This window comes from Zea mays, chromosome 3, assembly GCF_902167145.1.
Source record: "Zea mays cultivar B73 chromosome 3, Zm-B73-REFERENCE-NAM-5.0, whole genome shotgun sequence".
NCBI lineage: Eukaryota > Viridiplantae > Streptophyta > Magnoliopsida > Poales > Poaceae > Zea > Zea mays.
In genome coordinates, this window is record NC_050098.1 from 142489367 (window position 1) to 142558647 (window position 69281).

The 69281-nt window shown below is 51.3% G+C and overlaps 4 protein-coding genes and 2 long non-coding RNA genes across 8 annotated transcripts; 3 read left to right on the top strand and 3 right to left on the bottom strand.

Moving 5' to 3' along the window:
* Positions 1-2382: 2382 nt before the first annotated feature.
* Positions 2383-4713, top strand: LOC103650647 (transcription factor PCF3). Its single transcript, XM_008676208.4, has one exon. The coding sequence runs from the start codon at positions 2921-2923 to the stop codon at positions 4169-4171; it is 1251 nt and encodes a 416-aa protein (XP_008674430.1). The 5' UTR covers positions 2383-2920; the 3' UTR covers positions 4172-4713.
* A 4249-nt stretch (positions 4714-8962) lies between these two features.
* LOC103650648 (uncharacterized) lies at positions 8963-9529 on the bottom strand. The gene is made up of 3 exons (XR_002268091.1): positions 9427-9529; positions 9198-9291; positions 8963-9033 (listed from the first exon to the last, which is right to left on the bottom strand). It is a non-coding gene; the product is annotated as an uncharacterized lncRNA (long non-coding RNA).
* A 1737-nt stretch (positions 9530-11266) lies between these two features.
* On the bottom strand, positions 11267-11521 carry LOC103650649 (uncharacterized). Its single transcript, XR_564302.2, has 2 exons — positions 11413-11521; positions 11267-11311 (listed from the first exon to the last, which is right to left on the bottom strand). It is a non-coding gene; the product is annotated as an uncharacterized lncRNA (long non-coding RNA).
* Positions 11522-11988: 467 nt separating this feature from the next.
* LOC103652231 (ribonuclease P protein subunit p25-like protein) lies at positions 11989-12562 on the bottom strand. The gene is made up of 3 exons (XM_008677862.2): positions 12456-12562; positions 12292-12380; positions 11989-12205 (listed from the first exon to the last, which is right to left on the bottom strand). Exons 1-3 carry the CDS (start codon positions 12501-12503, stop codon positions 11989-11991), a joined length of 354 nt encoding a protein of 117 aa, XP_008676084.2. The 5' UTR covers positions 12504-12562.
* A 2331-nt stretch (positions 12563-14893) lies between these two features.
* LOC100285991 (bile acid sodium symporter/ transporter) lies at positions 14894-19680 on the top strand. Of its 3 annotated transcripts, XR_002267867.1 has the most exons (8): positions 14900-15379; positions 15513-15653; positions 16620-16775; positions 16847-16968; positions 17055-17189; positions 17399-17459; positions 18173-18963; positions 19041-19680. XR_002267867.1 is itself a non-coding variant. In NM_001372350.1 (7 exons), exons 1-7 carry the CDS (start codon positions 14981-14983, stop codon positions 18347-18349), a joined length of 1191 nt encoding a protein of 396 aa, NP_001359279.1. In that variant the 5' UTR covers positions 14894-14980; the 3' UTR covers positions 18350-18375. The 3 variants fall into 3 exon arrangements, 2 of the variants coding, with proteins under 2 accessions (NP_001359279.1, XP_020405398.1); NM_001372350.1 differs by lacking the exon at positions 19041-19680 and having other exon boundaries at positions 14894-15379; positions 18173-18375; XM_020549809.2 differs by lacking the exons at positions 18173-18963; positions 19041-19680 and adding an exon at positions 17553-17785.
* Positions 19681-24473: 4793 nt separating this feature from the next.
* LOC100381559 (putative calcium-dependent protein kinase family protein) lies at positions 24474-29632 on the top strand. The gene is made up of 7 exons (NM_001174384.1): positions 24474-25668; positions 26723-26866; positions 26982-27134; positions 27234-27349; positions 28523-28690; positions 28789-29013; positions 29109-29632. Exons 1-7 carry the CDS (start codon positions 25059-25061, stop codon positions 29238-29240), a joined length of 1548 nt encoding a protein of 515 aa, NP_001167855.1. The 5' UTR covers positions 24474-25058; the 3' UTR covers positions 29241-29632.
* Positions 29633-69281: the final 39649 nt, after the last annotated feature.

Here is a 69281-nt window from a genome sequence, read left to right on the forward strand (position 1 = left end):
AGAAGGATAATGCTAGTTTAGTGGGTGATTTCCGACCAATTTCGCTTCTGAATAATAGTATGAAAATCATCACAAAGCTGCTGGCCAATCAGCTACAGGCAGTGATGACTTCCCTTGTTCACAAAAATCAATATGGCTTCATCAAAGGAAGAACCATTCAGGACTGCTTGGCCTGGGCATATGAATATATTCATCTTTGCCATATCTCAAAAAAGAGATTATTGTGCTCAAATTGGATTTTGAAAAGGCCTTTGATTCTCTTGAGCATGAGTTGATTCTTCAGGTGATGTCGCGTAGAGGTTTTGGGCCCAGGTGGATGAGCTGGATTAGGGATATTCTTCGGTCTGGCACGTCCTCGGTCCTCCTTAATGGTGTACCAGGGAAAACTTTTCATTGCAAGCGCGCGGTTAGGCAGGGAGATCCCCTCTCGCCTCTTCTTTTTGTTCTCGCGGCGGATCTGCTATAGAGCATCATCAATAAAGCGCGACAACAAGACCTGCTCAAGTTGCCCCTCGCCACGAATTGTGGTCAAGATTTTCCGATCGTTCAATATGCGGATGACACATTGTTGATAATGGAAGCTTGCCCTAGACAATTATTTTTTCTCAGAGCTGTTCTAAACTCTTTTGCAACTTCGACGGGGCTCAAGGTGAACTACAACAAATCAAGTATGTACCCCATCAATGTTTGTCCCGCTAAAATGGAGATTCTAGCCAGAACTCTCAACTGTCAGACAGGTTCAATGCCCTTCACTTACCTTGGTGTTCCGCTTGGTCTGTCAAAGCCTAAAATCTGCCACTTTTTACCGCTCATTCATAGGATTGAGAAGAGATTGTCATGCACTTCTGCTCTCCTTTCCCAGGCCGGTAGGCTAGAGCTTGTTAACTCAGTGTTCTCAGCTCTCCCGACCTTTCTGATGTGCACCCTGAAAATTCCGGTTGCCACGGTCAAGAAGATTGATTCTTATCGGAAACATTGTCTTTGGAGAGGAAATGATGTCAATTCGAAGAAACCTGCTCTGGCTGCTTGGAGTATGATTACTCAGACTAAAAAAATGGGGGCCTGGGAGTGGTAAGATTAGAGACACACAACAAGGCTCTGCTTCTGAAGTTTTTGCACAAGTTTTTCAACAATCATGATATTCCCTGGGTAAACCTGGTTTGGAACAACTACTACAGGACAGACATGCTCCCTAACTGCTCAAAAATTGGCTCCTTTTGGTGGAAAAGTTTGCTTAGTCTTGTCCAAGATTACAAGGGATTGGCCGCCCCAACTATTGGGGATGCGAGAACCATTCTTTTCTGGGAAGATATGTGGAATAGAGGCACCCCGGCTCATCAATATCCTGAATTATTTTCCTTCGCCTGTAACAGCAAACTTACAGTCAAAGAAGCTAACCAAAAGGAACACCTTATTGAAATTTTTCAGCTTCCTCTGTCGGTGCAAGCCTATGAACAATTTCTTGACTTAGACGAAACTTGGGGGCAAATCACGGTAACCAACACAAAAGATGCTTGGAAACTCATTTTGGGAGCTGATAATTTCTCTACAAAGAAAACGTATAGACACTTGATGGGTCAGGCTCAAGTTCATCAGATCTTCAGATCGCTTTGGAAAAATAAGTGTCAACCAAAACATAAGGTCTTTTTTTGGCTCTGGTTAAAGAACAGACTCAATACAAGGGATATGCTGAGGAGGAAAAACATGACTCTTGAGTCTTACACCTGTGAGAACTGCATCTGGCAAAAGGAGGAAACTCTTTATCATCTTTTCCTCAAATGTAACTTCGCGAAGGCCTGCTGGAATTCTATTGGTTTGACGCCCCCAAAAATTACTAATCCTGTGGACGCTGCAGTAAATCTAAAGCAGCAGCTCAATGTTTCCTTCTTTATGGAAATCGTCATTCTCATGACTTGGAGCATTTGGAAGTGCTGTAATGCCTGGCTTTTTCAGGATAAGGTCCCAACAATGCAACAATGTAAAAATGAGTTCGCAAAAGAATTACACCTGGTCACGCTTAGAGCTAAAGGGAGATTCGATTCGGCAATACTTGAATGGCTTTAACATTGACAGTAGTTTTCGTCAATTTTAACCTTTTGTAATTTATCTTTCTGTATGCTTCTAACTCTGAGTAGGGGCTCGCCCCTCAACGCGAGCGAGCTAGCGAGCGCGGTGAGCTGCTGCGTCCGCGCTGGTCTCGCGTCCGGGTGGGCCACCATGGGCAAGCATGCAAGCGGGCCGCTGCACTGCTACTCTGCTAGCAGCCTAGCAGGTGATCGGAGGCGAAGAAGACAACAGAGCCGAAAGACTAGTGAGGTTCACACTGTGATGAATACAGAGAAATATTGAAGGATTATTCATGTAAACAAAATACAATGACCCTGCGTACGGCTACGTACGCCTACCTACCTAGAGGTGGGTCTAGGTTCTTTCTAAACATACACCGTGGCATATTTTAAAAATCTGAAAATCATAATGGTAAGATTCAAAAATGAATAATAATGATATTACTTAAAAATTTAAAAATTACACTGGTATAGATAAAAAAAACGCTCGCAGGATTAGAAAATTGCCGGAGAGGCGGCAGCATAAACGAGAGTAGGCAAAGGGCGCAGCACTGCAGCAGCCCCACGCCCCCACCCGGCCACCCTGCGCTGTCTGCCCCCCGCCCCCGCTCCCCCTTGGCTGGCTGGCTGTGGATGCGCCTGCGCTCCTCCCTCTTCCCTCCCAACCCCACCCGCGCCCCACCCAACCCCGCGCCGCCTCTCCTCCTTCCCCCACCGTGAGTGCCCTGCACGTGCTGCCTCCTCCGCCATACCTCCGGCCGCCGCCAGACCTTCCGGAAGCGAAAGACGCCGCTTTTCCGTCCGGTTCTTCGGTGCTTCCTTTGGCAGCCGAGCGCGAAACGCGTCTCGGGAGCATGGACCACGGCGGCGGGGGCGGGGCGCCGTCCAGCAGCAACAGTGGCGGGGCGGCCGCCGCTGGCGGCGGCCGCGGGGGCGACCACCACCCGTTCTTCTACGCCGCTGCTGCGGCGTCCAACTCCGGAGTGCCGCAGCAGCAGCAGCAGCAGCCGTCGCCGTTCACGGGCGCGCTCGCTATCACGCCCGTCCCGGAGCAGCCCCAGCCGTCGCCGGCCGCGGGCGGCGACAAGAAGGCGCTCGTACCGGCAGCCCCCGCGGCGGCGGGGCCCGTGGTGGCCAAGCGGCCGTCCAAAGACCGGCACACAAAGGTGGACGGGCGGGGCCGGCGGATTCGGATGCCGGCGCTGTGCGCGGCGCGGGTGTTCCAGCTGACCCGCGAGCTCGGGCACAAGTCCGACGGCGAGACCATCGAGTGGCTGCTGCAGCAGGCGGAGCCGGCCATCCTGGCGGCCACCGGCACCGGCACCATCCCGGCCAACTACTCCTCGCTGAACATCTCCGTCCGCTCCGGCGCCGCCACCCCGGCCCGCGCCGCCGCGCCGTTCCCGGCGCTCGCGCTCCACCCGCACCACCACCAGCCGGGCCCCGCGCAGCAGCACGACGTGTCCGCCATGATGGCGGGGTACCACCACCACCACCACCTCCTCCCGTCCCCTCAGCAGCAGGACCCCAGCGCCGGCGGCGACGCCTACACGCGGAAGCGCTACCGCGAGGACTTGTTCAAGGAGGACGACGACCGCCAAGACCCTCGCGCGCCCAAGGCGCGCGAGCAGCAGCAGGCGGCTACGGCGCCGCCTTCCGCGGCAATGTGGGCCGTGGCACCCAACGCCGCGGCCCCGTCCGGCGGGTTCTGGATGCTGCCCGTGTCCGCGAGCTCGGCCGAGCAACCCATGTGTACATGGCCCTTCAGCGGCGGCGGCACGGGCACCGTGCAGGCGCCTCTGCAGTTCATGTCCAGGGCCAGCTACCCCAGCGGTGCTGCAGGAGGAGCCATATCGGACACCAACCTTGGCATGCTCGCCGCGCTGAACGCGTACAACCGCGGCGGCAGCGAGGAGCAGCAGCCCGAGGGGGAGCAGCAGCACGGCGGGGGCAACATGCTCGCCGCGCTGAACGCGTACAACCGCGGCGGCAGCGAGGAGCAGCAGCCCGAGGGGGAGCAGCCGCACGGCGGGGGCAACGACGACGACGACGAGGACGGCGACGACAGCGCCGAAGAGAACAACGGCAACGACAGCTCACAGTAAGCTCGCAAGACGATGATGAGCACTGAGTGAGCAGGGAATCCAGCCGCCACCATGATCGCGTCTTTCCGGTAGCAAAGCCACCCGCATCGGACAGGTGTTGAGAGCAAAGAGTTGTGGTCCTGTTCGCCGGAGGATCGCCCCGCGCTGCGCTGTCGCCGGATTGGGGTTACGATGATTGGACGGAGGAAACGGCGTGCTAGCTTTTCCGCAGGAAGCAAGCAAAGCCAAGCCAAGCGAATGCAGGAGCGAAACTTCTTGCTAGTTCACTAGTGTTCTTTTTTTTTTTGTTTGTTTGTTTTTGAATTCGTTTCTGCTGATTTTTTGTTGGATTGTTGTATGAATGATTGCGCTGTTGTGACGGGTGATTAGTGGGTCCGGATTAGGAGGAGCCCAAGGAAGGACAGGAGCCTGAGTTCGACAGGGATCTGTGTGTACAGCTGATGGACCGTCTGAGTTTTTTTTTGTTGGCTTCGTTGTTGATTCCATTCCAGTTTTTTGCTGGCGAATTGTTACTAACAGTGCAAGAATGTCCTTCCATTCAAGTCGCTGGATTGCTCATTGTTATGTCGCCTTGAATGGGGTTGGCGTTGTTTTATCCGTCTGTTTTTTTTTTTTGTCGTTAGGCACTGTACAAGGATAAAACTGTTTCTGTTTTTTTACCCCTTCACATCACATGCATGTCGGTAGATAAAAAAATAATAATTTTAAAAAATAAATGAAAGGATCCTGTCGGGGAGGGAAGAGCGAGCGCGACGCGACCGTGACGGAACGAAATGGATTGGGAAAAAAATGGATTTTAAACAGACGTAACCAGACGGAGGCGTCGTTATCCCCAAACCCCAACCCCAACGGGTGGCGAAACAGGTTGGGATTATCCCTTTGATGATTACCTGTCGCGCTCAGCAGTAGACCTCGACGACGAGCCAGGAGGGCCGCCGTGCAGTTCCCTCCCTCCCTGCGTCTGCAATTCTACGTAGCGTAGGCTCATTCCGGCACACGTTGAAGGGTTCAAAAGCGTTGGCCATTGGAGTGCATTGAGCCATGGCACGCCCAGCTACAGACTTTTACGACCATAGCACAAAGATCCAAAGGACGTGCTGAAAGAAAAGACAGCAGCGAGTGCAGCTTTGTCTTTGGTCTTTTTGAGACCCCACGTGCGTCCATCCCCGTGCTGGAGTACAAAACAGAGGCCATTTATTAAAGATCTGGAAAATACAGAGGGTATGTTATGTTATATGGATAGGCTGCACATGTGGAAACCACGTTTGGAAATACAGAAGATTTTGATTACTTGCTAAGTACATGTTCCAAAATAAAGTATTTGAAAACCACAGTTTTGAAATGCCAATACATACCCACAGTTTTTTCTACCATAGTTAAGTTTCCAAAAATATGAAGAGCTAACTTTCCAAAACTGTGAAAGTACTGCAGCATAATCAGAACTACAGTTTTGGAAACAGAGTTTTTTTAAGTCTACCAATTGGAAAAAAAAATAACACAGCATCTCCAAATACTACATTATTCTCCAAAAAAAACAGAGAAAATACTCCAATCCAAACAGCCCTAATTGATCGCGACCCATCCCCCTTAAAAAAAGGTAAAAACACAAAATCTTAGTACAAACAAAGTAATTTGAAAAGTGTCCAAAATTCCGAATATTGATGACATATTTACATACTAGTAGTAGTACAAGTGAGCTGTGAGAACCCCCTGTATCTAGCTAGAAACACAAATTAATGCTTGGACCGTTGTTGGCTACAAATACTTCCTAAAGTCATCAACAACTCTGACCTGTACAGCTGCACTGTTAAAGATGGACTCTGAAGATACAATGCTAGCTGGAACAACAAAAACCTCTTCATCGTGCTCTGTTACAATATGAATCTGTGAGCATTCACCTTCCAAAAATTAAGGAAGTTGATTTCCACACCCCCCCAAATGTAACAACACATTTAGCTTTGCCCAGATAAATGAGTAACCTTGGCTTCGAGCTTTCTATATCACAACAGAAGCGAATGAACTGCTTGTATGATTGTATCCTTTGAAGATGAGGCTGATTGAAACATTTGTGTTCCATAGTTATTATTATAATTCACCACCCACTTGATCAATATTTTATTTGTGCTCTACCTTCCCAAATGAATACTCGTGTGCAATTATCAGCATTGCAATCAATCGCCGAGCGTGCTCACGACCATATTCAATAGGATTAATAACAAGAGAATCACGTTCAAGAGCTAAAGTGCTAACTTAGCTCATCAAAAAAAAAAAGAGGTCAGCCGAATCAGGACTTTTTAGTGGCAGCCTAGTCAGATAAGATTTCCCTCTCCTAAATTCCCACATTCATACTTTCAATTCATATTTAAATACCTCCTCAACTATTCTTCTCCATATTTCATACTTTTTAGTGCAAGTGTTCGTGTGGATCCGAGTGGAAATATTTTTATTTATCATAGGAACAGAAATGGAAAACTAAAATCCGATGAGAAGTTCTTTGTTGCCATCCATGTGACTTGTTAATCCCAGCGACCTAGTCCATGGAAAATGGGTTTTGTATTTTTATGTCTTGTGCCTTGTTGAACTTGAGTCTTGGACCACCGTCACTCCGCCAAGTCGCCAACCCAAACAATAATTACAGCCCACGTCATGCAGTCATGCTGGCATAGCAGATCCACCAAGCCAGGTACCGTAGAGGTGTATACTCGTACGATATCGGATACTACCCTGTTTTTTTTTTAATAAAAATTCAGATATTTTATATTCATAACGGATACCGGTAATATCTGGATAGTGCAACTTCGAATTTAGGTAGGATATAGAGCCAGTACTACCCGGTAATATGATTCACAGCTTCGAATTTAGGTAGGATATAGAGGTATACATTTAGGTTGGATATGGTGGGCTGATATGAAGCACAAAAAAAGCAATACCTAAGCACGGTATGGTTCAAAATAATTTCGGGTCGGGCCGGACCGAAATTATGCATCGAGTCGTGTTTCGGCCGAGGTCGCGGTACACGAGCGGGCACGAGCACGGCTCGTTTACAAGGCACAAAATAGCCCATTTGTAGGCACAAAAAGGCTCATATTCATTTGGCCATCAAATTCTAATAATGAAAATCATATGGTCCAATGTGGCTAGCCGCATGCTTAATCATGGAGATGAGGTGACAACCACTCATTGATTCCATGTTCTTTGTTTTTTAATTATAAAGCTTTGAAATGTTAATGTCTACTAAATGATATGTGTTTTAAATTTCGGGCTTTATCGTAAATTCCGGGTTTTGATGTGAATTTCGGGTTCGGTATATTTTGTGCCAGAATTTGAACTTCGATTTTTTTAAAAAAAATCGGGCCATCACAAATGAGCCCGACACATTTAATCAATAATGTGTCGAGCCACAGGTCAAGAGCTAAGGCCATAGGACAGCCTGACAAGACCCATAATAATTACGGGTTGTACTGTCCCGAAATTCAATCGTTGCAGGCCTTTTTAGGCTTGGGTCGGTCCGGGCGGCCTCAATATACATCCATTTATATTTGCTGGTATATTTGATTCTGTATTTGACCCGTATCTGGAAGTATATTATCTGGGTAATAAACATATGACTGTATCCATTCGAGGTTTTTTTCTCTATTGTATCTGATATCTTGTCCGAGTATCCATCGTGTTTTCACCCCATCAAGTCTCCTTTAGGCTAGTCGGGTCTTCACTATAGTCCGATGGTCTTCGGTATATCACGTAAAATAGAGGATGCAGTACTATAAATGATAATATTTGATATTGTTTATATAATGAAGTTTGAAATAGAGGTTAAGAGAGATATAACGGAGATGGACTGATAAATCTTATTTTGCTATACAGGGCACATTTTGTTCAAGATTTTGGCATTTTATGAGTGACTACACTAGTGATCTGCGCTACACTTCAGACTTCAGTCTACAAATAGGTCTATGCCCGTGCGTTGCCACGGGAAACACATGAAATCGTTATATGTGTGGTACCGCAAATCAAACAAAGTGAAAAACATGAAATATTTATACACACGATATTGTAAATCAAACAACATATCATAGCATGAGACTTCTCGACCTAAATTAGGTATATATAAAACTTGCATGATGTTAACAACATGGTGTTTCAATCCACTTAAGATTTTGAATGATAAGGGTCGATACAACATACACCAACACTACAAAAAATAAAAAGAATCATAACAACTTCCATCAAAAGATAACAAAAAATAAAAAGAATCATAACAACTTCCATCAAAAGATAGACACAAGTAGGCTCGTCGGTGGATACCCAATGCTCATATCATAACCACTACATCTAAGTAGAGTATGGAACCAAAACTCATTTATCAAAGTAACTACATTAGGGCTTTGACAAGATGTTTAGCTCAATAAACCTGACCTGGGACTCCATGGTATTCTCGAGATTATAGTTGCCTGCAGTGTTGATTGCAAAACAAACAACTTATTGTATACATTAATAGGAGTAGAGATGTTTAAGAACTGCCAGATCCATGTATTGTAAAATCAATTAAACTTACCACGGTATAGATCTCGTCCATCTCCTTGTGCACCTTTTGATCATCAAGTCCAATCTCAAAGCTAGCTTCCCTCAGTCCATCCTCTACAACCTTTAACACCTCACTGGTGAACACCTCATATACTTATCATAGGCCTAAGAGCTAAAAACAACCTGAACTTGTTTCTTCTCTGTTGCCGTCTTCACTATCCCCTCCTCCCACTCTGAAGAAGATTACACCTCTCCAAAGGTATTTCCTTTTTCTTTGTCAAAGCTTCTCTACGCTCGGTTGATGGGGCCGGCCATCATGTAGCCATATTAGTAGTCCCCTGCGCACAACAGCCCGTCAACACACAGATTATGACCATCATGATTCAGGATCTATGCTGGCATATACATGCATCATGGTCATGGGAGTAGCAGCTAGCTTATTATTAATGGTTACAACACTATCAGAAAGACAGGCACAAGGAGGGTTGTTGTTGACACTTACTCCCAGATTAGAGGAATGGAGGGGGCCCCTCCCCCTTTTTTGCTTTGTGCACCTCACACATCATAGCCCAATGGCTTCATGCCCAGGAGAAAACCTGGAGAAATTTCGAACAGATGTAACAACAAAAAAACAATAATCTTTGATTTCTTTTGCTCACCCCACATGAATTGCTTGCAATAAGTGAAATAGCACGCAGGAAAGATTTAAGCTAGCTGCTGAGAACGTTTACCTGGGCACCTGAAAGAAGCAGGAGGGCGTAGGGGTCCCTGGAATCCAGCAATCCAGTGGGCGACGCGCAACCGGCGAACTCGGCTCCGCCATGGTGCGCGTGCTGCAGCTTCCTGCAACCAGACAAAACGATAAAACCGAAAAAGAAGCTTTTTTTAGGTGGCAACTGAAGCTATCGAAACAAACAAGCAACACAACCCAATGTGCAGTGCAGTGCAATTGCAATGTGACTGAAGAGAAGCGCGGATGTGGATGAGAATGCGATGCATGCAGGCAGGCAATGGGCAATGCAACAGAGAAGAAGGGAGAACGGACCTGAACCTGCCGGGGACCTTGCCCTTCTCCTTGTAGGGCTTGACGAGCACGCGCACGTCGCACACGAAGTGCGGGTTGCCTTGCTTAGGATGGCCTTCACCGTCTCGGCGTACATGAAGGTGACGAAGCCGAACATGCGCTTCTGCTGGTACGGGATGCGCACGTCCTGCACCGGCCCGAATATGCTTCTCGGTACATCGATGGCGGGGCAACATTATTGGATGGCTAGTGGAAACGAAACGGAACGAGCGGAGAAGGGCGGGTTTGGCGGCGGAAAAAAGGCGAACAGGATTGCGGCGGGTGGGCTACGCGGAGCTTGAGGCGCGGCGGGGGATTCGCGGAGCGTGAGGGCGTGCGGGTGACGACTGGTTTCGCGGCGGGGGATTCGTAGGCGGGGAGGCGGGGGCAGTCTACACTGCCCCCTTAATAGTTAGTACAGAAAAGCACACAGGTTCATTCCAAGGTGTACTCTAAATTCAATCGTGAATTAATAAATCAAGTATCCTAGCTAGTAGTTTGTTTTGGAAGTGAAAAAAAGAGAGCCATGCTTCATATGGAAGTGAAGAAATTGATACTGCTCTTATTTGACCTACCTCTGAAAGTTTGCATGTGAGCATCCTTTTCTTTACAGAACATATCATATGTTTCCTGAAACTTGTTGTACTCTTCGTTCAGTGAACCCTCACACTGCTGAAGTACAAATCTGTGTCATTTTAGAAGAAAATAAAACCCTGGAGTACAAGTTGTTATGAATACCTCTTTGGAAGTGTTAGACAGTACTTTTAACAAATTCTGTCTGCATGCACAAATAGGAACACAGATTAGTGTGTTCTCACAGAAGATGTATATTTTTGTTTAGCTCCCAGCAATTATAACTGGCTTCAGATGCTCTCAGTAAGTTAATGGGGGAAATTGAGTGGTTCAAATACCAAATACCTTTCCTCCTCAAATTTCAGCTGGGTTTCTTCTAGCATAGTCTGAATATCTGCTGCCAAACTACAGGTTAAGAAACAATTAACAACAAACTGTAGTGATACAGATGAAGGAATAGGACCACCAGAATTCATCAGACCATGCATTTAGCCTACTCAGCACTGGGCTCAGCAGGGCTACTACCGCTGCTCGCACCGCTACTCGCATGGGTGCCAGGCCGGTGGAGCACAACCCGGAATCTACACGGCCACCTGCAGATTATAACAACTGCGCTCAAATTTGGGATTTTCGGGAGCATACTTTAATTTCCACATAAAGGATATTATAACAAAAATGGTACTGCCAACTATGATTCTGAAAAGGGTAAACATCTGGAATGTTCTGAATAAACAGATATTATAGTGGATCACAAAATCACAAAGATGAGCACAAGTATAATTAATTCAACATACAATTCAACTCGGCTACTGAACTCGAGCATAATTCAACAGATTTGAATAGATAATTAATTACAGACACCAAATTTTGTATACCACCTAGTAAAAGTTACAGTAAAAAATAAGGGGCAATAACATACCGATTCCTTCTTGTTGTTTTGCTTTTCCTCCAAGTCTTTGAGCGCCCGATCCATCCGCTTCCTGCAAAATAGGCAGTTCCACAAGGTGAGCACAAGAACACGAATTTTACACCATGAGCTGATGAATGAAACCGCAAAGTAGGACAGCTGAAAGCGACTGACAGCTCTGCGGAGATGTACTCGATGCGCTTCTTGACGTTGGCCTTGGTCTCAGCGAGGTCATGCTTGACCAGCACCGGTCCGATGAGCTTGTACACGTTGGCCCCATCGCTCAACAATTCCAGCTCCTGCAGGCAGCCGCATCCACGAATCGAATAAGGCACTCACGGCGAAGAGAATAACGGGGCGTTAGTGATGAGGACGATAACGGGGCGGCGGCCCTCTTGAACCCAGATGGATGGCGTTCCTGCGGGTGCCTCGGGCGGGTGCCAGCATGGCGGGGACAGGGCTGGGCGAGAGAAGCGGGAAGACGCCCGCGACTGCGATGCCGTGGAGGGGAGGGGCGATGCTTGCGCGAGCCCGCGGCTGTGATGGGGGCGAGGGATGCGTCTTAGGAGGCGAGAGAAGCTGCGATGCCGGGGGAGGGGCGCGTTTGGCGGTGGAAAAAAGGCGAACAGGATTGCGAAGGGTGGGCTACGCGGAGCTTGAGGCGCGGCGGGGGATTCGCGGAGCGTGAGGGCGTGCGGGTGACGGCTGGTTTCGCGGCGGGGGATTCGTAGGCGGGGATACGGGGGCAGTCTACACTGCCCCCTTAATAGTTAGTACAGACTTGACGTAGCGAGATGTGAGTTCATGGCATAGAAAACCATAGAATTTGGTTAAGACAAACTGGCAAAGAAAGTCATTAAATGCAGCTGACAAAAGAGTGCAGTATGCATACCCGATAGATGATGTGTCCAGCTCCTTCTTTGAAAGAGTTATAGTGATCATAGAGACATGTCTTGTTGTCTCAAGCCTGCAGAGAGATATAATCTTGAACTCCAAAATTACGGGTTCATGTGCAGTTATAGTTCTATCCCGGAATAAAAACAAGTCACTTACGGAAGTAGGCCTTCTTCCAATGGCTCCCACATATCAGTAATATCAGTAGATCCAGTGGTGGTATTCTGATGGAGGCCAACAATCCTCCTCTTCACAGTAATAACAGTAACAATTAGAATCAAGTGATAAGTAATATTAGCAAGCACCAGAGCCATAAGGAGTACCTTGATCAATTCCACAACCATGACAGTCTTATTGATAGCCCTCCCCATGGCCTTGAATACAACCTCATCAGAACCTTTGTCCTTAAAGTAAGAAATATTATGGTGCAACTTATCAGGCACACAACACAACAAAAGTATATTGCATAAAAGCAGTAGTATCTCATAAAGTGAGGCCATGTGAAGACATTCTGGACACTCTTGCACACTTTGAAATTATAAAGCACAAAAAACTGCTTGAACAAAAAGATATCACATACAAAAATGGCCAAGAATAAATATAAGTATCCATGTGTATTACTAACCCTGCTTTATGTCCAAATTGTGCAGATATTAGGTAGTGGCATGTCAACAAAGATGTGGGAGGCCAGTGTGGAACATGCAAAAACATGTGTTCTAACTGACAAAGTGCATCACTACTATCCTGATGGTCTAAACAAAGCTGGTGTTGTATTCAATGTAGTTGGAGAAGTAACAGGGTTAATATCTGATAAATATGTTTTTGTTGATGACTTTACTGAAAAGGAGAAGGTAACCATGTTGCATCGCTTTCCAGGTTTTCTTTAAACAAGTTCATCCATTTTCCTTATATGCCCACCTTTTCTGACCTGGACCATGTGTTTTTACATGTTTGTTGTTTGCCTATTTTCAGGCCGAAGCACGTGTAGTAGTGAAGCAAGCATATGAACACTGGAAGGATGTCCATACTTGTGACAATGAAACGCTTGTGGAAAACCCTTCACATCCATTCAATTTGGGATCTCCATCATTGCATGAAAATCAGTATAACCAGTTGCCCACACAAGTTTCTACTGATGGTTTTAGTTTGAGCAACGGCCATACTATCACCCAACATTTTCTCAATGGAGCCATCGAGTGCTTTAGACCCTTGTAGTATATTGGAGACTGAAGAAAGCAGTGCTAATCAATTTCAGTCGGTGTTGCCCCCAGTTGGGGGCCATGAAGTGCCCCGAGAACCTCAGAAACTGGATAAGATGGAAATGGCGCTGCGTGTGAGAGGAAGACAGAGAAGGATGAGAAATGGGAAACAGACGGCGTGCGTTGAGGCCGTAAGGGCAGAATCGGCACAAAGATTTGTGGACCCATCTGTCAGGTGCTCCAAAATTACTCGTGACCTCTTTTGGCGAGCGCGCAGACTCGAGCGACCCTTTTTTACGAGGTTAGCTTGAAGCGGTGTATTTTGTAGAGCGACAAGTACGAGCGACCCATTTTACCAAATTCCTCCATGAAGTTAGCATGGCGGCTCGGGAAGCTGTACAACCGTGACAATCCAGCCACACGCAGGAAAGAACACTAACATCGTAATTATAGAAGAGGCAATGGAGTAGCAGGAAAGAGATGAACTCACATTGGAGGGCGAACCGAGGCTCTCCGATTTGCTCCATCATCGCGTTGCCGTGCGACACGAGCACCAACCGTTAGACTCCAGGCGTCTAGGCACCAGCCGGATCCGCCGTAGGACGCGGCGAGTGCGCACGCACTGGTGTGGACGCCGCTCTGTCCACGCACGGTCCTGCGCGGATGCAGACCGTGCTCGCGCCTTGCCCAAGGAGATGGCCACGAAGCTCGAGGCCGCGCCTAGATGGGGTCGCGCCCGTCGTACCGAGGCTGGGGCCGTGTCACCGCGCGCCCGTATGCCACGGCTGCGCCCTCGACGGGGCCGCCGCGCCCGCGTGCCTCTGGGGCAGCGTCCACGCCGCCAAGGGCCGTGCCCGCGCGTCGGAGGCCGCGCCTCGCTCTCGTCGGGGACGGGGGCCGCCGCGCCGGGGTCGGGTCGCCGGCCACGCGCCCGTGCCGTGACCGGGAGGCCGCGCCCGTGCCGCCGGGGCTGCGCCCTGCGCTGGCCGAGGTCGCGCTGCGACAACACAAAGAAGTTCGCGCATACTCCGCTTGACCTCCCGTGCACGGAGAAGTTTGCGCCTGCTCCTTCTGGATCTCAATGAACTCGAGGTCGGGTAGGACAGAGGCAGCGCCGTCGGGGAGGCCACCAAAGGGGTTGGGGCGTCCTCCACCTTGACGAACGCGGTGACGGAGGCGGAGACCGGGTAGGATGGAGGCGGCGCCATTGGCACACGAGAGAGACGAGGTGCTGCCGGTCACCCACGCGTAGGGAGGCGGCCGTTGCGGGCGTAGGGAGCGACATGGCGATGGGTGTGCTGTAGTGGCGCCGGTCGGCGGGATTTGTAGGGGCATGGCGGCGGGCGTGTGATCCGCGCGCGTAGGGTTTCGCGGCGGGATTCGTAGGGGCCTGCGCGGCGGGCGCGTGATCCGCGCGCGTACGGAGGGGAATCGCGGTGGGGGGGGGGGGGGGGCGGGCGTGCGCGTAATCCGCAGGGTAGGGAATCGACGGGAGCAGTCTACACTGTAGACTCAATAGTTAGCCGCAGGGTAGGGAATCGGCGGGAGCAGTCTACACTGTAGACTCAGTAGTTAGTAGAGAAATACTCGTGCGCGCACCACGGACAAAAACCAACCACCGTGCGCCAGCCGCCACGCCAGCGCCTGCCATGGCTCCTCTCCTCCTCCTCCCCCTCCCCCTCCCCCTCCGACCCATCCCCGCCGAGAACTCCATTTCCCGGCTCGCACCGAGGCCAAGGTTCCCTCGTCCCTTCTCCAGGCGGCGCCTACGCCTTCCCGCCCTCCTCCAAGTCCAATGCCTCGCGGCCACCGGCCCCGCCGCGCCCGCGCCGCGGTGGCACGCGGCACTGTCCGCCGCGGCGGGGCTGTACCCGGCCTACGTCGCAGCCGGCGCCTCCGTGGCCTTCACGCGGCCCGAGGCGTTCCGGTGGTTCGTGGCGCTGGCGCCGGGGTCCTACACCGCTACGCTCGGCTTCATCATGCTCGCCATGGGCCTCACGCTCCAGCTCAGTGACTTCGCCGCCCTCCTCCGCGACAGGCCCCTCGCCGTACGTGACTGGATCGGCGGACCTGTATCCCTTCTCGCTCGATCTCCTTCTCCCCCCGTGCAAGTGCAACCGTGAATGGATATCCGAACGGTGGTTGGTTGATTCAATTCAACAAGGTGTTTTCCTGCTGCAGATTTTGTTCGGGTGTGCCGCCCAGTACACCATAATGCCTGCGTTTGGCGCTATCATTAGCCACGCGCTGGGGCTTCCCCCGTCGCTCTCAGCTGGCCTCATCCTGCTGGGATGCTGTCCTGGAGGAACTGCATCCAATGTGGTAAGACTGTCAGCTGAGCCCAGTTTGTTACACTCCCAATTTCTGTTAGAGAGGGGAAATTTTCCCCCTTCTCTTTTATTTCTATGGACAAATTAAGAATATCTATGCAATTCTGAGTTCATACTCTTGTATTCGTTGAACACTGAAATTGAGATGCCAACAGTAGTAGACTACTTGGTTTTTTTTCTAAAACGTTTTTTTCTAAAACGCGCAGGAGAACTGCGCGTTAAATATATTACGAAGATAGAAGAAACAATAAGTCAATAATGGTCTAAATAGACCAGAGTACAGAGTAAAAAGCAAAAGAAAAACGACCTTACGGTGGCCAGAAACAAAAATACACATAAACATCCATATAGAAGACAGCCAAAAGACATCAACAACTGCCCCTAAACTAAGGCCAGATGGTGCACAGATCTTTGGCACCCGCCAGACACCACCTCTGAGCGCCGTCTTTGATGTTCTGTATAATTTGGTTGCCACTAGGAGCATCCCCCTCAAACACACATTTATTCCGCTGCTTCCAAAGCCACCATGCCAACAACATCACAAGGGAGTTAATCCCTTTGCGCAGCACATGAGGGACCTTGCCCTCCAAATTAGCCCACCAATCTTGGAAAACCAAATCAGCCCTTGCGGGGGAGAAAATGCCGCAGATTAACCAGGGAGAAAATCCTGAACCACACTTCCCTAGAGAAAACACAAGAAATGCACTACACGCAGAAATGTACACATTTGACATATAAATTTACATGACAATGCTCCACAGGTTTTGATTTTAAAAAAAACAAAAAACTATTGCAATTAGTTAACAATTATAAACATTTCTGTTTTCCAGTATCATGATCCTTTTTTAATCCCAGATGTATTGGTAGTCTATTGGACACACATGGTTAAGCAACGCTATTTCTTTTTTGTTTTTATCATGCATTCTCTATTACCTAATTGTTTAGTATAGTGGTTCAGGTGACTTTAGTTGCTCAAGGCGACGTTCCATTATCCGTCGTGATGACTGTCTGCAGCACTCTTGCTGCAGTGTTCCTTACTCCTCTGTTAACGAAAATTCTTGCTGGTGCTTATATTCCTGTGGATGCCGTTAAGCTCTCTCTCAGTACTTTGCAGGTGAATTTCTGATGATGTTATTGCATAACAAAAATTACTCCTGTTTTCTCTAACATTATTTCCCCCTTCAGGTGGTTGTTGCCCCAATTCTATTAGGTTCATTGATACAAACTGCATTCCCATCAGTAGCTCAATTTCTGAGTCCTTTTGCACCTCTGATGGCAGTCTTGGCTTCATCACTTCTAGCATCCAGGTTCAGATCCTTCAAATTTACCATGTCATATTGGCTTGGGAATAGCAGAAACTCTGCAGCCTTTTAACCATTTTTTAATGTCACAGTGTCTTCTCTGAGAACTTTGTGCGCCTAAGATCGACAATTGCCGATGCATCCCCTGTGAATGGAATGTTCTTTGGGGATGTAGGGACTGTCATCTTCTCTGTCTTCTTGCTGCATTTTGCTGGTTTCTTTGTCGGGTGAGCACTAGAATGTTTACTATACCCTTTACATGTAATATGATTCACAGATTTTGTATCAGAATTGATCTTTTTTATTAAAAAAAACACAGTATAGTAGAGCAGAACTTGATGCAAACCCTCAAAATCCAGTCACCTAGGTGAAGCTACAAGTTGTGGCCAACTGCCATCCAGATGTCTAAATGTTTATATGACTCCATAACAAACAGGTATGCAGCAGCAGCTATAGGTGGTTTCAAAGAAAAGCAAAGGAGAGCAATATCGATCGAGGTATGGATCCTCACCAGATCTAACCACATTTCCCCATCAACATGACCAGTAAAATGGATGATTTATATATTCAGTGTTGAAAACCATGTATAGGATACTGAAATAGACGAATCAAGCAAGTCTTCCAGCGGACTTACACTCAAATTAATGGGCGTAAAATACTTGGGAGGATCGACTAGCTGGCTAATTATAAACATCAGATTATGAGTTAACAAATCGTGTAAAAAGCTAGTCACATTTTGGTATGCATGCAGTTGGGCATTTTAAAGCTGAACCATTGGTATCCTTCTGAATTTTTGTATTAGATTCATCTGAACTTATCTTGACAAGCACGTGCACAATTTTTTTTATAAACTTATCTAGCCCTGTAAATATGTGCGCAAACAGCGGGAAAAAAGCTGCGTTTTTTTGGCAGACAAATGTTGTCCGATAACATCACTTATTTGTGACCATAGGGATCAGTACTTGCAGACTATTATTGTATCGTGTGTGGTGAGCGAAGCTCATAAACCACAAGCATGGATAAGAAATCTTACACCAACTAACCATTCTGTCTCTGTGACCATGTTTTTTGTGTGTGTGTGTGTGTGTAAATGCTTTCTACTTGACTGTCTTTCAGAAACTGCAATGAAGAGAAATAATTAATTTGCACCATAGTGTTATGAATAATGACCAGTAGGTTTTTTTTCCCTTTTTCTTCTTCTGGTTTGCAGGTAGGAATGCAGAACTCGTCCCTAGGGGTAGTTTTAGCAACCGCGCATTTCTCCTCGCCCTTGGTCGCGCTGCCTCCTGCAGTCTCGGCCGTCGTCATGAACATGATGGGTAGCACACTGGGTCTCGTATGGCAATATACCAGCACTTCCGTGTCAGAGAACGAAACCAGTGCGTGATCTACTCTTACTGTCGCCATGTGCTTAATCTAATGTGTCGTATCTACCACCACCACCACTACTACTACCCGAATATACCTTTCGAGTACTTTTGATCATGTTGGGGAACGGGGTCGCTGATGATGACCCTGGAATGGAAAAAATCTTGCTGTCTTAATTACTGGAGGACCCAGGTTACCTGTCTGAATTATGTGGGTGGTGAATGCCCAGGCTACATATGGGTCCCTTTTTTCAGCACTGCAAATAGAGGGAAAACCCATTTTGCATGTGACCTGGTACATTACAATGCTGTGCTGTGCCTGCAAACAAAGCCCCGCGCCCACTGCTTCCACCTGTATGTGCGTGCTCGTGCAATGGCATCAGGCAAAGGTCGCAAGGCCAAGTGCCATTTGCACCCATGCGCTCTTGTGGCAGTAGTGCTACCGACTAATGATGATGACCAGAGCTCGCGACTGCCCCACAGAGAGAGGTTTGCCGAACCGCTTGATGAGATTCATTCACGGAACCACGAGGAGCAGGCAGGCAGGGAAAAGCAGATCTCGCCACAGCTGCAGGATCATGATCATCGCCTGGTGTTTTCCTGGGATCTAAACCACGCTGCTTACTTTTTAAAGGTCTGGATCTGGTCAACAGTCAACCGAGTTGTGGGATCATGGTTGCCATTTTATTTTATTTTTTTGGTTTGGGCCAGCTTTTCTTCTTGCAGCTCAACGGCGACGACCTGGAGCGTTCAGCTTTGCCTTTGAATGACCGGCACTGTAGCACGTCCAGATCAGGTCCCGTTGTTCTGAATCCTGGCTAGCAGCTTAGCATGGTACGGTCAAATGAAGCTGTCATGTGCGCCCGTAACGAGTCAAAGTAGATGAACATGTGAGTGCAACTAAACCTGTCCGTTGAGATGAACATGTCTACGCTACTTTTGCCGAGGCTGACGGCGTCTCCCGCTCCTGTTCAAGTGGAGATTAACAAAGTTGCTCACACACACTGATCGGGGAGGGATCAAAGTAGTATATGTTCAATCTGGCTGGTTATTTGGTCTGTGAATCATGTGCTGGGATTTAACTAGTCTCTCTGTCTCCCAGTTGCGGTTGATCAGCTCCTTCCTATTAATGTTCCAGCCACGCTGAGTCACAGCTGCTGGCTGAACACCGGGCATCATCCAGTGGAGTTCTTTTTGTGGACGAAGTCAAAGATGACAATGAGACGTGATTAGTGCGGACGCACGTTCTCATTGAAAAATTAACGGCTTTCACTGTCATTTCGTATTTTTATTTTATTCCTGTAATGGTTGCACTATGTCCTTGTTGTGTATATATATATATTGTTGGCCATTCCTCTGCACATCTTTCCTCCACATGCATCTCTGCAAATCTTTGTTCTTTGTTTTTTCAGCATATATGTCACATCAAATGGGGGACATCAAACGTGTGAATGGGGACATCAGGTCATTCACACTGTATGTAGTATTGTGCCCGTCAAAATGAAATTTTTCATGTGTGGCTCACTCCAACAGAGCAGTCATCCCGCCAGATAAAGCTAAAATAGCTGCTCTGAAGTCACTGTAGCAGTGTAATTCTTCTTCCGACAGAGCAGCTAAACAGGCCAGCCAAAATGGAAGGAAGGAGAGAGAAAAACCATATTACCTGGTACTGTGACCGGCAACTAAATTCTTCGTTCTTGACTGACCACTAGGCCTCAATGTCTACTCTATTCTAGCTGAACGTATGGATAGCTGTGCTGTTAGAAAGATCTAGTATATGACTGGATAGTTAAACTAAGCTACCCGATTTGCATGCCTCCCGGAGTGAGCCTTAGGACATTGAATCTCCAACAGGGTGCTACCGGGCCTGGGGCTCCAGCCCCCCGTATAGCAGGAAGCTCCGTTAGATGAGCAGAGAAAAATAGAGAAGAAGAGAAAAATAGAGAAAAATGAACCCATCCTACTGAAAAAAGAGATAGAGGGGAGAGAGAAAGGGATAAGGAAGAAGAAGAGAGAGAAAATAAGCCTCTTACTAGTTTATGTTAACTCGACCACTAGTCACTAAGAAATCAGACCCTCTCTTAATCCATTTCTGGATCCGCCACCTACCTAAATATTTAAAACTAAATTTGACGAATGGAGAAAAAAATCATCAACTCTAAGAGCATCTCCACTAATTTCTAAAAAAATAACTCCACAAACTCAAATTTAGCAAGTTAATAAATATATATTGGGGACAAAAAATAATCTTAGCCTCCAACGTTCCTGGTTTTTAGATTATTAAATATTTTTAAAAATATGCTAACCTAATTTTCCAGCTATTACTTGTAGCTTTAAATTTGGTTTCATTTATACAATAGAGTTCAATAATCATCGTTTTTTCATTCTAACTTAAAATCCCTAAATATTTCTCCACCAACAATCCCCTTATCACAAATAAAATGTATGAAAGCGATATTGTTTATACGAAAATGATTGTCGGTCGGTCGGAAATATTTATCCGGTTTCAAAATTAATCTACTTATTAACTACAACATGATGTTGATAGATTTTTTTTAAATATGGTAATTTTTAGAAATGATATTGTATTTACAGAAATGATATAGTTATGAGACCCTGGTTACGGAATTTTTGGTTTCGATTTTTATCCCTACCCTCAAATATGAAAGAGTATAATTTAGAATAATATTAATGTAGGACGGTGACTAAAAAGTCGGACATGGAATCTCCGGAAGATGCTCCTACGTATATAAAGATCATAGTTGTAAGGCTTCTACCAGCTCTATCCTTTTGCACTATAGTGGACCTAGGGCAAAAAGAAGATAAATGGCTTCAACAGCTTCTAATTCCTAGCCTTACTATAGTAGGATAATAGTGTTGCAAATACGTGCAACAGAGGAAATTGGAGCTCAATCGGCGAATAAATGTAATTAAAGAGTGTCGGGTATAGTAATTAGGGTACCTAGATTACATCTCTAAAATGATTAATCCCTAAAAACACTATCAAGGTACATCCCCCGAGGTTGAAGGATCATAATCCGCGCTTCGCCCGAGGTCCCTCTCAGGGGTCTTCACAAACTCTGGGTCGCCCGAGCTTGTCCTCGGACGGGTGTTCTCGGGAGAATCCTCGTCTCGGCCGAGGTCCCCTTACCACAGAACGACGGCCTCAGCCTCGCTCAAGCCCACCTCTGGTAAGGGAGACAAACCCAGGGCAAGACCGTCGGGGGCAACAACATTCAATGCGCACACCTAACCCACATAGGGATGTAGGTGCACAGGAGTAACAAGACCGCAGTCTTGTCAAAGATTCACCAACTATGATTACGCATGCGACCACTGTTCCTGCACACCGTCTGCCAACTCCTGATGGGACGTACAATACGACAAAGGTACAGGCTAGATCTCGGGCACAAACTCTGTCTCGCCCGAAGTAGAATTCGGCCTCAAGATAAACTCTACCTCGCCCGAGCCCGGCCTCGGCTACCCGCTCCTCACGAATACCGCAAGAGGCCACTCCTTCACTATGGCACACGTCTTCAAATCTTAGAACGGGTTCGGTCTCGACCTCGGGTGGACTTCCGCCTCACCCGAGCCCGACTCTGACCTCGATATCTGCAACAGGAGGACACCCGACGTCATTAGACACTATAGAGCTGACACACTACTTAAGAAGCTCTTCCCATACTTAGTACTGTGTCAACCACTACGCTATGGACAACCCTCGCCAGGGGGGCTCGAGTACGTGACCGAGCCCTCGACCCGGCCTCGTCTCTTAGCGGAAATCAAGCCGGCACAAGTCAATAATAAGTACAAGACCATACCTCAAGCCAACCATCTATAGGGGTACGTTGACACCTCCTCACAGTGCACAACCAACTCCAGGCGGCCCCTCCCGAGGCTATAAATAGGATAGCCTACGACTTCCGGAGGGTCGGCGAACACTTCACCGTTTTCTCCTCCACCACGATATTGGCACTTGCCTCAATCAACCACAGAGATTTGAGATCTTTTCCTCTCCCGCTCAGTTTGTATCCCCTACTGTAAGCAATTAGGTGCAAGTAATATAAGTCTCATCCCCCTGCTGGAAGTAGGACATCTTGTCTGAACCAGGATAAAAAAACTTGTGTCAACTTGCATCACCATCTGGGTTAGGGGCACACAACATTATTTCACTAGTCGGTTAGGTACCAACAAAAGTTTAGTCTAACTGAAAGAAATATCCATATTACAGCACTAGAAAAAAAAACCAAATAATTGATCGTTGGAATATTGAGTTTGAATGACTTGTAAATGAAGAATTGTAGTTAGGGGTGACAATGTGCTCTAAATTTTACAATATAATATTTAAGGATCGGATTAGGATCAGACCATATTTCTATTCATTTTTGAACTACATTTTATCCAGGGTCTTACTATTTTGTGAAGAAGCATTTGAATCACGATCCATTACTACCCCTAATTATAGTACCTGCATTCTCGAATATTTGTCGACCGCTAATTTATTTTCTAATTAAAACGCGAAAAATAAAAAACAAAGGGAGTAGACAAAATGCACATTTATAGAACTACACTACCATCATCAATCAAGAGTCGAAAATTACTGGCTCAGAATTGCGGATTTGGCATAATTTTAACATTATGTTCTCAATTTAATTTAACATAGAAAATTGTCCATCAGCCTCGAATTAGATAAGCTGATGAAGGGAATTAGTTGATCGATCTCCGCGATCATTTATTAAAGTTCGTACCCAGTTCACACTAGAACTAGATTAGAGTGCCAATATCTCACCTTAGCTTTATAAACAGATTATTTGAAGATACATAGATTTGAAATTTTCCTATGGCGTGCCAATATTAGTTTTCCAAGGCACTGCGATCAGGTTAAAATGTGGCTCTTATGTTCTTACCTTTATTTTAAAGCCTAGTTGTCATTTTTCTACCGGCGTATCAAAACGGAGAGGTTGCACTTGTTCTGCTTAAAAACTACTCCTACCTTGTATATGTAAATTTGCCCTACTTGTTTTTAGTTCTATATGATTTTAATAACATCTATTTTACACATTTGGACAAACAAAAGAGCTCCTTCAGCGTCTAGGGATTGACATTGGACGGGAGTTGACTCGAGATGAAATCAATTTACAATTATTTCAAATATAAGCAAACTTTAACAAGTTACACATGCTTAGGGGGTGTTTGGTTTCTAGGGACTAATGTTTAGTCCCTAGATTTTATTCCATTTTAGTTCCAAAATTACCAAATATAGAAACTAAAACTTTATTTTAGTTTCTATATTTAGCGATTTATACACTAAAAAAGAATAAAATGAAGGGACTAAACATTAGTCCCTAGAAACCAAACACCCCCTTAATTAACCATCGATGCAAATTAGGAGAGTTAGAATAAAACCAGGGGTTAGTATAATATTTTATTTTTTAACAACTTATTTGCTTTTACCTAACTCAACTGAGTGTGAAACTGGTGAAAACAGTGGCTACAAATTTAAAAAATTCAAGGTAAAATCACAAAAAATACAAGAGTAAAATCAGAATTAGTATTAAAGCAGGGGTAAGAACATTAATGTCCTAATTAAACTAGTGAGGTAGATAATACCTTCGTATTTGGAAAGACTTTTAGACCGAAAGGATAATAAAAAACCTACAAAACCATAATATCTTGTTTGGATGTAGATATTAGTGTACGGAATTTGGAATTAGAATCCACTTTCCAGAATTCTATTGTTTGGTTACATATGAAATTGAGATTTGGAATCGAAGATCTAATTCTCTGGAATTGGACTATAATTAAAACTCTCTCTCCCAATGCAGAGAGCATCACTCCATTGCGTGGAATTGAACCACACAATTCCAAATTACAATTCAGTGATATTCAAATAATAGAATTAAAATTACATCTCATTTTAATATCATGACTGATTTAATATTGAATCCAATTCAATTCTATATCTTCTAATATTGACATCCAAAAGTAGGAGTGTATAACTGTATATATTTGATTAAACAGATCCAGTAAGTGAGTGGCAAGAGATACTTGGATAATAAAGGGAGGAAAACAAATTAAATTATAATAAAACAACTAGAAAGGGAAGTTTCCGACCACGTCGTCTTCCTCCTGTCTCCCCCTCTCCTCCGCCACTAACCAAGGAGGCGAAGACGATAACCACCGACGTGCCTTCCTCCCCACATGCCCTAGCGATCCGTTCTCATTTGCAGACCCAATCCAAGCCCAGAGCAATCACCAAGCCTGGCAGATTAGATTTCCACCCTCACATGGAGGAAAAATCCAACCTTCGCATGTGACCTCTATTTAAATCCCCGCAAGAATCGATCAATCAATCCAAAAGGGTGCAGGAAAACAGAGCAATCCCGTTGCTTAGCGTGTTCGCCTTGCCGTTGGCGTCTCTTCTCCGTTCCTCGGCACGCGTAGGCCCATAAACCTCCGCTAAAGCTCCTTTGTCGCGCCCATTTCGTCAGCCATTTCCCAGATTCCCCATAGGCGAGGGTTCCCGGGCTGAGATCCAATCTTTTCAGTTGTTCGGTTTCAATCGGTGTAAATTCCTCCAGAAAGAAACCTAGAATCGCCCCCCCATAGTTGGAAAAGGTTTCCATTTCTGACCGGTTGTCGAGCCTGGCTACGTTTTGCCGAGCAAAGGCAGGGCGTCCGTTCGGTTACGGTTCTTGATCCGGCGAGGGACCGCCGCTGCCGAAGGCAATGCAGCCGGACCCGCAAGGCCCGGGCAGGGGGAAGGCGGGCGGCGCCAATGCGCACCCGCGGCTGCCGCCGCCGGTGACGGCGGGGTCGGCTGGGCGGCCGGCGTCGGTGCTGCCGCACAAGACGGACAACGTGCGCGACCACTACCGCATCGGGAAGAAGCTGGGGCAGGGGCAGTTCGGCACCACGTACCAGTGCGTGGGCAAGGCGGACGGCGGCGAGTACGCGTGCAAGTCCATCCCCAAGCGCAAGCTGCTGTGCCGCGAGGACTACGAGGACGTGTGGCGCGAGATCCAGATCATGCACCACCTCTCCGAGCACCCCAACGTCGTCCGCATCCGCGGCGCGTACGAGGACGCGCTCTTCGTCCACCTCGTCATGGAGCTCTGCGCCGGCGGCGAGCTCTTCGACCGCATCGTCGCCAAGGGCCACTACACCGAGCGCGCCGCCGCGCAGCTCATCAAGACGATTGTCGGGGTGGTGCAGGGGTGCCACTCGCTTGGCGTCATGCACCGGGACCTGAAACCGGAGAACTTCCTCTTCGCGAGCACCCCTGAGGATGCCCCGCTCAAGGCCACTGATTTTGGGCTTTCCGTGTTCTACAAGCCCGGTGCGTATATATGCAATGCTATTTGGTCTGAAATTTTGTGCCTCCAACAGCTTCCCAATATCATCTCTTATCCCCATAAACGTGTGGAGATGCATTGCTCCATCTCCCAATATTTGTCATTTCATTCTTTATATCCCCAGTAGCACTCTATTATTTTTGGTGTTACCAAAAAATCTTTCATCTTCTGCATCTCCACTAAGGCCCTAATATCATCATATACACCACGGTAACTGTCACGGTGAGGTGGCCGTCCTAGAGGAAGATCACTGATGGTCACTGTCAGACCTTGGTGTTGTCGAGCTCGCTAGGCATGGACATGGTCAAGATCCTAGCGCAAGGGGACCAGAGGTGGATGAAGAGGCAGTTGCCCTCGGGGGCGTGCACAGAACCAGTGACTTGGGCACGGTGGGTGGCCGAGGAAGAGGACACCCACGCTTATCACGGTTAGAGGAAAAGAAAGAAAAGAAGGAAATAAATTAAAAAGTTCCAATCTGAGTATCTGACACGAAGGTCCTATACATTGGGCGAGATTATTGGTGATCTGCTATGTATCTCCCCCAATAATTCTAAAAGGCATCATTGGTGACCACCAATACCACCTGATTGGGGATGAAATATAAGTGAACTGCTGGAGATGCTCTAATGTTGGTATTTGGTCCCACTTGCTCTAGTGATGTGGGCAAATGGCTAGCATTGAGTTTGGTAGGGAGTACTGCTCTTATTAGTTGTTTTTGGTACATCAGCTAGCCTATTAAGTATTGATGTCATTTGCATAGCATCTCATGTCACTAGCAGGAAAAAAATCCATCACAGACGTCAAAATTACAATAACATATAATACTTAGTACTTGTTATTAATGACAAGCCTTCCAAGGTTGATGGCAAGGACCTTCTTTTCTTGTACAAATCTAATGTAATTTGTGATAAATGTCAGCTGTTATTAACATAGTGCATAGTGATTAATGAAGTCTTCAGTTGATTTGATGCTGTCTTCTGCTTTTGCTTAAGTGATTAATAGAACACACACTGAAAGCTATCCCATTCCATTCTCCAGGTGATAAATTTTCTGACGTTGTTGGGAGCCCCTATTATGTTGCCCCTGAGGTGCTTCAAAAATGTTATGGCCCAGAATCTGATGTATGGAGTGCTGGAGTGATTTTGTACATTTTGCTATGTGGTGTACCCCCATTTTGGGCAGGTAAACTGTTTGTTACTTCAACCATTGAACCACTAGATTGAGATCCATTTGTGTTTACCGATATTGGCATGTTTACATGTGATTTTTTTTTTCCATATTTCACCCCTCCCTTCAGAGAGTGAAGCAGGGATCTTCAGGCAGATTTTGCGAGGCAAACTTGATTTGGAATCTGAACCATGGCCAAGTATCTCTGATAGTGCTAAGGATTTAGTCCGTAAGATGCTTATCCGCGATCCTACAAAGAGGTTCACTGCTCATGAGGTTTTATGTAAGTTTTCTGCCTTTATGCCTTCTCTCCCTCTCTATCTGAGATTGCATATGCATGCTTGTGCTCCTGTGCGATTTTTATTAATATTGATCATGCCAGGTCATCCATGGATTGTTGATGATGCTGTCGCACCTGATAAGCCTATTGATTCTGCTGTTTTGTCAAGGCTGAAAAACTTTTCTGCAATGAACAAGCTCAAGAAGATGGCATTGAGGGTAAGATCTCTTTATCCCATTGTTGTATGTGATTATGTTGCAAACAAAATTCAGAACTTTGTTTAGTGGCGATGTTAGGTTCATCCTTTCATGCTTTATTTCTATTATAACACCCCCCTTCAACCTACTACTAGTTTTGTGCACTGAGTTAACTTCGTATCTTTCCCTTCCTCTTTCTCCTTGTTTTCCATGTTAACTAGATTTTTTTGTTGATTTACCTTCAAATATATATTACTCTCTCCTGCGCATTCGAGAGAAAAAAATATATTACTCTCCTTTATTTTTGAGGACGGCCAATTTATAAACATCTGCTTAAAACCCAAAACTTTTGAAGCCAGACCATTTAACCCGCTATTGTTGTTGTTTATGGCGGTTTTGCCACACTAATCATCCATGTCCTATTATAGACAAAGAGCTGGCCTGCATGTCACCTAGACATCTCTTTCATAATTCATGAAACCGTTTTCTTTCCAAAACAACAGTCAACAGTCCTCGCGTACCCAACCCTGCTGCCTCCAATCCCTTCAGCTGCAGTTTGGCTAGACGTGGATCCTAGCCACAATAATCTATGGGCTTATTTGGGACAACTTTTTTTTGAGGAGTTTTTCTGAGAATCTAGATTCCTAGATAATTTAGTTGTCATAAGAATCTGGATATCGCAGAACTTGCGTGCGGATGAAGATGAAGGGGTCTACACGGTTTAGGGTTTAGGAAGCGACAGATTCCCCCCATCGTGACAATTCGGCGGATTTTGCATTCGTGTTGATTTGGGTGATTTTCACAGAAGTGATTATCACATAAGCGCACTGAGAAGTGAGAAGTGAGTGTTTGGCAGCCAGAAGCCGAAACAAACAGACCCATATGAATGCCAATAAGCAAAAGCTATTGAATCCATGATTAAAGGCCACCTAAGGGGTTGTTTGGCATAGCTCTGCTCCACTCGAGAGCAACTCTGCTCCAGAGTCTAGATTGCCTTGGCCGGTAAATACATTCAAACTTCATGTCTAGGTTGTGCAACATTGTTTGCTTGAGCTCTAGGTGAACTAGTTTATTGCATAATAAGCATGTCATGAGGTTGCAAAAATGGTTGATAAATGATGAGATGACGGCATGTGCAACATGGAATGGCCATGGAAATCGATCATTTCAGAGTTTTTTTTTTGGTTTGTGCAGGTGATTGCTGAAAGTCTATCTGAGGAGGAGATTGGGGGTTTGAAGGAGTTGTTCAAAATGATCGATACTGACAACAGCGGGACGATAACTTATGATGAACTGAAGGATGGTCTGAAAAGGGTTGGCTCGGACCTGATGGAACCTGAAATCCAGGCTTTAATGGATGCAGTAAGTGTTTTTTTTCCCCAAATGAAATAGTTCTACTGGAGCATCCTTTGGTTGCACGAACCATCGAGATTGTAACCTGGGCTTGGCCTCTGTGTCAGGCTGATATCGACAACAGCGGAACCATTGACTATGGAGAGTTCTTGGCGGCTACGTTGCACATGAATAAACTGGAGAGGGAGGAAAGCTTGGTGTCGGCGTTTGCGTTCTTCGATAAGGACGGGAGTGGCTTCATAACGATCGACGAGCTCTCACAAGCATGCGAACAGTTCGGTCTTTCTGATGTCCATCTCGAGGATATGATCAAAGATGTGGACCAAAACAATGTAAGCCCTTGTTAACCCTTCGTTTTTTTCCGTATCCATCTCCATTCTTTTATCTCCTCTCATCTAGTGCTATCAAATTATGCATCGTTTTCCAGGACGGTCAGATTGATTATAGTGAGTTTGCCGCGATGATGAGAAAGGGCAATGCTGGCGGAGCAGGACGGCGGACCATGAGGAACAGCTTGCATGTGAATCTTGGCGAGCTCCTGAAGCCCACCGAGACCTAGTTTTTTTTAACCAGAGGATCCTGCTTCCCAGATGCGCCCCATCTGAAACTTACCGTGTGCCTCATCCGCTTTCACAGATCGATTAGTTGATCTCTAGTAGCAGCGCCAAAAGCAGTTTAAGATTTTCTCAGTGGTACTAGTAGTGAGGGGAAAATAGCATCCTGTGGTGCCAGTGAGAGATTTTAGGCGCTGAAGACGACGTGCTATGCTACTCCGGAGTCCTGTTGTCTTCTTCTTCTTCTTGTTGTTGTTGATTTCAGGTTTGTACTATTACTGATCTTTGTTGTAAAATGCGCTGTTGTCCCATGAGGTAGGCACCTAGGTCTCCTCCATTTGAATTATATCAAACGGATTTGTAAACACGTTCTCATGCATGAAACCATTTCTTAATGATGATTTATTGTGTGCTTTTTTCCCCCCGACACTGATGTGGAAAGGCGTTTCGGATGCGAATCATGTGTATGGTTTGCAGTACTTTTCGTGTGGTGGAGGAACATGCATTGACAGGGGTTCAGAATCTACGTACCATGTACAGAGCGTTTGTCCAGACATGGTCAAACCAGTGATGTGCTCTACTCTACTCTACTCCAGGTGTTCCTTCCTGCAGAGACATGCATGTGTGCTCTTGTCTTGTTGCCAGGACAAGGAGCAGTTGCGTTTGTTGCCATCCAGCGATCCCCTGAACGTGATGTTGCGTTGCCCCATCGCCACAAGCCCCCAAGAGAAGAGACGACCCCCGCTCATTGTTCGACGAAAACTGCGGCGGCCATTAATTGCTAAGTCCAAGCGTGCGTGCGTGCTAATCGATCCACGCTGCTGGTCACGGCCTGGGCCAGTCCGCCAGTACATCTCCGGCGCCATCCTCTTCGAGGAGACGCTGTACCAGTCCGCGCGCCGTCGACGGCCGCAGGATGGTGGACGTACGTCCTTGCGGAGCGGGGCGTCGTGCCGGGGATCGGATCAAGGTGCACAAGGGCCTCGTCCCGCTCGCCGGCTCCAACGACGAGTCGTGGTGCCAGGGTCTGGACCGCCTCGCGTCGCGCGATCGAGGCCGCCTACTACCTGCAGCAGGCCGGGCGCCCGGTTCGCCAGCATCCCCAACGGGCCCTCCGAGCTCGCCACTGCCAAGTCTGGAACCGTGGGCGTGGCGGCGAGACGAGATCCGAGGGAAAACAAACACGTTTCGAGCTGTCTACTTAATATGCAAGCAAAGATGAAGCTTTTCCTCAGAGGATAACTCCTACTGAGTACAGACTCATCCCTGAATGAAAACAGCTTTGCACCTCTGTTGTTGGCTTATATACTTGTTTGCCTCGCTGTACAAGCTGTTTTCATTCAGGGGTCGACTTAGGTCTCGTTTGGTTAGAGGAGACTAATTTTTAGTCCCTATCTTTTAGTCACGTTTTCTCTATTTTACCAAACGGATGAATTAAAGTAGGGATTAATTAACTTTATTCTCTAGTCCTTCACATGTATCGGAGAGTAGATCTCCGGCCGGGTGGCGGAGTGCACCCGCCCTAAATCCTGAGATGAGGATGAGCTTAGGCGTTTTGCTTGATCGTTGGGATGAACTCAAGAACACACAAGGATTTAGAGTGGTTCGGGCCGCCGGAGCGTAATACCCTACTCCACTGTGGGATATATTGCTTGTGAGCTTGTATGAGCTTGCGAGTCTAAGGTGTGACCTAAGATTGCGTGTGTGTGTAACGTCACATGCCTCCCCTTTTATAGCTGAAGGGGGGCATGCACAAAGGTACTTGGCCCCGACATGTGGGCCCAGGGATATAGAGAATATAACACTTGGGACTATAAATATTTGCTGCCGGTGCAATCCCCTTGTGTCCTGTCGTCCGAGATCTGTGTATCTTTGGCGTGCTGGGGAAGCTTCTTGTAGAAGGGATAACACAATGCACTGCCTGGCACGGGTGCACTGTTCGCCAGTAGACCCAGCAGGCGCGCCGCCTGCCAGCCGCATTAAATGCTGAGAGGGCACGTCGTCTGTCAGCGCAGTGGCAGGCGGCGCGTCCTCTCCTCAATAAATGCAGGGACTGCACGACCTCACGTCAGGCTCGACCCGATAGCTTATGTCATGGGCCACAAGCAGCGGGTCTCTACCTGAGCGGGAAGTGGAGGGCAAGGCCCGGACACATGTCAACACCGGACCCCTACTCACGCCAGGGTCCTCCTCGTTCCGGGACCTTGCTGAGGTTCGGACCTACTCGGTGGCTCCGGACTTATACGTATAGGGGTCCGGTGTCCTTCTGTGGGGGTCCGGACTTACTGGAATGTGTTGTCTTCCCTTGCCACGTGGCACCCTTTGGCCTGCCCATGTGGTGGGGTTAGGCGCCGTCCTCCGCGTGGCCTGAGGACGTCGCATGGATGCGGCGTCTTCATGCTGTAGAAGAGGGTACCCCTGATTTAGGGTACCGACAATGGCCCCCGGGCCCGCCTCAGGGGAGGATGCGAGCCTGCAGGTGGGACCAGAGTCCGATTGGTGGTTGGACCGCTGCTCCTACGCGCCTGTTGCTGCAATTACAACCGGCCCGCCTATGGCCATGCCAACTGCTACGCCTATTTCCACGGCTGGCCCGTGACCATCGTATTTAATGTCACTGTTGGGCCATGCGCGGGGTGCCTCGAGTCGCTACACTGGTTCTGAAAAATTTACCTTTCCAGACTCTCGTGACGGCCCCGAGAAGACGTGGCATTGGCGCAAGCGGCAGTGCGGTTTTTTCGCACTCGGTAACCGGCGCGCCGGTTGCATGACATGTGGGCCTGGGCCCCCAAGTTGGACCGCTGGTTGCAGCGAAGCTGAGGGGGTGCATAGCCGTGCGACGGTTGTACGCTTCTTGCATGGCGGTTCGCCTCTTTGACCGCTGGTTACGGTGAAGATGAAGGGGCGCTTAACCGTGGGGCAGTTGCATGCCCCTTGCACGACGGTTTGCCTTCCTGACCGCTGGTTGCCCCGAAAATGAAGGGGCGCGTAACCGCAGGGCAGTTGCACGCTCCTTCTTCGGGTTAGAATGTATGACATGTGGGGCCTGGCCCCCGTGACATAAGGTGGGATCCTTGGTGTACGCCGGGGGAGACTTCACCCGTGACGCTTCAGGGGCGCGAGTGGGGGATCTACCTTTAAAAAGGGTCGATCTCCCGGGCAGTAGACATGCCTCGCTCCTCTTGTGACCATCGCGCCCTTTCGCCTTCCGGGCCTTCAGATGGGGTGCACCGATGTTCTCTGGAGGGATCCGCGTCAAAGTCGTCCCTTCCGGCGACTTCACCGTCGGAGAGCGCGCGCTCGTGGTGGTGTCGCCGAACTTGTCTTCTTCTTGCTGCTGTTGGAGGGGTGCAACCCCATGGGAGTTGGCATCCTACCACCATCATTCGGCTTCAAGGATTTTCATCAAGCAGCCCGGTCGCAACCTCCGGCCGGTGGTCATCCACAAGGATGACTACCAGCCTTGTGGTGGAGAGAAGCGAGCCAGGCTGCGGCCTCCCCCTGCCCTCAGCTTCAAGGATGTTCATCATCCGCGCTGGGGAGGGGGGCGAGCTGAGTGGGAGCTTCGCCTTCCGCGTGGGCTAGCGGTCCGCTTCTTCCTCCAGCATTCAGGGGAGAAGGGCGTTCATCAGCCTTGCGGAGGAGGCAAACTCCGGGTACGCGGGGCCGACCGTCTGTGGCGCCGTCAGCTGCCGCGTGTCTGGCTCCCCGACCTGGGTGGCTCTGGTGCCGCCTCCGGCGTTACCTCCTGCCGCTGGGGCGGAGCGTGGCTGCCCGTCCACCGTACAGGCGACGGTCGCGCCGTGCGCAGGTCGGCTACATCCACGGCTTCTCCCGCGCCACCGACCACACCGGGAGGTTGTACAAGACGTCGTACGCTATGGGGGCGGCAGTGGCGTTCTTGGATGGTCTTGTCCTCACTCCCGCAGTGAGGACAGGAGTGAGGACCTCTTCGTGGATGCTGGGGCTGCCGCTGCCCATTGGTGCAGAGGTGGTCGCTACCACTGGTGGGGCTGACGTGGTCGCCTCCGCTGGTGAGGCCGCCCACTGCAGAGGTGGTTGCCTCCGCTGGCGAGACCGTCAGTGCCACCTGCCGCCGGACCTCCGGCTCTTTGGCTTTAATGGCCTCGCTGTCGTCCCCCGTAGGAGGACGGGGGTGAGGACCTGTTCGCAGTAGCGCTCACCCTGAGGTGATCACTGCTACTGGTGAGCCGCTCGGAGCAGAGGTCGTTGTCGCTGCTGGTGCAGAGGTGGTCACCGTCGTCGGTAATCCGTCGATGCAGAGGTGGAGCTGTCCAGAGCCAGCTTCTAGCGCGACTCTTGCTCGTGCAGCGTAGTTCATTCCTGCAGAAATGGAGCTAGGGTCCCGCTTGTAAGGGAATGCAATGACATTTGCTTGAGAGCAGAATGTAATAACATATGTACGCAGGATTTTAGCCTAGGAAGACAAGTTGTGTGTTCGGACCCCCTGGATGATGGCTTCAAGTACTAAGATACCTGCCGCAGGGCGGTGGAGTATGCAGGCTCACGGTACAGGACCAGGCTGAGCGGCTACATGGTTTCCGGACCCCCCAGGAGACAAGTGCCCGTTCTTCAGAGCCGGACCTCCAGGTTGTTGGACGCACAAGACTATAGTTTTAAATACTAGGACACCCGCCACAGAGTGGTGGAGTGTGCAGGATTTTGGGTACGGAACCAGGCTAACCGGCCACACAGGCTTCGGACCACCCTATGGAACAGACATCCGTTCTTTAGAACCGGCCCCCAGGCCTTCCCCTGTTTTTGTAAAGTAATAAATACTGTCTTCTAAGCAGCATTTAACACTTATCTGTGTATCGCCTATTTGTGCTGTGTGCGATATTGTTGACTCCTCCTTAGTACCTGGCCCCTCGCCTGGGATGCAGGCTTGATGTGTTGAGGTTGGATACCAGCGTTTCTGAAAAGGTTGTCAACAATTTTCGGGAGGCAACCTCGTCGGGATCTGGATCTGTACACAACTTTTAGCTAGGAAGCATTAGTAGTACACCTCATAGGGTTCTCCGTCTGACATTAGTCGTCCTTTGATACATGCTCGGGACCCGCAGGTTTTAGTCTGGTGGCCAAGTTGCGTGTCCGAACCCCCTTGGGTTGCGGTTCTAGATACTAGGACACTTGTCGCAGGGCGGTGGAGCGTTCAGGCCCACGGTACGGGACCATGCTGAGCGGCTGCACGGGCTCCGGACCACCCCAGGAGACTAATGTCCATTCTCTAGCTCTGGTCTCGAGGTTGTCGGACCCGCAGGACTTATAACTCCAGATACTAAGTTCCCGTCATGGGGTGGCGGAGCATGCAGGCCCACGGTACAGGACCTGGCTGAGCGGCTACACGGGCTCCGGACCACCCTATGGAACGAGGTCCCATTCTCTAGAGCCGTCCCCCAGGCTGTCGGACCTCCCTACTTTCGCGTCAGGGGCCCTAAACTGCGAGCCTGGTTGCTCAATTCGGATGTCGCCATGTCAGACAGATGGAAACCGTACGGTTGGGTTAGCTAAATAAGTACTATCTGAAAGACTGCAAGGTAGGACCATGGAGCAGTAAGATGGAACTATCACAAGAGCACAGCTGAGGGGGTAGTTTCTCTTTATAACTTGTCATGCATGTGTGCAGACCAATAGACCGGGTTCATGGGAGCGAACCCCACCGAGTTGTCGTACATGTATGCGTTATCTAGTTACAAAAAAGGGAAACAGATTCGACCCCTTAGCCTTGCTCTATGGATAGAACTTACAGAGATGTTCAGCACCGGGGTAAGGTACTCCTCCAGTCGTAGCTAGATGGTTGCCCCTAGGACGGTGCATTCCCGTTACCTCGAAGGGTCCTTCCCAGCCGGGGGAGAGTTGCAGAGCCCTTCTTGGTATGGTATTTGCCGTGGGGCTAGGTCCCGACCCAGGGTTCCCATCTGCATTTGACATGGGAGCCCTCGTCTTTGGCTGTGGTCACTTCTGCATGTACCTGTCTGTAGCCCGGACCTGTGGGGAATCCGGAAGGGCCTCCAGAGGAAGGCGTGCTTCAGCTCCGTAGACCGGGGAACGCGGGGTCCCTCTGGGGTCCGTCTAGTTATCTTCACCGGAGTAGGAACCTCCGGCGAAGATATCCTTCAGGTCCCCCTCGGGCGACTGATACCCGAGGTCCCGCTCAGCCGTGGCCACCTCGCCGTTGTCCACCTTTTCCTTGCCGGGCCGACGGCGAGGCAGGGAGCCGTCTTTGGAAGACTGCTCGCGCCGCTCGCTGACGCGTTTTGCGAGGTAAATGATCTCGCGACACTCCACGGCGTTGTGGCGACCGTTCGGGTGCACAGGGCATGAACTGCTGCTACCCTTCTGCGGCCGCGGGCGTTTGTTGCGGTCGCCCTGGCCTCCGGTCACGACTGTGACCACCAGAGCGGTGGACCGCGACTTTTGGTAGTCGCGGTCCTTCTTCTTCTTCTTTCCGTCCCGAAGGACGACCCCCGAGCTACCCGACTGGGCAGCTCCAGTTTGTGGGGCCGAGTGCCATGCACGGCCCTCAACGGCTCTGGCGCACTTGTCGGCCAGAGCAAAGAGCGTGGGGGACAGTTTCCACGTCATGTGTGGCCAACTTCTTCAACATTTTTTCATCACGTACCCCCTGTCGGAAGGCCGTGATGATAGAAGCATCAGAAATACGAGGTATCGTACCTCGCACCTTGGTGAAGCGGGAGATGAACTTCCGGAGGGTCTCCCCGGGCTCCTGCCTCACCGCATGGAGGTGGGCCTCCACACCGTGCTGCTGGTAAGCACTGGTGAAGTTCGCCACGAACCGCGCGCAGAGTTCCTCCCAGGAGTAGACTGATCTCGGGGTGAGGTTCATGAGCCAGGTCCGGGCAGGTCCAGACAAGGCCATATGAAAATATGTTGCCATCATAGCGGTGTTTCCACCTACTGTCGTGATGGCGGTAATGTACACCTGCAGGAACTCCGACGGGTTTGACGTTCCGTCGTATTTTTCCGGCAGGTGCGGCTGGAACTTGGGTGACCAGGACGCCGTGCAGAGATGATCCGCAAGAGTGGCGTAGCCCACACCGGCCAAGGGGACACCCGTTTGGGACCGGGTGCCCATTGGTGTCTGCGGTGCAACCGCAGCGAAGTCTTGATCGAGGTCGCGACCATTGATGTTCTGGCGGCACTCGTGGGCCCTTTCCAAGGAGACCCGGGCATCCTCTCCCGCACGCCTACGGTTGAGCTCTGCCCGGAGGTCGTTGGTCTGTGCGTCCCTTACTGAGGGCGAGCGCACAGATGCTGACGCCTCATGTTGGTGCCAGGATGACCGCGTCTTTGACCTGATCGAGGTAGAATGCGCCATTCCGAGCAGTCGGTCGACGTCGTCCCGCCATTGCTTCATGGCTCCTGGTGAAGTCGTGAAGCTTGGAGGGTATCGTAACAATTCCCTGGCCGCCGACAATGCCCCCGGAGACGCCCTTGATGGAGTCTGGGACGTTTGCGCTGCTGTGTGTTGCCGTGCGGCGTGCACAGCAGGAGTACTTGGTACTGGGCGACCAGGAACCTGCGGTGTGGAGGAAGTAGCTTCTCCCTCCACCGCAAAGTCTACCGAAGTCTCGGCGTGGTGCTCAATGATCTGCACCATCATTCTTGGGCAAGGGATCAAGCAAAAACCTAATGCCTAGGCCCCTACCTGGCGCGCCAAATGTGAAAGAGTATATCTCCGGCCGGGTGGCGGAGTGCACCCGCCCTAAATCCTGAGATGAGGAGGGGCTTAGGAGTTTTGCTTGATCATTGGGATGAACTCAAGAACACACAAGGATTTAGAGTGGTTCGGGCCGTCGGAGCGTAATACCCTACTCCACTGTGGGATGTATTGCTTGTGCGCTTGTATGAGCTTGCGAGTCTAAGGTGTGACCTAAGATTGCGTGTGTGTGTAACGTCGCATGCCTCCCCTTTTATAGCTGAAGGGGGGCATGCACAAAGGTACTGGGCCTCGACATGTGGGCCCAGGGACATAGAGAATTGTCGGCGTTCCAGACCCGCGAGGTCCATCAGCCAACCAATGAATTTGTTGCTGCGTGCCCCTGCCCAGATGGGTTGATGCAAGATGGAACACAAGAGGGAAAATGAGGCTTATGTTATCCTGCACCGGGGTGCTCGTAGTAGGGGTTACAAGCGTCGCGAGAGGGTGAGGGCGAGAGCGAGAGGGAGAGAGACCCCGCTGTCAACGTGTTTGTGTCTCCACGTGCCCCTGCGCCCACCTCAACGTCCCCCCCAGGAAGGCCCTGGACATCCCCTTTTATAGATGCAAGGAGATGTCCAGTTGTACAACGGGGTGTAGCTATGCGCTACGTGGCCGGCGGGGAAGTGCCTTGAGCCCTGTACACGAGCTAACGTGGCCGTCGGGGAAGTGCCTTGAGCCCTGTAGAAGCACAGCTGTCGGCGTGGCATGGATCCTGCTAACGTTGTCTTGCTTCCGTAGGGGGTTGAGAGCAATCCGACGTCATGAGTGCACGCGGGGAGCCATCATTACCTGTTACCGGAGTAACCTTAGATGGGATGCCGGTCTTGTTCCTTCATAGCCTGAGGCCGCTAGCTAGGAGTAGGGTAATGATGCATCCCCTGTAGCGTAGTCGGTCCGAGGCCCAGGTCGGGCGAGGCGGAGACTTCTCCTGAGGTCGTGGCATGGGGTCGAGCGGGCAGAGACCTTCTCCTGAGGCCGAGGCTGAGGATGTGGCCTGAGGTCGGGCGAGGCAGAGACCTTCTCCCGAGGCCGAGGCTAAGGCCAAGGCCGAGGCTTGGGGTCGGGCGAGACGGAGCTCCCTATTGCGCCCGAGGCCGAACTCGTGGAAGATCGTGACTCAGTTCTACCCTGGTGGTTGGCACAGCAGTCGGAACAGGGTGAATAGCGCCGTTTTCCCGTCAGATCGGTCAGTAAAGGGGCGAAGTGACTGCGGTCACTTCGACCTTGCCGACTGAGGCACGCGTGTTAGGATAAGGTGTCAGGCGATCCCCGCATTAAATGCGCATGCAATACGGTCGGTTGGTAAGGCAATCCGGCCGAGGTCGCTACACGACAAAGTCTGCCTGAGCTGGGCTTCAGGCGAGCCGAGGGTGCGCTCACTGCCTGAGGAGGCCCTCGGGCGAGGCGTGAATCCGCCCGGGACTACTGTTCCCGCCCGAGGCCGAGGCTGGGCTCGGATTGAGGTCACGTCCCTTGGTAGACGAGGCCCTGACTTGAACCGCGCTTTATCAGCTGTTTATGGTTTGTTTTGAAGATGTTTTCCAGCCGTGTTTAGGAGTGTTGGGGGTACCCCTAATTACGGTACCCGACAGTAGCCCCCGAGCCTCAAAGGGAGTGCGGGCACTCGCTTGGAGGTTCTGCCGGATTTTTGCAAGGGGACCGGCCCTTCTCGGTTATATTTTGTCGGTGGGTGCACGCGAGCGCACCCGCCGGGTGTAGCCCCCGAGGCCTCGGAGGAGTGGTTTGACTCCTCTGAGGTCTTCATTCTTTTTGCGATGCCTCGGTCGGCCTTGTTCTTCCCTCATGTGGCCTGGCCGTAGCCCGGGTGCACGGTCAGGCTCTAAGTTTTCACGCTGGTTTGTTGACGTGGTCAACGGTTCGACCGTAGCCTAGTGCGAGAGCAGCCCCCGAGCCTCTGCACGGAGCGAGAGGATGATCAAGGACCGTCTCGACTTTCATTGTACGCCACTTCGTCGCCTTTTCGCAAGGAGGAAGGGGGGGAAGCGCCATGTTGCCCTCGGAGGGCGCCGAACATGGTGTTTCCAGTGAGTTGCTAGCGGGTGATCCGAGTGGACGCCTGAGAGCACCTAGAGGGGGGGTGAATAGGTGATCCTGTAAAAACTTAAATCTTAAAGCCACAAACTTGATTAAGTGTTAGAGCAATAAAGCCAAGTGGCTAGAGAGGAGTTCTTGCGAAACACAATAACCACAAAAAGATCAACACAGAGAGGCACAGTGGTTTATCCCGTGGTTCGGCCAAGTCCAACACTTGCCTACTCCATGTTGTGGCGTCCCAACGGACGAGGGTTGCACTCAACCCCTTTCATGTGGTCCAAAGACCCACTTGAATACCACAATGTTTCTCTTCCTTTCACTATATCACGTTTGCGAGGAATCTCCACAACTTGGATTCTCTTGCCCTTACAAAAGATGATCACAAATGAACACGGAAGTAAGGATGGGATGAGCAACACACACAAGTCCACAGCAATACGCACACACACACGGCCAAGACTTGAGCTCAAATGAATATCACAAAGTTCTCACTAGAACGGAGCTCAAATCACTAAGAATGTCAAACAAGTGCGCAAAGACGAAGTGTGAATGATCAAGAATGCTCAAAGTATGCTTGGTATTCTCCTTCATGCGCCTAGGGGTCCCTTTTATAGCCCCAAGGCAGCTAGGAGCCGTTGAGAGCAATCCAGGAAGGCAAATCTTGCCTTCTGTCGACTGGTGCACCGGACACTGTCCGATGCAGATTTCTTTCCTGTTCTGGCGCAGCCGACCGTTGACGATTTGGAGCCGTTGGCGCACCGGACACTGTCCGGTGCACACCGGACAGTCCGGTGCCCCCATCAGACCGTTGACCCGGCCACGCGTCACGCGCGGATTGCGCGGCCGACCGTTGGCTCGGCCGACCGTTGGCTCACCGGACAGTCCGGTGATTTATAGCCGTACGACGCCGTTCAATTTCCGAGAGCGACCTTTTTACCAGAGCCAGCCTGGCGCACCGGACACTGTCCGGTGCACCCAGACTGAGCAGAGTCTTGGCTGCTCGAGCCAAGTCTTTTCCATTTGTCTTTTCTCTGATTCTAGCACTTAGACAAATATGTTAGTACACAAAAACCAATGTACTAAGTCTAGAATCATACCTTTGTATTGATTTGCACTTTGTCCACCATTTGGCATAGTTTAACATATGAACATTTGTGTTGGACACTTAATCACCAAAATACTTAGAAATGGCCCAAGGACACATTTCCCTTTCAATCTCCCCCTTTTTTGTGATTTATGCCAACACAACAAAAAGCAACATATAGAAGCGCAACATCAATGCAAATGAGAACAATAATTTGTTTTGATTCAAATTTGACATATTTGGATCATTCTTTGCCACCACTTGGTTTGTTTTTGCAAATCAAACTCAATTTCCTATCTCTATGTCAAATTCACTTGTCGAGGCATAGAGAAAGGTATTCCAAGAGAAATTGATCAAAGATTCAAAAACTCCCCCTTTTTCCCATAATCAAACAATCTCCCCACAAGAGACCAACTTTTGACAAGAAGGGACATTAAGAGGATTTTGACAAAACAAAAACTCTAACTCTACTATTTTCAAAATTCTCAAGTGGTAGCTGATCCATTTCTTGCTTTGGCCTTATTTTTCTCCCCCTTTGGCATCAAGCACCAAAACGGGATCAATCTTGGCCCTTAAACCCCATTGCCTCACCCAAAATCTTCAAATAGGAGTAAAAGGCAATAAGAGTATGGAGATGAACTTGGAGTAAGTTACCCTCTCATCGGAGTGCAGTGGAAGTCTTTCATGGTCCAAGTCCACCTTTCCCTTTCAATCCACCTTTGAGACTAAATCAAGCAAGCTCAAACACATGGTTAGTCTCAAAGGGTCAAGTTGTAGCACATCTCCCCCTAAATATGTGCATCACTTGCAAATGGACTTGTGAGGTCCGGGGAGTGCTTGTACAACTTGAGCACCATGAATAAACAACAAAATGCATAAGGAATATGATCAAGGCATAAAACACATGTATGCTATAAATCAATCCAAGTTCCGCGAATTTAAGACATTTAGCTCACTACGCAACTTGCAAAAGGTCTTCTCATCTAGAGGCTTGGTAAAGATATCGGCTAGCTGGTTCTCGGTGCTAACATAAAACACTTAGATATCTCCCTTTTGCTGGTGGTCTCTCAAGAAGTGATACCGGATGTCTATGTCCTTTGTGCGGCTGTGTTCAACAGGATTATCCGCCATGCGGATAGCACTCTCATTATCACATAGGAGTGGGACTTTGCTCAGATTGTAGCCAAAGTCCCGGAGGGTTTGCTTCATCCAAAGTAGTTGTGTGCAACACTGTCCTGCGGCAACATACTCGGCCTCAGCGGTGGATAGGGCAACAGAAGTTTGTTTCTTAGAACTCCAAGACACCAGGGACCTTCCTAAGAATTGGCACGTCCTTGATGTACTCTTTCTATCGACCTTGCATCCAGCATAATCGGAGTCTGAATATCCAATCAAGTCAAAGGTAGACCCCTTTGGATACCAGATCCTGAAGCAAGGCGTAGCGACTAAATATCTAAGAATTCGCTTCACGGCCACTAAGTGACACTCCCTTGGATCGGATTGAAATCTAGCACACATGCATACACTAAGCATAATATCCGGTCTACTAGCACATAAGTAAAACAAGGAACCTATCATAGACCGGTATGCTTTTTGATCAACGGACTTACCTCCTTTGTTGAGGTCGACGTGTCCGTCAGTTCCCATTGGAGTCTTTGCGGGCTTGGCATCCTTCATCCCAAACCGCTTGATCAAGTCTGCGTGTACTTCGCTTGGGAGATGAAAGTGTCGTCCTTGAGTTGCTTCACTTGGAACCCAAGGAAGTAGTTTAGCTCGCCCATCATCGACATTTCAAACTTTTGAGTCTTCACCCTGCTAAACTCTTCATAAGACTTTTGGTTAGTAGAACCAAATATTATGTCATCGACATAAATTTGGCACACAAATAAGTCACCATCACAAGTCTTAGTGAAAAAGTTGGATCGACTTTCCCAACCTTGAAAGCATTAGTAATTAAAAAGTCTCTAAGGCGTTCATACCATGCTCTTGGGGCTTGCTTAAGTCCATAGAGCGCCTTAGAGAGCTTACACATGTGGTCGGGGTACCGTTCATCCTCAAAGCCAGGGGGTTGCTCTACGTACACCTCCTCCTTGATTGGCCCGTTGAGGAAAGCGCTCTTCACATCCATTTGGAACAACCTGAAAGAATGGTGAGCGGCATAGGCTAACAATATGCGAATTGACTCTAGCCTAGCCACAGGAGCAAAAGTCTCCTCAAAGTCCAAACCTGTGACTTGGGCATAACCTTTTGCCACAAGTCGTGCCTTGTTCCTTGTCACCACCCGGTGGTCGTCCTGTTTGTTGCGGAACACCCACTTGGTTCCCACAACGTTTTGCTTGGGACGTGGCACCAGTGTCCAAACTTCATTTCTCTTGAAATTATTGAGCTCCTCCTGCATGGCCAACACCCAGTCCGGATCTAGCAAGGCCTCTTCTACCCTGAAAGGCTCAATAGAAGAGACAAAGGAGTAATGCTCACAAAAATTAACTAATCTAGAGCGAGTGGTTACTCCCTTGCTAATATCACCCAGAATTTGGTCGATGGGATGATTCCGTTGAATCGTCGCTCGGACTTGGGTTGGAGGTGCTTGAGGTGTTTCTTCCTCCATAGCATGATCATCTTGTGCTCCCCCTTGATCACACGCCTCTTCTTGATGAACCTGTTCATCGTCTTGAGTTGGGGGTTGCACCATTGTTGAGGAAGAAGGTTGATCTTGCTCCTTTTGTTCCTGTGGTCGCACATCTCCAATTGCCATGGTGTGTATTGCGGTCGTTGGAACGTCTTCTTCATCTACATCATTAAGATCAACAACTTGCTCTCTTGGAGAGCCATTAGTCTCATCAAATACAACGTCGCTAGAGACTTCAACTAAACCCGATGATTTGTTGAAGACCCTATACGCCTTTGTATTTGAGTCATAACCTAATAAAAACCCTTCTACAGCTTTGGGAGCAAACTTAGAATTTCTACCTTTCTTCACTAGAATATAACATTTGCTCCCAAAAACACGAAAATATGACGCATTGGGTTTGTTACCGGTTAGAAGCTCATATGACGTCTTCTTGAGGAGGCGATGAAGGTAGACCCGGTTTATGGCGTGGCAAGCCGTGTTCACGGCTTCCGACCAAAATCGCTCGGGGGTCTTGAACTCTCCAAGCATCGTCCTTGCCATGTCAATGAGCGTCCTGTTCTTGCTCTCTACCACACCATTTTGCTGTGGTGTGTAGGGAGCGGAGAACTCGTGCTTGATTCCTTCCTCCTCAAGGTACTTCTCCACTTGAAGGTTCTTGAACTCGGACCCGTTGTCGCTCCTTATCTTCTTCACCTTGAGCTCAAACTCATTTTGAGCTCTCCTCAGGAAGTGCTTGAGGGTCCCTTGGGTTTCTGTTTTATCCTGCAAAAAGAATACCCAAGTGAAGCGGGAAAAATCAACAACTATAACAAGACCATACTTACTTCCTCCTATGCTTAGGTAGGCGACGGGTCCGAAGAGGTCCATATGAAGTAACTCCAGTGGTCTTGATGTAGTCATCACGTTCTTGCTGTGATGAGCATTTCCCACTTGTTTACCTGCTTGACAAGCTGCACAAGGTCTATCTTTTTCGAAAGTCACATTTGTTAGACCTAACACATGTTCTCCCTTTAGAAGTTTGTGAAGGTTCTTCATCCCCACATGTGCTAAATGGCGATGCCACAGCCAGCCCATGCTAGTCTTAGCAATTAAGCATGCATCTAGACCGACCTCCTCTTTTGCAAAATCAACTAAATAAAGTTTGCCGTCTAGTACACCCTTAAAAGCTAATGAACCATCACTTCTTCTAAAGACAAACACATCTACATTTGTGAATAAGCAATTATAACCCATATTACAAAGTTGACTAACGGACAACAGGTTATACCCGAGCGACTCAACAAAAAACACATTAGAAATAGAGTGCTCGGATGAAATAGCAACCTTTCCTAGTCCTTTAACCTTTCCTTGGTTCCCATCACCGAATATGATTGAATCTTGGGAATCCTTGTTCTTGACGTAGGAGGTGAACATCTTCTTCTCCCCTGTCATGTGGTTTGTGCATCCGCTGTCGATAATCCAGCTTAAGCCCCCGGATGCATAAACCTGCAAGGCAAATTTAGGCTTGGGTCTTAGGTACCCAACTTGTGTTGGGTCCTACAAGGTTAGTAACAATGGTCTTAGGGTCCCAAATGCAAGTTTTATCTCCCTTGCATTTTGCCCCTAATTTCCTAGCAATCACTTTCTTATTCTTCCTACAAATTGCAAAAGAAGCATTGCAAGCATGATAAATTGTAGAAGGTTCATTACTTGGTTTTTAGGTACATGAACAACATTTCTCCTAGGCATATCTCTACCATGCACAAAGGAAGAACTTGAAGCAAACATGGCATTTGAATCATAAGAACAATTCCTATAAGCATTTCTGGAGAATTTTCTATCACTATAAATGAAAGCATGATTCTTTTGAACACTATTAGCCATAGGGGCCTTCCCTTTCTCCTTGGCGGAGATGGGAGCCTTATGACTTGTTGAGTTCTTGGCTTCCCTCTTAAAGCCAAGCCCATCCTTAATTGAGGGGTGTCTACCAACAGTGTAGGCATCCCTTGCAAATTTTAGTTTATCAAATTCATTTTTGCTAGTCTTAAGTTGGGCATTAAGACTAGCCACCTCATCATTTAATTTGGAAATGGAATTTAAGTGTTCACTACAAGCATCAACATTAAAATCTTTACACCTATTACAAATTACTACATGATCAATGCATGAGCTAGATTTATTAGCTACTTCTAACTTAGCATTCAAGTCATCATTAATACTCTTTAAGTTAGAAATAGATTCATGGCATGTAGATAGTTCACATGAAAGCATTTCATTTCTTTTAACTTCTAGAAGAAGAGAATTTTATGCACTAACAAATTTATCATGCTCTTCATATAAAAGATCCTCTTGTTTTTCTAACAATCTATTTTTCTCATTCAAGGCATCAATTAATTCATTGATCTTATCAATTTTAGTTCTATCTAAACCTTTGAATAAACTAGCATAGTCTACTTCATCATCACTAGACTCATCATCACTTGAAGAAGCATATGTAATAGTACTTCTAGTATTTACCTTCTTCTCCTTTGCCATGAGGCATGTGTGATGCTCGTTGGGGAAGAGAGCCGACTTGTTGAAGGCTGAGGCGGCGAGTCCTTCATTGTCGGAGTCGGACGAGGAGCAATCCGAATCCCACTCCTTTCCAAGGTGTGCCTCGCCCTTCGCCTTTTTGTAGGTCTTCTTCTTTTCCCACTTTTCGCTCTTCCCTTGTTCCTGGTCACTATCATTATCGGGACAGTTAGCAATAAAGTGACCAATCTTACCACACTTGAAGCAGGAGCGCTTCCCCTTCGTCTTGCTCTTGTTGGGGTGCTCCTTGTGACCTTTGAGCGCCGTCTTGAAGCGCTTGATGATGAGGGCCATTTCATCTTCATTTAGCCCGGTCGCCTCAACTTGCTCCACCTTGCTAGGTAGCGTCTCCCTGCTACTTGTTGCTTTGAGAGCAACGGTTTGAGGCTCGTAGATTGGGCCATTCAACGCCTCATCAACGTACCTCGCCTCCTTGATCATCATTCGCCCGCTTACAAACTTTCCGAGTATTTCCTCAGGCGTCATCTTGATGTACCTAGGATTCTCACGAATAGAGTTTACAAGATGAGGATCAAGGATAGTGAAGGACCTTAGCATGAGTCGGACAACGTCGTGGTCCATCCATCTCGTGCTTCCATAGCTTCTTATCTTGTTGACCAGGGTCTTGAGCCTATTGTACGTTTGAGTTGGCTCCTCTCCCCTGATCATTGCGAACCTTCCTAGTTCGCCTTCCACCAACTCCATCTTGGTGAGCATGGTGACGTCGTTCCCCTCATGCGAGATCTTGAGGGTGTCCCAGATCTGCTTGGCGTTGTCCAAGCCGCTCACCTTATTGTACTCTTCCCTGCACAAGGATGCTAAAAGAACAGTAGTAGCTTGTGCATTTTTATGGATTTGTTCATTGATAAACATGGAGTTATCGGAACTATCAAATTGCATACCATTTTCTACTATCTCCCATATACTTGGATGAAGAGAAAACAAGTGGCTACGCATTTTGTGACTCCAAAATCCGTAGTCCTCTCCATCAAAGTGTGGGGGTTTACCAAGTGGAATGGAAAGCAAATGAGCATTTGAATTATGCGGAATACGAGAATAATCAAAAGAAAAGTTTGAGTTAACCGTTTTCTTTTTCTCCTCGTATTCGTCGTCCTTTTGAGAAGAGGAAGATTCATCGCTGTCGTAGTAGACAACCTTCCTGATGCACCTCTTCTTCTTTCCGTCTTTCTTCTTTTGACTTGAGCCGGAGTCATTGACTTTGTCGTCCCTTGGCTCATTGAAGATGGACTCTTTCTCATTGTCATTGACCACCATCCCCTTTCCCTTAGGATCCATCTCTTCGGGCGATTAGTCCCTTTCTTGAAGAGAACGACTCTGATACCAATTGAGAGCACCTAGAGGGGGGGTGAATAGGTGATCCTGTAAAAACTTAAATCTTAAAGCCACAAACTTGATTAAGTGTTAGAGCAATAAAGCCAAGTGGCTAGAGAGGAGTTCTTGCGAAACACAATAACCACAAAAAGATCAACACAGAGAGGCACAATGGTTTATCCTTTGGTTCAGCCAAGTCCAACACTTGCCCACTCCACGTTGTGGCGTCCCAACGGACGAGGGTTGCACTCAACCCCTTTCAAGTGGTCCAAAGACCCACTTGAATACCACAGTGTTTCTCTTCCTTTCACTATATCCCGTTTGCGAGGAATCTCCACAACTTGGAGTCTCTCGCCCTTACAAAAGATGATCACAAATGAACACGAAAGTAAGGATGGGATGAGCAACACACACAAGTCCACAGCAATACGCACACACACACGGCCAAGACTTGAGCTCAAATGAATATCACAAAGTTCTCACTAGAACGGAGCTCAAATCACTAAGAATATCAAACGAGTGCGCAAAGACGAAGTGTGAATGATCAAGAATGCTCAAAGTATGCTTGGTATTCTCCTTCATGCGCCTAGGGGTCCCTTTTATAGCCCCAAGGCAGCTAGGAGCCGTTGAGAGCAATCCAGGAAGGCAAATCTTGCCTTCTGTCGACTGGTGCACCGGACAGTCCGGTGCACCACCGAACACTGTCCGGTGCAGATTTCTTTCCTGTTCTGGCGCAGCCAACCGTTGACGATTTGGAGCCGTTGGCGCACCGGACACTGTTCGGTGCACACCGGACACTGTCCGGTGCCCCCATCAGACCGTTGGCCCGGCCATGCATCACGCGCGGATTGCGCGGTCGACCGTTGGCTCGGCCGACCGTTGGCTCACCGGACAGTCTGGTGCACCACCGGACAGTCCGGTGATTTATAGCCGTACGCCGCCGTTCAATTTCCAAGAGCGACCTTTTCACCAGAGCCAGCCTGGCGCACCGGACACTGTTCGGTGCACCACCGGACAGTCCGGTGCACCCAGACTGAGCAGAGTCTTGGCTGCTCGAGCCAAGTCTTTTCCATTTGTCTTTTCTCTGATTCTAGCACTTAGACAAATATGTTAGTAAACAAAAACCAATGTACTAAGTCTAGAATCATACCTTTGTATTGATTTGCACTTTGTCCACCATTTGGCATAGTTTAACATATGAACATTTGTGTTGGACACTTAATCACCAAAATACTTAGAAATGGCCCAAGGGCACATTTCCCTTTCAACGCCCGAGCCCCGTTCGATAAGGGTCGGCTAGTGGCCCAGAGGCGCGCTCCAAAAGTACCTGCAGGTGATTTGCCGGACCCGGACCCATTCGATAGGGTCCGAGGGCTCGATGCCTCCCTCCGGTGGGATTCCGTTACAAAATCGTTCCCGCTGGTCTCGGAAATGTCCTAGGGTACCTCGGGAGCGTAGCCCGAGCCTCGGCCATGTAACGGACGTACCCAGGGTCATCCCTGACTCTGCATGCTCTGGGGCGGCTGTCGAACCCTTCCGAGGGGCCAGCCTTCGAACCCCTGATCAGTAATGGGCTTGGAGCCCGAGTGCTCTGGGCGGTCGCCGAACCCCGGAGGGCGCAACCTTCGAACCCCTGATCAGTAGGAGGGCTCGGGGTCCATTTCCTTCGCTAGGAAGGATCCTTTTTCGAAATACCCCCTTTCCCGGTCCCTGTGGCAAGAGAGAGAGAGGGAAAGAAAAAGGACATGAATTTAAATAAGGCGGCGCACCTTTTTTGACGCGGTCATCATGACGGAGGTGAAACAGCGTCGGCTTCTCCTGCCGGAGGTGTCGCTTGCCCTGCCAAGGAGTTAATGCGACGGGACGGGCCATTCGCTGGGCGTCTGTTGCGCGTGCGCGAGCCGTTCGAGGAACGGAACACGGGCGCGTCGTCTTTTGTCGGGGACCATAATTAGGGGTACCCTCAAGGCTCCTAATTCTCAGCTGGTAACCCCCATCAGCACAAAGCTGCAAAGGCTTGATGGGTGCGATTAAGTCAGGGATCGGTCCATTCGAGGGACTTGATCATGCCTCGCCCGAGCCTAGCCTCGGGCAAGGGCAGCCGACCCCGGAGGATCTCCGTCTCGCCCGAGGCCCCCCTCCAGCGACGAACATACTTCCGACTTGCCCGAGGCCCTGTCTTCGCCAAGAAGCAACCCTGACCAAATCGCCGCGCCGACCGACCAAATCGCAGGAGCATTTAATGCAAAGGTGTCCTGACACCCTTATCCTGACGCGCGCCCTTCAGTCGACAGAGCCGAAGTGACCGCAGTCACTCCGCCGCTCCACTGATCGACTTGACGGAAGGACAGCGCCGCCTGCGCCGCACCGACTGCAGTGCCACTTGACAGAGTGAGGCTGACAGGCAGTCAAGCCCGACCTCAAGCACCATAGGAAGCTCCGCTCCGCCCGACCCAGGGCTCGGACTCGGGCTAAGCCCCGGAAGACGGCGAACTCCGCTCCGCCCGACCTAGGGCTCGGACTCGGGCTAAGCCCCGGAAGACGGCAAACTCCGCACCGCCCGACCCAGGGCTCGGACTTGGGCTCAGCCCCAGAAGACGGCGAACTCCGCTCCGCCCGACCCAGGGCTCGGACTTGGGCTAAGCCCCTGAAGACGGCGAACTCCGCACCGCCCGACCCAGGGCTCGGACTTGGGCTCAGCCCCAGAAGACGACGAACTCCACTTCGCCCGACCCTAGGGCTCGGACTCGGCCCTGGCCTCAGCCGACGGTCTCCGCCTCGCCCGACCCAGGGGCTCGGACTCGACCACGGCCATGGAAGACAGACTCGACCTCGACCTCGGAGGAGCCTCCACATCGCCCAACCTAGGGCGCGGACCGACCACGTCGACAGGAGGCGCCATCATTACCCTACCCCAAGCTGGCTCAGGCTACGGGGAACAAGACCGGCGTCCAATCTGGCTCGCTCCGCCAGATAGGCAATGATGGCGCCCCGCACGCTCCCTGGCGACGGCAGCTCTCCGCCCCCTTACGGAAGCAAGAGGACGTCAGCAAGGACTCGACAGCCCCGACAGCTGTCCTTCAGCCAGGCTCCAGCGCTCCTCCGACGGCCACGACACCACACGAACCGGGTGCCAAAACCTCTCCGGCTACCACGACGGCATGTACTTAGGGCGCTAGCTCTCCTCCGCTAGACACGTAGCACTCTGCTACACCCCCCATTGTACACCTGGATCCTCTCCTTACGCCTATAAAAGGAAGGACCAGGGCCCTCTTACAGAGGGTTGGCTGCACGGGGACGAGGACGAGACAGGCGCTCGCGTGAGGCCGCTTGCTCCCTCTCCCGCGTGGACGCTTGTAACCCCCTACTGCAAGCGCACCCGACCTGGGTGCGGGACGAACATGAAGGCCGCGGGATTTCCACCTCTCTCACGCCTGTCTCCGGCCACCTTTCTCCCCCCTTCGCGCTCGGCCTCGCGCTGACCCATCTGGGCTGGGGCACGCAGCGACATTCACTCGTCGGCCCAGGGACCCCCCGGTCTCGAAACGCCGACAGTTGGCGCGCCAGGTAGGGGCCTGCTGCGTGTTGACGAACAGCTTCCCGTCAAGCTCCAGATGGGCAGTCTCCAGCAATCTCTCCGGCCCGGGACGGTGCTCCGTTTCGGGAGTCTTGAGTTCATGTCCCTCGATGGCAGCTACGACATGATACTCCTTCCCTCGCCGTGCAACGGCGACAATGGCGGCCGACAGCCCGCCCGCCGGCGGCGGAATCGAGGACGTCTTCCCCGCGTGGTGGAAGAACAACATTCGAGCTCACCCCGTCCTCTCCCCCGCCGACGGAGGAAGAGGCGGAGCAACCAAGGCCAAGCAGGAGGCAGCGCCTCATCGGCTGTCGAGCGAGTCGACGGCGCCAGCGCCTCAACGGGGGGCGCGTCGGGCATCGACCTCGCGTTTGAGACGAAGACAAGCGCCGCCTCCCCGCAACACGCCGATTCCGAGCAAACGGACGACGCCAGCACGCTCGCGAAAGGCTTGCTGGATGTCACCCTCGTACCTGAGACGACGGTGCAGTCAGTCCCCGACGCGACTTCATCACCGCCCGTCGACCAAGAGGTACCGACCGATTCCCATCTCATGCCCTGTTGGAACTTGCTCCCAACTGCAAGGTGGCCAACAAGGGTGAACAGTGGTGGCAACAGGGTTACGTGCTAGAAGGCAATAGCTCTGTTGATCTAGCCTCTCACGGGCACTGTGCGGGGGTATTTATAGGTATCTGAGTACCCAGCGCCTTGTGTTAAGGACGCATGTGCCCTCAGACACCTAGTTTATCCCCAAAATATTCCCATAAAGCAGGGTTACAAGCTGTAATTACAAGAATGCCTTTACAAATTAGGCCCGTAACACAGAGGCGGCCACGCAGGGCCCGTTACAATGGGCCAGATTACACGTGGGCCTCAGAGCTGGACGAGGCCGTGCCGCGGGGTGACGTCGCCGCAGGCCTTCGTCTGGTGCTGAATGGAGCGAAGGGTGTCCCTGCCCGTTTTGTCTCTGTCAGACCAGCGACTGCAGCGAAGGCCTCGAGCGAAGGGTGGCGTCTTTGCCTTCGCCCCAACATTTGCCCTCCGAGGGACCAGTTCGACAAAGTCACCTGGTGCCGAAGACGTCGCTAGATGGCGGAGACGCTGCCCTCGCTCGAAGTGGTTCCGCGGGGGTTTTTGATGTGACCGTTGATGGACGGCGTACTGTTGGATTGCGGGTTTCCCGAAGCGCCGCGCCCTGTCGGATTGCGGGTTTCCCGAAGAGCCGCGCCCTGCCTATAAAAGGGGGCGGGGGTCGGCGCTTTTTGAACTTTGCCTTCCGTGCTCCACGAAAACCCTAGCCGCCCGCCGTCTTGCTGCTCGTCTGCCCGCCGTGCTCTTGCTCGCCGGAGATCTGGCTCGAGTGAAGCAGACCGCCCGCCGCCGCCGCCGGTACGTAGCAATGCCGTCCTCTTCTTCATCCGCTGCCGCTACGCCGCCGGCCGCCGCCTCGTCTGAGGAGACGTTGAGTAGCTTGATGGTGGAGGAGTTGCGCGCCGGCGACTCTGTTGATTTTGGTGTGTCGCGGATGACGTCAGCCCGCGTTGAAGATATGCAGCGATTGGGCTATTTTGGCGGCGGAGTTGCTCGTGCTCCGGGGACGGAGGAAGTCCCCGAGCCGGAGGGTGAGTTGGTCGTTTTCGAGGCGTTCTTCGCCGCCGGTCTCCGCTTGCCTGCGCACCAGTTTGTTGGCGAAGTCCTGCGTAGATTCAACGTTCAAATACATCAGCTGACACCGAATGCCATGGTGGCACTGTCGAAGTATGTCTGGGCGACGACTTCGTACGGCGGATAGCCGTCGGTTGAAGTTTTTGCGAGGTATTATTACTTGCACTGGCAGAAGAGGATGATTGGGGACGAAGTTGCCCAGTTCGGGTCATGCACATTCACGCCGAAGACTGGCAAGACCACAATGCAAGCAGTGGAGTTGGTTCCGTGCGCCCGCAACAAGTGGGGCAATTGGAATGAATTTTGGTTTTACGTTGCTGAGGGTACTGTCGAAGGCCATGAGGGACTCCCCGTGTCTGAGATGTGCTCTCATTATTACTCTGCGTATCCGCCCTTTGAAGTGGCAGAGGAGGATGCAGACGAAGGGGCCCTTCGGTGCGCCGCCGGTCAGAGCAGTGGGTGTGATTTAGTTGAGGAGTTCGTGGCGTACGGGGTGTGGCCCTTGGCGCATGGCTAGGCGTTGGGCGAAGTGTGCCCTCGCCAGATGCCCTTTCACGGAGGAAGGGAGGTGCGAAGTCCTGCCTTCACACTGAATCTGCGGAACCGCGACCCGGCCGCCTTTGTGCGCGATGCGGAGGACGGGGCGGTGCGGCTCGTGGGACGTTACGTGCCGAGGACGGAAGGCCAGCGCAACTTTGATATCCGCGGGTCGAATGACCGTTTGAACAGGGTCTTCGAATTAAATCAGCTGCCGTACGACGGCTACCCTGGGCAAGACGAAGCGGACCGCCGTGGGAAGAAGCCGGCGGTGGAGACTGGAGGCGACCCTGCGCCGGCGGCCGCTCCTCCCTCAAAAAAGAGAAAATTAGGTACTGCGATGGGAGGACTTGGGGTGTCTGATAGTTTTGCTAGAGAGTTGATGAGGACGTGTGCGGCCCCAGGGGAAAGGATGTCTTCGCCCGAGCTCCAGGAGTCTTCGGCTCGGATGCTGAGGGTTACCGGGGGTTGCTGGCCTAGGAATGTTCCTATCCCCTACGCGGCTGACGAGGACTGTTTTACATCTCGTATGGTTCGTCAGTGGAGAGTTTTTCCTTACGGGCGGAATATCGGTGCTGTTGTGTGGGCAGTGATGGACAAGGATCGCCAAGGGGCGGCGCAAAAACGCCAAGAGGCTGTCAGGCTGCATGAAGCTAGGCCGAAGCGGCAGCGGGGGGCTGCGAAGCCTGCGGCCTCCGGCGGAGGCAAGCCGCCGCTGGCGGCGAAGGCGGGCGCCTTTGCACCTAGCAAGGCGCCGGAGGCAACGGCGGGCGCCGGAGGCTCCAAGTCAACGAAGGTGGTGCCGCCGGCCAGCGGAGTGGCGGAGGCTTCGAAGGCGGGCCGAGCGTTGCCGTTGTCGAGCAAACGCGTTGCCGACTTCGGCACCGATATTACTGTGGACGATTATCTTGGTGGTGAGTCGTTGGTCTATTGTTATTATTTTATTTTATTTATTTATTTTTTTTATTTTTTTTATTTTTTTAATTTTTTTAATTCGTTGATGCGTTGCAGGGTCGGACGAGGGCCAGCTTGCTATAGCTGCGCCTGGCGCGGCGATCGCGACGGCTGCCATAGTGCCGAGGGCGAAGGGCGAAGCTCTTGGCGCCGGAGGCGAGGTGTCGGCCCTCGCGGTGGTCAGGGACGAGGCGGGCGCAGCGACCCGCCGGCTGAAGGGAGTGACGGAGGCGTGACTTCACCAGCCGTACTGCGTCGGGGGCCCTTACGGCGGCTTTGTCTGCCGAAGTCGAGAGACTTCGGACGCAACATGCCGACGCTGTCCGTGAGAAATCGGCCTCCGACAGCAAGTGCCGTAAACTGGCTGACAGGGTGGCCGCCCTGGAGAAGGAGAAGGCTGACCTCCGGCGCCAGCTGGCGGGGGAGAGGAGGGAGGCCAACGAAGCCATCGCCAAAGAGCAGGCTGCGCAGGCGGAGGCCAAGCTGGCGCGGGTGGAAGGCAATATTGCCAAGGAGCTCGCCGGACATCTGCAGGAGCGGCTCACCGCCCTGGAGAGCCGCGCGAAGGGGGCCGAGGCCGCGATGCGTGCGGAGGCCGAACGGACGCGCACACAGCTTATGGATACATATCGTGAGCTGGGTGCGCGGACTGGTGACTTCGAGGTGCCGGACCGGGAGCCCGGGCTTCGTTGTCTGGAATGGGTGCAGGAGGAGCTGCAGGAACTCCCCGCTGTCGTGGGGGGGGGGTTTATGTCGTACGCCTCCCTGGTCACCTGCGAGGGGGCGGTGAACGCACTCTCCCGCGAAGGGTGCCGGCACTTCGAGGTCTTCGACCAGGCAGATGAAGATTTTGAGCGAGATGTCTACAAGGTCGAAGACCCCGTTGTGAAGGAATCCGCCGGGGCCCTCTACGACCGGATGTGGGGCCCACACGGTCGTGAGGTGGTCAGGGAGCGGGCCGAGATTGCGAGGGCTCAGGTAACGTTGTTGTTTGTTTGGCGTTTGCTGTATGTGGGGTGTGCTTTGGTTTGCTAAATTGTGTGTGTTTTGCCTTAGGCGGAGCGTGGCGAGCGGGTGGATGACTTCGGGGCTCTGAACAGCGCGCTGCCAGACCCGGAGCCGACCCCTGCGGAGGCTTCGACTGGGGTCGCCCTGGAGCCAACCCCGGAGACCGCAGCGATCGCGACGGCTGCCCCCACATCTGCTGCGACCGGCGAAGACCTGTCCCCAAAGGTGGCCGAAGGCGCCCCTGATGCCCCCTCAGCTGCTGTGCCGAGTGCTGAAGATCCTGCGGCGGTGGCGGTGGAAACAACGGCGGAAGCAGCGGCGGAGCCAACGGCGGAGGCTCCCGCGGCGTCAGGGCCTTCGCAGGTGGCGTAGTGGGTGTTTAGGGTTGGGGAATTTTGGATGTTGTGCTGAATTTTGGTTGCTGCGCAGGTTCAAGATTTTGGGACTGCGCACGCAACCGCTACTACTGAGTTTTTGGCGGCTTCGACCGCGGAAGGTGGTAATGAATATGGTGGGTCTGCATCTGAGTTTTTTGATTTTACTGACTCTGGGAGCTCGGTTGAGTGGACTGAGGAGTCGTCGGAGGAGGACTTGGATTATTTTGCGGCCTTGGACGTGGCTGCGGCGGAGGCTTCGACACACGCCGCGGACGCGCCAGACGTGCCAGGTCCTAGCACCGGGCGCCGACGACGGAGGGCGGTTGCAAAGCGTAGGGTTAGTACGGAGGAAAGGGCTCGGCTTCGCGTGAGTAGGGCTGGTCGGCAGGAGCTGTTGTCTTTGCCGGCCGCCGCGAATACAGGGGAAGGGGAACTGCGAAGTCTTTTCGCGGGTGAGGAGCTTAGGATAATGTTATTTAATTATAGGGAGATGGGAATTATTCCTAAGGTGGAGCCGATGTAGGGTGTGGCGCCCTCGCTTGTATATGTGTGAAGGCTTGTATGATGAAGTTGTGTGCCCTCGCTTGCCCGTGCCTGCGAAGGCGTTGGGTGCTTTGTCTGGTATGTTTTGTTATGCGATGCTGGTGCGACAGTCTCCGCGGTAGACTTCGGCTCTTCCGTATTTGTTGTGCTAGTCCGGCTGCACCCTTAGGCGACTTCTGCACGGATGGTCCTCGCGGTGGACTTCGGTTTTTGCGCACTTGTTGTGCTGGTCCGGCTGCACCCTTGGGCGACTTCTGCGCGGATAGTCTTCGCGATAGACTTCGTGTTTTTTTTTCACACTTGTTGTGCTAGTCCGGCTGCACCCTTAGGCGACTTCTGCGCGGATGGTCTTCGCGGTAGACTTCGTGTTTTTTCGCACTTGTTGTGCTAGTCCGGCTGCACCCTTAGGCGACTTCTGCGCGGATGGTCTTCGCGATAGACTTCGTGTTTTTTCGCACTTGTTGTGCTAGTCCGGCTGCACCCTTAGGCGACTTCTGCGCGGATGGTCTTCGCGATAGACTTCGTGTTTTTTCGCACTTGTTGTGCTAGTCCGGCTGCACCCTTAGGCGACTTCTGCGCGGATGGTCTTCGCGATAGACTTCGTGTTTTTTCGCACTTGTTGTGCTAGTCCGGCTGCACCCTTAGGCGACTTCTGCGCGGATGGTCTTCGCGATAGACTTCGTGTTTTTTCGCACTTGTTGTGCTGGTCCGGCTGCACCCTTAGGCGACTTCTGCGCGGATTTGTCGCATGCGAGGGTGGCTAGCGCTTAGCCTCGCGGTGACCTCGAATTGGTCGAATGTCGAAGACCGTCGTCGCGGTCTTTTTTCGACGCATGTTTTTGCGGGGGATTTTTCACACATATATTACATGGCTCCGCCTCGTTAAAAACCTCACCCCCCGGGAGGAAAAGAGTGCGGGCCGGTACAAGATTGTTTTTGGCGAATTACAAGGGCGAAATCAGCCCTAATGAGTCAAACAAAAAATTTGCGAAGGTTGTCGATGTTCCAGGAGTGCTCCAGGTCCTCGCCGTTTGGCGTTGTGAGCCTGTAAGCGCTGGGGGAAGCTTTTGTCTTGACTATAAAGGGGCCCTCCCACTTGGGCTCCAGCTTGCCTCTGGACTCCGTCTGAGCTGTTCGGACGAGTACGAGGTCCCCCTCGCTGAACTCCCTCGGGATGACTGCGTGGTCGCGCCATGCTTTGGTCTGGGCTTGGTATTTGTTTAGGGCCTGTAGGGCGAATACCCGGTCTCCGTCAATGAGATCTTTTGAAGTTGGTTCGTCCACGTCGGGCACGGCTAACGGAACTGTACGCGGGGACCCGTGCTTTATTTCTTGCGGGGTCATGGCCTCCGATCCGTATAAAAGGCGGAAAGGAGTGAACCCAGTCGCCCTGCACTCAGTTGTGTTTAGTGCCCAGACTGCCTCCGACAACAAATCGGTCCATCTGCCTTTTTTTTCATCGAGGAGCATCTTCTTGACAGCTGTGAAGATTTTCCCATTTGCGCGCTCCACGACCCCGTTGGACTGCGGGTGATAGACCGAAGCGAAGGCAAGCTTGGTGCCGATGGAGAAACAAAAATCCTTGAAATCTTGGCTGTCAAACTGCTTGCCGTTGTCAACTGTTAGCTCGGACGGTACTCCGAAGCGGCAAACAATGTTTTGCCAGAAGAATTTCTGGGCAGTCTTTGATGTTATTGTAGAAACAGCCCTCGCTTCGATCCATTTGGTGAAGTATTCGACGGCTACGAAGGCGAACTTGAGGTTCCCCTGAGCGGTGGGCAGGGGCCCGACGATGTCCAGGCCCCAGCGCTGGAGAGGCCATGTATGGGCAATCAGCTTTGTATACTGCGAGGGGCTGCCTGACCGAGGAGAAAACTTCTGGCAGGCTTCGCAGGATCTTGCGACCCGATTTGCGGCGCAGATCATTGCGGGCCAGTAAAACCCTTGGCGGATCACCTTGGCAGCTAGGGCCCTTGGCCCTGCGTGCGAGCCGCACGTGCCACTGTGGACTTCACGTAGGATCTGCATGCCTTCGGTTTCGGTGACGCACTTAAGCATTGGCTGACTGACCCCTTTCTTGTAGAGTTGGCCCTCAATCAGTGCAAAATCCCGGCTTCGGTGTCTGAGGCGCTTGGCCTCACTGACGTCGGCTGGATGATAGTAGCCCTGTAGGAACAGGGTTATTGGTGCCCGCCAGTCTTCGGTCATGATTAGGTTGACTATGCGGTGGCCCTCGCTATCATTAGTTATTTGGAGCCCTTCGGGGCTCCGGACGGCTGGCGTGCCGATGGTGTGGAAGAACACGTCGGAGGGCAAGGGCTCGCCCCTGGCGGCAGCCTTGGCCAATGCATCGGCCTCCTCGTTCTTGGCCCTATCCACATGCTGCAAGGTGAATCCCTTGAACTGTCTCTCGAGACTTCGGATGGCCGCGAGGTATTGCATGAGCGCGGGGTCTTTTGCTGCATAGTCTTTCTCCACCTGGCCGGCAACTATCTTGGAGTCTGTTTTGATGATACATGTGGTGACTCCGAGGGCCCTTAGCTTGCGGAGGCCGAGAATAACCGCTTCATACTCTGCTATATTGTTTGTGCATCTGTCGGATTCCAGGGCGAAGCTGAGGCGTGCTGCATATCTGTGTTTGATTCCGGCTGGTGAGGTGACGACTGCGGCGACGCCTGCCCCCGCATGGCACCATGCTCTGTCGCAATGGATGGTCCAGACCTTCTCTGTGGACGGGTCCGGCTGTGTTATTGGCCCAGTCCAGTCGACGACGAAGTCTGCCAGGACTTGTGACTTGATGGCTGTCCTGGGCTCGAAGCTGATGTGGTAGCCGGAGAGTTCGGCTGCCCACTTGGCAATCCTCACCGATGCCTCCGGGTTTCTGAATAGTTCGCCGAGCCCCCTGTCAGAGGTGACTCGGACCTTGAATGCTTCAAAGTAATGGCGCAGTTTGCGCGAAGACATAACAACTGCGTAGGCGATCTTTTCCAGCTCTGTCATGTTGCATTTGGACGGTGACAGGACTTCGGAGACATAGTAAACAGGGCATTGTCTGACCGCGCCCTCAACTGTCTGCTCCTGCACAAGTGCCGCGCGACCGCGTGCGGCGAAGCCGCGACATAGAGCAATAGGGGGAGCGAGGAGTCGGGGCTCGTGAGGATGGCCAGCTCCGACAGGTACTGTTTTAGTGAGGCGAAGGCCGCTGCTTGCTCCGGTCCCCAGGCGAAGTCTTTTGCACCGCGGAGTGTTTTGAGGAAGGGGAGACTTCGCTCGGCGGACCTGGAGATGAATCTGTTGAGAGCGGCCAATCTGCCTGTCAGACGTTGGACGTCCCTGGCGGACTGCGGAGGCGACATGTCGACGATGGCCTGGATCTTGGTTGGGTTGGCCTCAATGCCGCGGTGTGACACCAGGTAGCCCAATATCTTGCCCTGGCGAACGCCGAAGACGCATTTTTCCGGGTTTAGGCGGAGTCGTGCATCTCGCATGTTCGCGAATGTCTCGGCGAGGTCGGCGAGATGGTCCTCCTTATTCTTGCTGGCGACGACGATGTCGTCCACATATGTAAATATATTTCTGCCAACCTGCCCTTCAAGTACTGTCTTGGTGAGTCTGGAGAAGGTGGACCTGGCGTTCTTGAGTCCCTCCGGCATTCTGATGAAGCAATAAGTGCCGAAGGGTGTTATGAAGCTGGTGCTAGCCTTGTCTTCCTCTTTCATGTATATCTGGTGATAGCCGGAGAAGCAGTCGAGGAGTGACATGACCTCGCATCTGGCCGCGCTATCGACTATTTTGTCGATCCGCGGCAACGGGAAATTGTCTTTTGGGCAGGCCTTATTGATACTGGTGAAGTCTATGCACATTCGCCATTTCCCGCTTTTTTCTGCACCATTACGACATTGGAGAGCCACGTGGGGTAGGCCACTGGCTCGATGAATTTAGCTTCTAGGAGGCGGTGCACCTCCGCCTTGGCGGCTTCTGTCTTTTCGTCGGACATTTTGCGAAGCCTTTGCTTTTTTGGTCGCACCGAAGGGTCAATTCCCAAGCTGTGCTCAATTATGGATCGGCTGACTCCGACCAGATCGAGGGCAGACCAGGCGAAGACATCTTTATTCTTGGCCAGGCAGCAGAGGAGCTTCTCTTCTTCATGTGAGGTAAGGTCTTCGCTGACAGTGACTGTCTGCCTGGGCATGGCCTGATCGAGGGGGACAGTCTTGGTCCCGTCTTGGCTCTGCAACTGTGCCTTGTCATGCAGCTTATCGGTTGGACTGGCGGGCGCAGGGACCTTGCGCTGGGTCGTGAGACAGTGCACGTTCCTCTGACCAGGCACGAAGTCCCGCTCTATGTTGCGCGCCGTCTGCTGGTTGCCGTAGATCGTAATTGCGCCTAGCGGACCTGGTATCTTCATGCATAGGTACAGTCCGTGGATGGTAGCTTCGAACTTATTGATGGAGCCCCGGCCCATGATGGCGTTGTATGGATATACCATGTCGACAATGTCGAAGGTTACTTGCTCACTTCGGGCATTGGGTGCTACACCGAAGGAGAGGGGCAACTCTATTTTGCCAACGGGAAAGGTGCCCTTGCCGCCGAAACCATACAACGGGTTGTCCGAAGGCTTGAGCAGGCTGTGGCTTATACCCATGCGGTCGAAGGCGTGGAGGAAGATGATGTCCGCCTGACTGCCGTTGTCGACTAGGACTTTGTGTAAGTCCCAGCCTGCCACGCTGCAATTGATTACCATGGCGTCGATGTGGGGAGCGCTGCGCAGGTCGACGTCTCGTGCGTCGAAGGTTAGCGGTATGTGGGACCACTTTGTCTGCACGACTGGGCCAGTGACGGCGACATGGTTGATGCTGCGGTAGTGGTCCCGCTTCTGCCGCTTGGTGTCGAAGTCAGTGCTTGACCCCCCTGTTATCATGTGAATGACTCCGCGATATGGTTGATCGGCGAAGTCTTCCTGCTTGGGGGCGTGGGGGATGTTTTGGTGTTGCTGGTGTGGTGGTGGGGGTGGAGGAGGTACGATTTGTACTTCCTGATGGTGTTGGTAAGCGTGGTGCGGTGGGTGCGGGGCGGGAGCGTGGATATATGGTGGAGGGGGTGGCTGGTAATTATGCGCGACAATTCTGGGATTGTCGGCTGGCTGCGCCCTCGCCATTCTGTCTCTGGTGGCCTTTGTTTCGGGGCAGTCCTTGGTTTGGTGGGCGCAGTCTTCGCCGTGGAAAAGGCAGTAGAACCGGCGTGGCGGCTGCGCGCGCCCTCGGCCCCTGCCGCGAGTTCCATTTCCGTGGCCCTGGGGGGGGGATATTCCTGGCGACGAGGGGGGTCAGCAGCAGGCTGCTGGTTGGCGATGTTGTGCACTTGCTGCTGACTGCGGCCATCTCGACTGGAGTCTGGCTGCGGAGTCCTCGTCCATGTGCGGCTGGACTGCGGGGCATCTTTGGGCTTCCGCTGTGACTCAACTTTGCGCTGGTGGAGCTCTTCTGATTTGGCATATTTCTCAAAGAGCTGATATAGCTCCTGGAGGTTTTTGGGTGGATCTCTGATACAATGACTGTAGAGGACGCCGGCACGAAGGCCACTGATGGCGTAGTGGATAGCGATCTGGTCATCGACGGAGGGCAATTGTGACTTGAGTGTTAAGAATTTGCGGTAATACTCCCGCAGAGTCTCCTTTTCCAGCTGCTTGCAAAGTGAGAGCTCGGCCAAGGCGTCGGTGTCTGGGCGGTACCCTTGGAAGTTGAACAGGAACTTGTCCCTGAGACTTCTCCATGAATCAATGGACAACGGAGGCAATCTGGTGAACCAGGTGAGTGCTGGGCCCTCTAGGGCGATGATGAAAGACTTCGCCATTGTGGCGTCGTCCCCTCCGGCGGATGCAACGGCGACCTGATAACTCATTATGTATTGCGTCGGGTCAGTGCTGCCGTTGTACTTGGGATAGGTGCCTGCTCGGAAGTTAGCTGGCCAAGGCGTCACTTGCAGGTGTGGCGCCAGGGGACTTCGCTCGTCGAGGTAGTTGACCCCTTGGAATGGCGCACCGTGTTGGAAAGTGTAGTCATGCTGGGGGAAACGCGGGTTCTCCGGCTGCGCCCGGTGTTGCAGGGGTGGGCCATGCTGCAGGCCGAGGTGGCCTTCGCGCGTGTCTTCCGGTTGTGCGCGCTGCTGGAGGGGTGGCTCTTGCTGTAGACCGAGGTGGCCTTCGCGCTGCATCAGCGCGATCTCGCGCTCGAGGTCTTGGGCCTTCTGCTCCTCGTCGCGTATCATTTGCCGCACCTTGGCTAGTGCGGACACACGCTGGCGCTTGGCCTCCAGTATCTCTTTCTGCCTCTGGAGATTTCGGTTCTTGAGGCGCAGGGCGCGCAGCTGTAGCTGTTCTTCTGTTGAGACGCCGAGGACCTCGCCGTCCTCGGTGAGATCCGCGCCTTCTAGTGGGGCGAAGCCTGGGGGCGGCTGCGATTGTCCTTCGAGTCCGCAGGTGCGGAAGGTGTCGTCTTCGCAGGTGCGGGGGACATTGTCTTCAATGGGCTCTTGGTGGGTGGACTGGGTGAGGGCGAGGGCCTTGCCCTTTCTTGCAGCAAGTAGTGCTGCCTTCGCAGCCTCGTCAGCCTTCGGGTTTGCTCTCTTGGGTGCCATCGCGGGTGGTTTGGTCGTAGCACGAACGGTGGGCACCAAATGTTGGAACTTGCTCCCAACTGCAAGGTGGCCAACAAGGGTGAACAGTGGTGGCAACAGGGTTACGTGCTAGAAGGCAATAGCTCTGTTGATCTAGCCTCTCACGGGCACTGTGCGGGGGTATTTATAGGTATCTGAGTACCCAGCGCCTTGTGTTAAGGACGCATGTGCCCTCAGACACCTAGTTTATCCCCAGAATATTCCCATAAAGCAGGGTTACAAGCTGTAATTACAAGAATGCCTTTACAAATTAGGCCCGTAACACAGAGGCGGCCACGCAGGGCCCGTTACAATGGACCAGATTACACGTGGGCCTCAGAGCTGGACGAGGCCGTGCCGCGGGGTGACGTCGCCGCAGGCCTTCGTCTGGTGCTGAATGGAGCGAAGGGTGTCCCTGCCCGTTTTGTCTCTGTCAGACCAGCGACTGCAGCGAAGGCCTCGAGCGAAGGGTGACGTCTTTGCCTTCGCCCCAACATTTGCCCTCCGAGGGACCAGTTCGACAAAGTCACCTGGTGCCGAAGACGTCGCTAGATGGCGGAGACGCTGCCCTCGCTCGAAGTGGTTCCGCGGGGGTTTTTGATGTGACCGTTGATGGACGGCGTACTGTTGGATTGCGGGTTTCCCGAAGCGCCGCGCCCTGTCGGATTGCGGGTTTCCCGAAGAGCCGCGCCCTGCCTATAAAAGGGGGCGGGGGTCGGCGCTTTTTGAACTTTGCCTTCCGCGCTCCGCGAAAACCCTAGCCGCCCGCCGTCTTGCTGCTCGTCTGCCCGCCGTGCTCTTGCTCGCCGGAGATCTGGCTCGAGTGAAGCAGACCGCCCGCCGCCGCCGACGGTACGTAGCAATGTCGTCCTCTTCTTCATCCGTTGCCGCTACGCCGCCGGCCGCCGCCTCGTCTGAGGAGACGTTGAGCAGCTTGATGGTGGAGGAGTTGCGCGCCGGCGACTCTGTTGATTTTGGTGTGTCGCGGATGACGTCAGCCCGCGTTGAAGATATGCAGCGGTTGGGCTATTTTGGCGGCGGAGTTGCTCGTGCTCCGGGGACGGAGGAAGTCCCCGAGCCGGAGGGTGAGTTGGTCGTTTTCGAGGCGTTCTTCGCCGCCGGTCTCCGCTTGCCTGCGCACCGGTTTGTTGGCGAAGTCCTGCGTAGATTCAACGTTCAAATACATCAGCTGACACCGAATGCCATGGTGGCACTGTCGAAGTATGTCTGGGCGACGACTTCGTACGGCGGACAGCCGTCGGTTGAAGTTTTTGCGAGGTATTATTGCTTGCACTGGCAGAAGAGGATGATTGGGGACGAAGTTGCCCAGTTCGGGTCATGCACATTCACGCCGAAGACTGGCAAGACCACAATGCAAGTAGTGGAGTTGGTTCCGTGCGCCCGCAACAAGTGGGGCAATTGGAATGAATTTTGGTTTTACGTTGCTGAGGGTACTGTCGAAGGCCATGAGGGACTCCTCGTGTCTGAGATGTGCTCTCATTATTACTCTGCGTATCCACCCTTTGAAGTGGCAGAGGAGGATGCAGACGAAGGGGCCCTTCGGTGCGCCGCCGGTCAGAGCAGTGGGCGTGATTTAGTTGAGGAGTTCGTGGCATACGGGGTGTGGCCCTTGGCGCATGGCTGGGCTTTAGGCGAAGTGTGCCCTCGCCAGATGCCCTTTCACGGAGGAAGGGAGGTGCGAAGTCCTGCCTTCGCACTGAATCTGCGGAACCGCGACCCGGCCGCCTTTGTGCGCGATGCGGAGGACGGGGCGGTGCGGCTCGTGGGACGTTACGTGCCGAGGACGGAAGGCCAGCGCAGCTTTGATATCCGCGGGTCGAATGACCGTTTGAACAGGGTCTTCGAATTAAATCAGTTGCCGTACGACGGCTACCCTGGGCAAGACGAAGCGGACCGCCGTGGGAAGAAGCCGGCGGTGGAGACTGGAGGCGACCCTGCGCCGGCGGCCGCTCCTCCCTCAAAAAAGAGAAAATTAGGTACTGCGATGGGAGGACTTGGGGTGTCTGATAGTTTTGCTAGAGAGTTGATGAGGACGTGTGTGGCCCCGAGGGAAAGGATGTCTTCGCCCGAGCTCCGGGAGTCTTCGGCTCGGATGCTGAGGGTTACCGGGGGTTGCTGGCCTAGGAATGTTCCTATCCCCTGCGTGGCTGACGAGGACTGTTTTACATCTCGTATGGTTCGTCAGTGGAGAGTTTTTCCTTACGGGCGGAATATCGGTGCTGTTGTGTGGGCAGTGATGGACAAGGATCGCCAAGGGGCGGCGCAAAAACGCCAGGCGGATGTCAGGCTGCATGAAGCTAGGCCGAAGCGGCAGCGGGGGGCTGCGAAGCCTGCGGCCTTCGGCGGAGGCAAGCCGCCGCTGGCGGCGAAGGCGGGCGCCTCTGCACCTAGCAAGGCGCCGGAGGCAACGGCGGGCGCCGGAGGCTCCAAGTCAACGAAGGTGGTGCCGTCGGGCAGCGGAGTGGCGGAGGCTTCGAAGGCGGCCCGAGCGTTGCCGTTGTCGAGCAAACGCGTTGCCGACTTCGGCACCGATATTACTGTGGACGATTATCTTGGTGGTGAGTCGTTGGTCTATTGTTATTATTTTATTTTATTTATTTATTTATTTTTTTATTTTATTTTATTTTATTTTTTTTAATTCGTTGATGCGTTGCAGGGTCGGACGAGGGCCAGCTTGCTATAGCTGCGGCTGGCGCGGCGATCGTGACGGCTGCCATAGTGCCGAGGGCGAAGGGCGAAGCTCTTGGCGCCGGAGGCGAGGTGTCGGCCCTCGCGGTGGTCAGGGACGAGGCGGGCGCAGCGACCCGCCGGCTGAAGGGAGTGACGGAGGCGCTGAGTCAGGCGACGGAGGCGCTGAGTCAGGTCCGCTGGGCTATACTCTCTTCCCCTCCCCCCTTTTTTTAAGGCAACGGCCTTACGTGTGCTCTGCAGGTGGCTGACTTCACCAGCCGTACTGCGTCGGGGGCCATTACAGCGGCTTTGTCTGCCGAAGTCGAGAGACTTTGGACGCAACATGCCGACGCTGTCCGTGAGAAATCGGCCTCCGACAGCAAGTGCCGTAAACTGGCTGACAGGGTGGCCGCCCTGGAGAAGGAAAAGGCTGACCTCCGGCGCCAGCTGGCGGGGGAGAGGAGGGAGGCCAACGAAGCCATCGCCAAAGAGCAGGCTGCGCAGGCGGAGGCCAAGCTGGCGCGGGCGGAAGGCAATATTGCCAAGGAGCTCGCCGGACATCTGCAGGAGCGGCTCACCGCCCTGGAGAGCCGCACGAAGGGGGCCGAGGCCGCGATGCGTGCGGAGGCCGAACGGACGCGTACACAGCTTATGGATACATATCGTGAGCTGGGTGCGCGGACTGGTGACTTCGAGGTGCCGGACCGGGAGCCCGGGCTTCGTTGTCTGGAATGGGTGCAGGAGGAGCTGCAGGAACTCCCCGCTGTCGTGGGGGGGGGGGGGGTTTGTGACACCCTAGGTGTCAATTTCGCGTTATGTTGGGAGATTTATCCTAATCTCGGATGCTCAGTGAAAAATTTCTATTTTCTCGATCGTGCCTATCTCTGTTTATCAGGCTTCCTCTTGGAAGTTCACCGAATTCAGAGTTATTCGTTCGCGAGAAAACAACCAATTTTGGAGCCTGTTAAAACTTTTATTTCTCGGAACGAATGCAAACTCGATAGTCAACCTCGAATTATAAATCTCATCTGAAGCTCATTAAATCAAACTCTCGACGACCGTTAATTGATCTGAGCCCGAGTCTAATTCCTCGAATGTTGATCTATGTCTGACTATTTTAATCTGAGTCCGTACTCTCACACGGAATACTCAATACGTCGTTCTCTAATCAATTCTTATCCGACTCGGCTTAATACCTCTGGGTTCGATCTAAATTCGAAAATCAACCTCGACAATGATTTTTAAATATCGTGCTTTGTCTCTTTCAATCATAAATCCGAAAGCCAGTCATCTCCCGAGACAATTTATTTTCAAATCACGCGTAGGGAATTATTTTTTGAGCGAAATCAAATCAGACTCTCGGCCGAATTCTGCAGGAGCATTTTTATTCCGGAAGATAATTTAGCGCGACCTGTTTGAGTGTTTTGGGCCAAGTCCATTCTAGCCCATTTGGCCCACTAAAGAACCCTAACCCTAGCCCATGTCTATAAATAGGAGCCCTCTCCCTTGCAAATTGGAAAATTTCCATCTACCCCCCCTAGCCGCCATTTTCTTTTCTCCCAGCCATCTCCACTTCTCCCCACGCCACCCTCCTTCCTGCTCCTCACGCACACCAGTGGAGGGCCTCCCATGGCGTCTCCTCCCCCTCTGCACCATGGTCGGTTCTTTGCTCCCCTCGGAACCCAGCAGGGAGAGCACGCGTGGAGCTCCCTAGGCTCCCTCGCGTGGAGCTCGACCAGGGCCGAGCACTCCACCGTTGCAGCCCCTTGCTGACGCCCTGTCCTTCTCCCTCGCGCGGGCCTGCTCCAGCCGAGCTTCTGTCCATGGCGCTTGCTCCCTGCAGGAGAGCAGCCGGCGCCCATTCTCCTCCTTCTCTTCTTCGTGCGCGCAGGAGCAGAAGCTCCCTGGGAGCACGCCGACGCCCAGCTCATCCCTAGCCGGCCCCTTCTTCCCCAGGGCCGAGCACCTCCATGGCTGGCGCTTCCCTTCCTTGGTGCCCCATGGCTGCTCGTTTGGGTGCCTTGCTCCACCTCGCATAGCGCCTGCTGCTTCTCCCTCATGGACTGCCTATCCCGCTCGTCCCTCTCCTTTCCCACAACAGCAGCGGCTCCCAATCCTCGGCAACATCTTCCTCGTCGTCGCCCATGGCGCCCAGCACAGGGAGCTCCCTCCCTCTCCAATGCAGCAGCACGTGAAGCTTGCCCCCTTCCTCTTTTTCTCTAGTGCGGCAGCAGGGGCGATGCCGGTCCAAAAAACAGCAGCCCCGGATCCCCTCCGCATCGCGTACTTCACTCGATCTGCGCAGTCTCAACCCCCGCCGTCGCGTTGGTGTTTGGGGGACAGCCCATTCCGCGTCGTCGATCTGCGCAGATCGACCGTCTACGCGTCTCACGTCGCCGGATCTGCGCAGCCCCAAACGTCGTCGTCGTTCACCTCGGAGAGAACCCCATGTTTTGCGTGGAGAAGGCAAGCCGCTCGACGCTTGTCGATGTGCGGAGCGATGCACAAAGCCGAATCGCCATCGTCCTCACAAACACCGTTTTGTTTTGTTTATGGACCGAGAGATGATGATTGAGCCAGTGATGTGGTGCCAACCACAAGATGCAGATGGTGGAACCTAAGGAAGGATGGACATAACCAGTATTTGCTCGCCAAGCGAGTACCTCCCCCAGCAAACACTATCTGTGTGTTAAATTAAAGGCAAGCCCCGGTTTTATGCATAACCGTTATATATGCTATTTTACTGCACTTAATGTTTGTAGGCTTGTACTGTGCACTTAAGTGTAGGAGTTGGCTGAAACCCTAGTTGCATGAACTTAGGAATCCTTTTGAGATGGATACTAGTATGCTAGGTCGAGTAGCTGCTTTACTAATTAGGGATCTCGGTAGAAGTCGAGTGATTTTTCTAGCACTCGCGCGAGGTCAGGACATTGATTGTACCCACTTTCATATCCTACTGATGTTGGTCTGTGGACACGGATCCATGGGGATGCGTGGTCTACGAGATGAAATTGGAATAAGGATTAACGTGCGGATACCTGTGTCAAGCGTTTGAACGTACTAAACACATACCGAGAAATATGGTAAATCGGTAAGCCTAGTACCTGAGTGAACCTGCCCGCAGACTTTACCCCTCACGCGACCTGAGACGTGGTCTCCCATTCCGGTTATGGTGGGTACAAGTGCGGTCACTGCACGACGGCCAGTCGGGGTCAGTGGGGCATTGTACGCCAAGGCGGTGAGCCCTGATCTGTTGCCAGGGAATCGATGGGGACGGTTGATGTGTGTGGGGACGGAGTGCCCCTACATGTCGTGTGTTTAGGTTTACCTTGCAAGGATAAAAACTCGATTCGAATCGTCTGCTTCTCGCAGCTAATGAGACTGCTTGATCCATTGTACTGCATTGAGTAATAAGTGGAAATGAGGTGACTGGCAAAAAGGTGTTGACTGGTAAAAATTGATTGATACCATGTATGATTAGCTAGGTACACATCTAGTCTAAAGGATTATACTAAAACTTGGAAAGCTAAAACTTGATTTTAGACTCAGCTAGTGCTTTTGGCAAACCAAACCCCTCAGCCAAACAGCTGCATGTCTAGAGGTAGAGGAGTAGACTCCTCACACCGGGTAAGTCTAGCTGAGTATTAGTATACTCAGCCTTGCTTGTGGCCTAATTTTTGCAGGTACTTCTTAGGTTGATTGGTTGATGGTGTGACTTGGCCTTCATCCCTGCCACCGGGATAGTCGGTCGAGTGGGTTATTGCTTCCGCAGGAGAGGACCAGGAGGAGTAGCGTGGCCCGGCTTCGCCATGTTACTCGGGTTTTCTCCGTTAGTTATTCCGCTGCATTAAAATTTATGGTTATTATTTCTGAAACTCCGATAATGTAATCACTAATGATAGTTATTAAATTTGTGGTATTATGTTTTATTGCATTTCTCTGTGCCTCACCTTCGAGTGAGCTAGTGGTATTCGATCCTGGTAAGTGGCTTTATCGGACTAGATCCGAGAGACTGACGGGTTATTCCCATTTAAGTGTGGTCTAGCCTCTACGGCGGGGCTTAGGCACTTAAGTTGGAATAATTCGGGCGGTTCCGCCACAGCTGGTATCGGAGCGAATACCAGTACAGAGAAGTCAATAAGTCATGATTACCAACCTTTTCTAAAAGTAAAACTTGCTAGAAACCAATGTTGGATAGATCGTCAGGACGATCAGGATAGACCTAGGACGTGAAGCCTTAGGAAATAGATGGGTAGCTAGGTGGCTATATTTATATAGGCCATAAGGGCTACTACTATTAATAAGGGTGTTGTAGAAGCATCCGAAAAATTAGTTAGGTCTGAGAAGACGACTAGAATGAGCATGCATCATGATTGTTGCATTATAATTTTCTCTTGTGCATCAACATGCTTCTCTCACCTTTATTCCACTAATAAGAACTTGTGAATAATGTGATGTACTGCTAAGTGAGAAATGCCTTACCTCGTGTCAGATTGGTAAGTCTTGACTAGGTCGTGTTATGTGTTTCTCTTGCCTTGCTTTCTAGAAGGTACGATAATTGTTCAGTCCATTTTGCCTCTAACCAAAAAAAAATGTTGTCTGTCCTGCTCATGAAAAGACCCCCTTCCCCAAATAATCTA

Coding starts and splice junctions, on each gene's coding strand:
- LOC103650647 (XM_008676208.4), top strand. CDS start 2,921: ATGGACCACGGCGGCGGGGGCGGGGCGCCGTCCAGCAGCAACAGTGGC.
- LOC103652231 (XM_008677862.2), bottom strand. CDS start 12,503: ATGGGGAGGGCTATCAATAAGACTGTCATGGTTGTGGAATTGATCAAG. Junction 12,381..12,455: donor TGGTTGTGGAATTGATCAAG/GTACTCCTTATG, acceptor ATTACTGTGAAG/AGGAGGATTGTTGGCCTCCA. Junction 12,206..12,291: donor TTGGAAGAAGGCCTACTTCC/GTAAGTGACTTG, acceptor ATCTCTCTGCAG/GCTTGAGACAACAAGACATG.
- LOC100285991 (NM_001372350.1), top strand. CDS start 14,981: ATGGCTCCTCTCCTCCTCCTCCCCCTCCCCCTCCCCCTCCGACCCATC. Junction 17,190..17,398: donor TTTGCTGGTTTCTTTGTCGG/GTGAGCACTAGA, acceptor CATAACAAACAG/GTATGCAGCAGCAGCTATAG. Junction 17,460..18,172: donor GGAGAGCAATATCGATCGAG/GTATGGATCCTC, acceptor TCTGGTTTGCAG/GTAGGAATGCAGAACTCGTC.
- LOC100381559 (NM_001174384.1), top strand. CDS start 25,059: ATGCAGCCGGACCCGCAAGGCCCGGGCAGGGGGAAGGCGGGCGGCGCC. Junction 25,669..26,722: donor TTCCGTGTTCTACAAGCCCG/GTGCGTATATAT, acceptor TCCATTCTCCAG/GTGATAAATTTTCTGACGTT. Junction 29,014..29,108: donor AAGATGTGGACCAAAACAAT/GTAAGCCCTTGT, acceptor ATCGTTTTCCAG/GACGGTCAGATTGATTATAG.